Raw genomic sequence first — 69440 nt, 5'->3', positions numbered from 1 at the left:
AATGGAAGTTTGGAGAGTTGTCTGTAATTAGCAAACACAGAGGGATCAAGACTTCACGGGTGTCATGAACTACACCTATACTCACATACTCAGAGTATGAAAATAATGTGAGGCAAGTTCTCGACAAACCCAGTCTGGGGTCATAGGGTGTTTCAGGTCTCACAACATACACACTCGCCCAGGTGACACAGTCAGGGCTGATCAGGCCCGACTTGCCTCCCAGCACGGATCAGCCCTTTTCAACCAAGGCCACCTAGTGGTTTTCTCTGCGGCTTCGCTGGCTGATTTAATGGCCCTCTTTGTCTATGCTCCTGTTATGCCCAGCCGAGTAAGGACCTTTCAGAGTGAGCGTCCTTCAAACCCTCTGCAGCCGACCTCTATGGGCTCATAGAAGGTTCTTCAGCCTATGCCCCTGCACTCCTCCACTAGTTTGTTTGCTTCCTATATGTGCTCTTCCCAGGGCACTGTCAGTTCCAGCATGATCAGGTGTTTTGAAGCCTCAGAGGTGATGATCATGTCGGGACGGAGTGAGGATGTCGTGATAGGTTGTGGGAATGTCAGCTGCTTTCTAAGGTCAGCTTGCAGATGCCAATCGGAGGCTGTGTGGAGAAGGCCTGTTGTTAGTTTTCAAGGGCCTGGTGTTTCTCCCCAGCTCTGATTAGGATGATTGCTTTCCTTGGTGGGTGGTGATGTTTTCTGGTGTTAATAGCTGAAGCTAGACACTCTAGCCAAAACCTGCTCTGCCAGTTGCAACAGTGCCCACCAGCACCTTTTGTTTCAGGTGTGACTTCGCCACCTGCACTTCCTTCTCCGCTCTCCATTTTCTTCCTGTCCTCAACTCGATGATGCCTGGAGTCCCTATACTGGAAGGCTTACCGCATGCGAGCCACCATGAACCCCTTCAGACCACTAGGCTAAATTACTTATTTTATTTAGTTATTTCCACGGAGCGAAATTCCCTGAGGTGGCATCGTCGGCTTCCTCTCACTTACCACAACTTTGCCACAGTTGTATCTGGTGTGCTTAAATAACCTTGACGTTTAACTGCATTTTAGAAAGTCAAGAGAATTACGTTCAGAGAAGAGATCATTGCCTTGAACAAACAAAGAAAATGACACAAAAAAAACAAAGGCACCAAATGTTACTATAGATATAGCTGGAAGTATAGTTTTCAAGTTCAAAGTTAAAGGAAAAGTGGTTACACGACCTGGACGTGGCAGACCAAACTCCTGAGGAGGCAGGTGGTCAAAAACCCTTGACTGGCTGCAAAATACCTGCAGCAAGACTTGGTGGCAGTTTCCACAGTAAGGCACATACTGAGAGTGGCAGCATGTCCATGTAGCTCCGTGTCTTTGTGTGTTCTATTGTTTACATTAGACAAAGTAGACAAACTTGTTTATACAAGGAATCAACTGCTTGCGCTACGAAGAAATGATGGTGGTGTTCACGTTAACATCCCCTAGAAATTGTGGTGCTTTCGGGGTTGCAAAGCGGGAGTTAAAGTGAAGATACAAGCCCTAAATTCCATCGATAGTGATGTGGAACGTGAACTCACTGGCTAATAAGACTAACAAACTGGCTGCTCTGGTAAGGAAACAGAAGATGAACAGGGAATGTAGTCTGAGACGTGGCTAACTAGCTGCATCCCCACGGCCGGAAAATTACAACCCGACCTGACCCAGCCCGCGTGTATTTAAGCCCGAACCCGACCCGGCCCGACACACTAGCATGAATTGTCCACCCATCATGCTGGTCCCTGCTTACCAGCCACTGCATAGACGAAACAGACCTGCACAGAGGACGATCACGGTGTGGCCCAGCGATGCCGACGCCGAACTGCAGGACTGCTTTGAGTGCACAGACTGGCATGTCTTCAGGGAAGCAGCTGATCGCCAGGGGGACATTGACCTGGAGGAGTACACGTCAGCTGTCCTGGGCTACATCAGCAAGTGTGTGGAGGACGTCACAACCACCAGGACAGTGACAACGTACTCAAACCAGAAACCCTGGCTCAACAAAGAGGTCCGGTCTCTGCTCAACCCCGAAAGCACCACAATTTCTCGGGGATGTTAACGTGAACACCACCATCATTTCTTCGTAGCGCAAGCAGTTGATTCCTTGTATAAACAAGTTTGTCTACTTTGTCTAATGTAAACAATTACTTATTGTAAGTCGCTCACTTATTGTAAGTCGCTTTGGATAAAAGCGTCTGCTAAATGACATGTAATGTAACATGTAATGCTCAAGGTTAGGGATGCAGCTTTCAGGTCAGGAGATGCACTGGCTCTCAGGGCAGCCAGGTGGGAGCTGATCGCAGGGGTCAAGAGGGCAAAATCCACCTATGCTCAGAAGGTCCAGGATTACTTCTCCTCCAATGAACCACGGAGCATGTGGAGGGGCATAAAATGCATCACGGACTACAACACTAAAGATGCACAGTGCCCCCGGGACCCCTCTCTCCCGATGCTCTGAACAGCTTCTACGCTCGCTTTGAGAATCCCAGAAGCTCTACCAGCACCAGACTCACCCCAACACCAGGTGATGCGCCCCTCAGCGTGACCACGGCAGAGGTGAGGAATATCCTCAGGAGGATCAACCCCAGCAAAGCCGCTGGTCCCGATAACATCCCTGGGCGGGCGCTGAAAGGCTGTGCTGACCAGCTGTCGGAGGTGTTCACAGACATCTTCAACACCTCCCTCAGGCAGTCAGTTGTTCCCACCTGTCTGAAGACTGCCACCATCATCCCCATCCCCAAAGGCTCCCCAGTGACAGGCCTGAATGACTATCGGCCAGTAGCTCTCACCCCGATAGTCATGAAGTGCTTCGAGAAACTGGTCAGAATGCACATCAAGGACAGCATCGACATCACTGTGGACCCCCACCAATATGCATACAGGAAAAACAGATCCACAGAGGACGTCATCTCTTCTGTGGTCCACACAGCCCTCACTCACCTGGAGAGCAAAGACTCCTATGTCCGCCTGCTCTTCCTCGACTTCACATCTGCTTTCCACACCATCATACCACAGACCCTGATCCATAAACTCTTTTCACTCGGACTGAGCCCCCCCCTCTGCAACTGGGTCCTGGACTTCCTAACAGACAGGCCGCAGTCAGTGAGGATCCACGACATCTCCTCCACCTCCATCACCCTCAGCACTGGCTTCCCCCAGGGCTGCGTGCTGAGCCCTCTTCTGTTCACCCTGCTCACTCATGACTGCTCACCTAAACATCCGAGCTGTCACTTTGTGAAGTTTGCTGATCACTTTGTGAAGTTTGCTGATGACACAGCAGTGGTTGGACGCATCAGCAACAACGATGAGTCCAGCTACAGGCGGGAAGTGGAACACCTGGAGGGTTGGTGCAGGGTAAACAACCTCTGCATCAACACAAAGAAAACAAAGGAGATGATCGTGGACTTCAGGAGGAGCAGACATCCCCCCCATTCTCCCCTGCACATCGGAGGAACAGCGGTGGAAGTGGTCTCCAGCTTCAGGTACCTGGGCGTGCATCTCAAGGACGACCTCACCTGGAGCAGCAACACTTCCAGCCTGGTCCGGAAGGCACACCAGCGCCTCTTCCTCAGGAGGCTGAGACGCGCTGGACTAGGAAGGTCAGCCCTTATCACCTTCTACAGATGTGTAGTGGAGAGTGTCCTGTGCTCCTGCATCACTGTGTGGCACGGCAGCTGCTCTGCAGCAGAGAAGAAGGCTCTGCAGAGAGTGGTGAAAGCTGCACAGAGAACCGTGGGCAGCAGCCTCCCCACCATCACGGACATCTTCACCTCCAGATGCAGGAAAAGGGCCACCTGCATCATGAGAGATCCCACTCACCCAGCACACACACTGTTCACCCCCCTCCACTCAGGCAGGAGGCTACGGAGCATCAAGAGCAGGACTACGAGACTGAGGAACAGCTTCTTCCCTGGAGCTGTCAGACTCCTGAACTCTCTGTAGCCCCCCACGTACTGTACTTTGCACATGCCCCCAGTACTGTACACCACCCTTGCACCAAATTCTTTATTCTCAGACAGGACTTTGGTCAGATGGCAGCATCCGCAACTGGTTGAGTTTCGGCCACAGGAATGTTGCGGCTTTGTGGAGATCAGTGATGGACATTTTCTCCCCCAACTGGTGCGCATGCCGTTGAGGCACAGCTGCCAGCTGTGGAGTATTGTTGGCATTTTGCTGGCAGTGATGTCTGAGTTGTTCTGCCCATAGCAGCACAAGATGCAGAGTTGGTTATTTGTCCCCCTCCTTGTCAGGTCTGCCCCTCTCCATCAAGCAGGCAGCCAGATTTACTCTTCACCACACAAGAATAGCCCGAGGCCCGGCCTAACCTATTTGCATATTTTTTCAGACCTTGCACATGTTGTCTGTGTTTAAGTTCTGCCACAAGCCCTTCCAGACAGCCCTTCCAGCATGACATTATTCACTCTACAATTGCAATGCTCCAAACTCAACACACAGATGCTTTTTTTGCGATCTCTGGAAATTTTAATCACATAATACTGGATTCCACCCTCACTAATTTTTTACGTTTGTTGAATGCCCAACTATGAAAAACAGGACAATAGACCTCATGTATGCAAACATGAGGGATGCATACAGCGCCACCCCCCTACCCCTACTGGGAAAGTCAGACCACAACCTCATTCATCTTCAGCCAATGTACAAGACAGAAGTACAGAGGCTACCGGTTGCCACGCGCACCTTTACAAAGTGGACACCAGAAGCAGAAGAGGCCTTGAGAGACTGTTTTGAGTCCACTGACTGGAGTGTGCTTCAGAATATAGAGGATTTAGAGGAGGTCACACATTGCACAACTGACTACCTGAACTTCTGCATGGATGTTGTAGTTCCCACAAAGACTGTGCACTGCTTTTCAAACAACAGGTTCAACTACCCAGCTCCTGCGGCAGTGGTCTGTCCACCACTCTCTGTTGACTCAGACAATGCTCCTGCTTGCTTGCCTGCCCAACCCACACCTCCCCCCCACTCTCACTGCAACACTCACCCCCATCAAAGGCTGATGCACCCCTCCCCCACAAGGTGACTACAAACACTGCAGTTACACTGACTTCAGCCATCAGACACCGCCACAGACGCAACTTAATACCAATGGCTGTTACCCAATTACTTCAAACCTATACCTGCACTGCTATAGTTCTTACATTACAACTATTAATTAGTACATTCATGTGGATCTTTGATTTAGTATTTTTTACTGTCCATGTCATTCATTTGGATTTGTTTTTGTTTTTTTACCATACTGTTTATGTCGTAAGTGTATGTTGTGTGTGATGTCTTAAGCTACTGGGACCTTGAATTTCCCCTTGGGGATCAATAAACTTATTCAATTTGAATTTGATTTGAATTGAAGCACTCCATGCCCAAATTCCAAGACACCCCTATTGACCGAAAGGCACAAGAAAAATCGGCTCCACTTTGCTTAAAACTATATAAATAAGCTAAAAAAGTTTTGGGATTCTGTTCTGTTGAGTAGTGAAACAATACTAGAAGTTTACTATAAGTTGTCAGGCCTATGGATCAGTCTGGAGGAGAAGAATGAAGCAAAGAACACACTGTCTACAGTGAAACATGGCACAGTAATGCTCTGGGCATTCTTCACTTCCTCTGGCACTGGAAAACTTTAGTGCGTGGAGGGAAAGATGGATCCTGGGAGAAAAAGTCTGTGAGGAAACTTGGGTGTCATTGGACCCTCCGACCAGACAATAATCCCAACCATAGTACACCAGGGTTTGGTTTGAGAAGAAGTCCTGGAAGATACTAGAGTGGCCATCAGAGTCGCCTGACTCCATTGAAAGTCTCAAGGTGGGATTTGAAAAAGTCAGTTGGAGAACGCAAACCCAAAACTATTAGGGAACTGGAGGCCTTTGCCCCTGAGGAATGGGCTAAGATTCCTCAGGAACGCTGCCAGAAGCTTGTGTCATACCAGCAAAAAGGTGATCTATTAAGTACTAAAGATGTGTTAAAAGTGGCATTTTGTGTTGAACTTGAAGAAACCACTTGTAATATTAGGTGTTAAGCTATTTAAATTGCTCTTGTTTAATGTGTTTATTGCAAACAGCTGCTAGTTTGTACAATTGCCAATAAACCTAATTTGCAGCAGGGGTTGAATAAGTTTGATTGCAAATGTATATACTTGTCAGTGTAGTGCATATATATGGAGAGAGTATATGCACTCCACTGAAGGGACCATCCGACACTTTTTATGATGTGCAGGGTTAGAGCAAGTCATTTTTGTACTGGAAGATTGTGGGTTCAATTCCCACCTCTGCAAGTCTAGAGTCAAGAGAAGAACCAATATTTCTGTCATTTTGTTACACATTGTAATAACTGCTTTTCTGCAAGCATCCTATGAAGGTTCCCTGTTATCTGATTTGGATCAATTTTGTACACTAGAGTCATATCTGTAAAGAAATATCAATATCAAAACATCATTGATTAATGAACATGTTTTCTTAAATGGTTAGTTATCCATAAGTCACCGAAAGAAATCTACAAGTCCTTTCGCTACTGACTCAATAGATTTGCGTTCATTTGTGTTTCATCATTTATTTTCTTTCCCCATCAGGTGCTGTTTTGTATTCTTTTCAGGATTCAGTAAAATAATGTAAGTCTTTGGAGCAAACAGACAGAACAATAAGCCAAAGCTGGAGGCCAAGATGGCAAATGACTCAACTGCATCTGCATAATTTCCAGGGGAGCTGATATAAGCAGGGATGAATGCTAGCCACACAGCACAGAAGATCAGCATGCTGAATGTGATGAACTTGGCCTCGTTGAAGTTCCCCGGCAACTTTCGGGCCAGAAAAGCCAATACAAAGCACAGACAGGCCTGTAGACCAATATATCCAAGAACGCACCAGAATGCCAGGCTAGAGCCCACACTACACTCCAGTATGATCTTTGAATGTTCATATTGTGTATTTCTGGATGGAAACGGGGGAGCATCAATGAGCCAGGCAGCACAGATAACCACCTGAACCAGAGTGCAGCTGGAGATAATGGTCCTCTGCTGCTTAGGCCCCAGCCACTTCATGATGTTGTGCCCTGGCCTGGTGGCAGTGAATGCAGCCAGTACCACCAGTGTCTTCCCCAGGATGCATGAAATACACAGTGAAAATGTGATGCTAAAGGCAGTGTGGCGCAGCATGCAGGACCAATATGTTGGCTTTCCAATGAAAAGCAGAGAACACAGGAAACATACAGTCAGTGCAAACAGTATGAAGAAACTGAGCTCAGAGTTATTCACACGGACGATGGCTGTGTGTCTGTGACAGAAAAAGACTCCACAGACAGCCAGAGGGAAGCAGGCGCCCACCACAGACATCACTGTCAGGACTATTCCCAATGAATCGAAGGTCAAGTACTCCACTTTCTTGGAGATGCAGGCTGTTCTGTCATTGTTGGACCAGAAGTCCTCAGGACAAATTGTACAATCTACTGAGTCTAAAGGGAAGAAAGTATGAACAATTTTCAGTATTGCATTACTTCTGTACTAAAATTGTCAGAATGGATTTGCTTTGACTTTTTATTGTTCAGCTCAAACTTACTTGTCTGATTGCTAATTTTGCCACTGTCACATGGTACACAGTCAAAGCAGCAGATAGGCTCCCCACGACGGACAGCCTTCCGGAAGCCTGGAAGACAACTGGCACTGCACACAGATACTGGCACCTAGAGAGGAAAGACCATGTGCATTGGTAAATTTATTAACAGATAGAAAATTCCTCAAAACCACTTGAAACCACTGCCTAGTGCTTGCTCATTTTGTGAATTGTTGGGTTGCTCTGCTCTCCATGATGTTGTCTACATACAGTGCCTTGAGATAATGTACGTTTTGATTTGGCACTATACAAATAAAATTTAAGTGAATTGAATTGATAAGCTATTTCATAACCTGTGGTTCTGTTAAATATATTTATCTGTAGATCTATGAAAGCTCTTTCAGAAGCATTTAATGTCATGAAGAAAGATTAATTCATTGTCTATCGCTTTATCCTGCGCATGAGGGTCGCGGGGAGCTGGAGTCAATCCCAGCTGACATAAGAAAAAAGGCGGGGTCAGACCCAGGACGGGTCACCAGTCCAGCACACAGAGACAAACAACCATTCACTCTTACATTCTATAAAGAAAGATCCATGAGGAAAACAACAGTGGATAGTAGGTCACCAAACACGTCATAGTCCAGCTGGGCTTTGAATCTCCGTTTGTGTATGAAAATAAATATCAGATCCAGTTTGCTCTGTCCACCTGACTTACCTCCATCTCAAACTACAGAACTTCAACAGTTAGCATCTAATGAAGGTAAAAACACGGTGTGAGCAGCTTGCCTCACTCTGATGTCCTGCCCACATTATCCCGTCCTCCTGGATCAACAGCTCCTCTCCAACAGCCTTCGTTCCATCAAACAAACCCACATTGACAAATTCAATGTTTCCTTCTGGGCCTCTCTGCCAGTTGATAATATCATAATAGGGTACAGAGTCGCCCTTGGCATCAAAGTCCACCTCCTCACCAGCAATCTGAAAGTTCACTTCCTGGAGGTAGTGTTGCAGCTTGAAAATTAGGAAATGCACAGAATGAAACACTGAATTGCATTTTTTTTTTCAGTAAAATGCTGTCTTGCCGAGCTTCCCAGTCTTCAGAGTTTTGAGTTTTGAAGGCCCCTAAATCCACAATCATTATTGATTGACATTGATTGACACTTATTGCCATAAGTGAGAAGTCCAGTGCTGTGTTTACAATGGAACAATAGACAATTTAAAAATATTCATAAACATATTTCATTAAGATTTAAATCATTTTTTATTTAGATTTTTGTGTTTGTCAAATGGGATGCTCTAAATTGGCCATAGGTGTGAGAGTGATTGTGAATGGTTGAATGGTTGTTTGTCTCTATATGTGGACCTGCCATGGACTGGTGAAATGACCAGGGTGTACCCCACCTATCGCCCTATGTCAGCTGAGAATGGCAGAGCACCACCCGCGACCCTCCTGTGGAGGATAAAGTGGTAGAAAATGGATAGATGGATGGATGGATATGTACAGTATGTTACATGATTTTGGTAAATGGGAGATTGTTATCGTGGTCTGAGGTCCATGTGCAATACTGACAAGGCCCACCACAAGGCTTTGACCCACAGTTTGTAATGGTAAAACAATAGTGGATTATACAGTACCTGCCAAGGGTGTATGTTGTTGCTCTGAGCACATAAGTTGTTTCGGAAAGGTCCCCTCCCCGGCTGACAGAGAAGGAGGTTGTGCAGGGAATGAGCAATGGCATATACAGCCTTATAGACATTATAGGCAACTCTAGGGGTGGATGTATTCATGTAGGCTGAATGCTGTTCAAGCAGAGTCTCCTGCCCTGAGCAGGGCGGCATCTGGGGGACAGAGGATGGAAAAGGACTGCAACCATACAGAGACTCCCACAGCTCATGCACCAGGACATTGTCAGGATATCTCTTAGGGTTTACTGTCTGCAGGAAGTCACCCAGTCTGGAGATATGACCTTTTTTGATGCCAAACCCAATGGTTCCTCCCAAGTAAGGGTAATACTCTCTCCCTGAAAAGACTGATGCTGTGACCAAGGCTTCACTCGCCACCCACTGGATTCCAGTGATGTTCTGAGTCATGTAGTCTCTCAAGAAAGGTGTCATCGCCCCTTGGCCTGCAAATACCACCACCACATTTGCGGTAGAGCTACGCATCACCTTTACAGAGGGACAGATAATGTAGATGACAGGGTTTTACAAGGAGATAAAAACAAAACGTAGTGACAATAAGAAAAACTCAGATGTACACAGTGAAGAATTAGTAGTATTTCTATTATAGACCTTAGTATAAGGCAATATTTCAAGTGTTCATTTTTGAAGAGACAAACTTTCCAGAGACAAAGTGCGTCACAGCGCTGTCCCAATTCAAACGTTCTACGTCGACTCCGTCGTATCCGTTAGCTTGTTTGGGAAGGATAGGTCCGGTGTATCCTTCTCAGCCAACCATATCCCATAATTCTTGTGCGCCAGCGGCAAATAATACAAGCAAGATGGTGGAGGGAAATGTCTCGAGTGGCAGCAGCGAGTTTGTTATGAAATGTAAGTATGACAAATCAATCAAACAAAACAAATTAAACGTGTTTTCTGTATTTAAAGTCGTGCCACTATTGATGTAATTAATAAGCACAAGTCATAAGACTGGCCGCCGCATTTGCTGTTCGCATTTGCTGTTCGCTGTCTGCAAGCACCGGGAAACAGCCGTTTCAATCACGGCGTAACTTTTAAACTTTTGTTTTAAAATAAACTTGACTTAACATAGATGTGGTGGCTGTATAAGGCTTATTTTGCCACGTACATTAATTATAGTTGGTGGTATGTCAGACACATACCATAATCATTTATTACGTTGAAGGGACCAAGGAGCAGACGGCCAAATTCATTCGCCTGAGAGGTGAAAAGGACCACCTTTTGATTGAGGCAAAAAACTCAGCCAGTGTTGCCTGGCTGTAAGATATACATATTGCATTGGTAATTACTAAAAAAATAATCATAATGTTATGCCTATAGTGATAATTTTTACCCTGAAAGGAGGCAGCACCATGTGTAATTTAAAACCCCTGTGCTAAAACTACTGACACAGCTTCCCTTGTTGTCTTTTGTCTCTGAATAGTACTATTTTGGAAAGAATGGGCCTGCAGGGCGACATCTTCCTCGTGTTATAACCTTCTTCATTTTCTGGACATTGTCTTGCATTTTGCAATTCTGATCCTTTTGTTATTTTTGATGGAAAGTACATGTACTGACTTATTGTGGACCTAGTTAAGTGTAGGGCTGTAAAGTCCCGGTCGACTGGTCCATTTATGAGTTGATACGCTCTGGTTCGACTCAAATTCTGATAAGTCGACATTTTGCTGTGTTAATTTGATTTCATCTGGAGGAATGTACCAAGTGGGGGTGTTTTCAGAGCACCGCTGGTCCACAGATAACAGTGTGTCTTCAGAGAACACCCCCCTTTTTTTCAGTATTTTGGATTAGCCCAACCCACAGGAGACAGAAAGATTAAAGAACGTACAGTGGTTTTATTTAACTTTGAGTGTTTCATTTTACGCAACAGTCAGTCCTCCTCTAACATCCATGTCAAAGACATCGGCAGTGTGGCAGCATTTTACAAAAATAGACCAAGAATTTCTTGGTTGATTACAGCCCTAGTTAAGTGATGTTCTTTGTAAAGGCTTTTTTTGATATATGGTCAGAGAGTTAGTCACACCATGATTCTCTTCTTCTCCTCTCCGGATCTAATATGGGATGAATTAAATGGATGAAAGTGAGAGAGTTTTCTCTGTGTCTAACTTTAATGACAACAGTTGGTCCACAAATAGGAGCTTTAATGTCTCTATGTGTTAAAATGTGTTAATATGTGTTAGCAGCACAAAGGTGTCTTTAACTGAAACAGAAACTCATTAACTAACTAAAAAAACCTAAGTTAATTTTTTATAGAATCAAATCACCATTTTACCCAGCCGGATGGGTGTTATTATTTTATCTTGTGGTAAGAACATATTAAAGGGAGTGTGTGAATGGATATGAAAGATGTGTGACAAAAAATGTAAAGCACCTTTGAGTGGTCATCAACACTAGAAAAGCTGTATATAAATACAGAACACTTACCATTTAAAAGGTAGAAGTAAACAGTGTCCACAGTGTTTTCATACCTTCATTATCCTTAATCCAGTCTGACGATTGTAGGGCAGAGGAATAATTTCTTGGTACGCTACACATACTTTGGTTTCCTGTAATTCTCTCAGTAAACCTTTTGCAGCAAAGCGGCCATAATCATGGCCTCCTTGCAGCAGCCCCACCCAAGTCCAGTTGAAGTGCACCAGCAGCTGTGCAATGGCTTTCACCTGGGCTCAACAGAAAAAGACATTCAACTCACCCAGTTTCATTTGAGAGACATCAAAAAACCATTGTTAATTAAAAGCAATATCTTGATAAATTATTTGTTTTTGTGCCCTGTTATAACATGTCTGTATTCTATATAACATGTCTGTAAATAATAAAGCATGGACGTTTGGCAGAACCAAAGAAATATTGATCTATTATTTGTTAGGGACAACACACATAAGCGTTGTTCCATCTTAATAAAATGTAAGCAGTGCTACATATATATATATATATATATATATATATATATATATATACAGTATATATATACATATATAAGACTCTAAAACAAGCAGAAAGATCAACAATGAAAAAGACATTGACAAAACATCAATAGAAAATATTATAACAATAAACAAAAATAGAAATATACTGATGATTATCAACCATGATTATTATAATGACCAAACCTGAAAAGAACTCTAACAGAAAATAAGAGGGCAATTTTTAAGGCACTTGTAATAATTATTTCTGATGACAGTAGTAGTAAATGTGTAAAAGAGCTTTGACTTTTTACCTGGTAGTCATCACTAGGAATTACTCTGAAGAAGGTTGGATATTTTTGTCTGTCTGACAAACATGCACATGAAGAAAAGTAGCTGATCTGTGTAAAAACAGAGTGCAGTGTTACTGAAAAAATAATAAAAAGCTTTGTGATGATTGACATAAATAAAAGTCACTGTTACCATGGGGATCCTGAATGGCTGCAGGATTCTTGACACAACAATAGACTGAGCAGATCCAGAAGGCCCAATCACAGCGAGGAGTGATGAGGCATTTGTGCACATAGAAGAGTTTTCCTCACTCACCCCATTCAGCATCGATAAAACAGCTCTTTGTCCTGTCAGTGGATATCTACACGAATCGAAGATTTTGTAGCCCAGAGTGTGATTTGGCAACAGCACTGGATTCTGGTTTATCTCCTCCACTGCCAGTCTCATAGTCTGAGCCCACCGGAAAGCCCTGGTAAATAGTCTGTGGCTGATAAAGATGAATGTAGTCTGTTCATATAAAAACTCTAATGATTATAAACACATTCTGTCTACTCCATTTTATATTAAGAGTGCAAAATTAGACATCAATTACAGGAAAAAATAAATAAAATTCTCCCACTGTCATCTATGAAACTCACCCATTGCAATTTATTGGTGGTGGTCTGTAGGTGCCGTTAAGGTCTGGCATTTTTACATTATAATGAAGGGGGAAAATCCCACCAATGACATAGTCACCCTGGACCACAAATCCTGGCTGGAAGCTGTTTAGAAGAGTGCACTTCGAAGCTGCTGGTGGAGCTGCAGTGGTGATGCTTGAAAATGAGCTATCAGTTAACGTGAGGACAGTGAGAGAGTAAAGCAAAGAAAATAAAAAAAGTGAAGTCATCATGTTTCACTGGGATGAGGAGAGAATGAGAGGGACCAAGGAAATGATAAGGCACTTTATAAAGGCTACAGTATCTCACCTTCTGAGTCTTGCATCTTATTAATGACAGAGTGGCTTTGGATTGGACAGTGGTCCACAATCAGGAACTAAAGTGGGTTAATGCAAACTGTGGGGAAAAAGCTAAGGCCCTAAACAAAGAAAAAACAAAGACAAATACACAAACAAATAGAGTCTCATATGATAACCATCGTATGGTACCTGTTATGATTTTTTGTTTGATGTAAAGAGGCAATAGACATTAATGTTTCTTATGATTTCTGTTTGGTTACTGTCATAAAGATGAAAGCAAAGATTCAATGACTGTATTTTCTTTAGAGATGATTTTGTCATGTCATGTCCCAAGGGCGACGGTAGAGCGAGTCATATTTCAATTTAAAGGTTGTGGATTTGATTCCCAGCTCTGCTCATCTACATGCCGATGTGTCCTTGGGCAACACCACAGTGCTCATGACAGCTGTACCAGCATCGTGTGAATGGGTATGAAAGATGAGTGATAGAAAAACGCTACACATAGATGCGCTGTATGAAAGTGTGAGTAAATGGGTATGAATGGGTTAATGGCAAAACTGTCGTCTAAAGCAGCTTTGGGTGGTCATCAAGATTAGAACACTGCAATATAAATACAAACCATTTACTTTTACTCCTGGTCTTTATTATGACGGAGTATTAAGGCCACATTGAGAAAAACATTTTTTCACAGACTTCAAGAATAAAGTCTAAATTTTACAAGAATAAAGTCATGAATTATTATTCTAATCTATTGTTTAGGGATGTCCCGATACAACCTTTTCACTTCCGATACAATACAGATATTGCAGCCTTGAGTATTGGTCTATACCGAAATTGATCCGATACGATATTAGCACGAATCATACATACTTTAATTACATATTTTGTATTGTGGAATGTTAAAATAGGCTTGATCAAGTGATACTACTTAAACAGAGAACAGCAACAGTAGGTGTGAGAAAAACTGACCCATTTATTATTATAATTATTATTATTGGATTTTTTGCCAATGTTCATTTCATAGAGTCTATGGTTAATTTCATCAGGAGGAACGTACCAAGTGCTAATGGGGGGGGTTTGCAGAGCACCCGTGTTTCACAGGTAACAGCGTGTCTTCAGAGAACACCCCCTTGTTGTCACTATTTTGGATTAGCCCAACCCACACAGGGTGAGTGACTCGAAGAAACATGTTTTTTTTTTTAAATAGTTAGTTAGTCCATAAGTCACTGAAAGAAATCTATAAGTCCACTTCCTACTGATTCAATAGCTTTTGGTTAATTTGTGTTTCATCATTTCTTTTCTTTCCCCATCAGATGCTGTTTTGTATTCTTTTCAGGCTTCAGTAAAATAATGTAAGTCTTTGGAGCAAACAAGCACAACAGTAAGCCAAAGCTGGAGGCCAAGATGGCAAATGACTCAACGGCATCTGCATAATTTCCAGGGGAGCTGATATAAGCAGGGATGAATGCTAGCCACACAGCACAGAAGATCAGCATGCTGAATGTGATGAACTTGGCCTCGTTGAAGTTCCCCGGCAACTTTCGGGCCAGAAAAGCCAATACAAAGCACGGACAGGCCTGTAGACCAATATATCCAAGAACGCACCAGAATGCCAGGCTAGAGCCCACACTACACTCCAGTATGATCTTTGAATGTTCATATTGTGTATTTCTGGATGGAAACGGGGGAACATCAATGAGCCAGGCAGCACAGATAACCACCTGAACCAGAGTGCAGCTGGAGATGATGGTCCTCTGCTGCTTAGGCCCCAGCCACTTCATGATGTTGTGCCCTGGCCTGGTGGCAGTGAATGCAGCCAGTACCACCAGGGTCTTCCCCAGGATGCAGGAAATACACAGTGAAAATGTGATGCTAAAGGCAGTGTGGCGCAGCATGCAGGACCAATATGTTGGCTTTCCAATGAAAAGCAGAGAACACAGGAAACACAGAGTCAGTGCAAACAGTATGAAGAAACTGAGCTCAGAGTTATTCACACGGACGATGGCTGTGTGTCTGTGACAGAAGAAGACTCCACAGACAGCCAGAGTGAAGCAGGCGCCCACCACAGACATCACTGTCAGGGCTATTCCCAATGAATCGAAGGTCAAGTACTCCACTTTCTTGGAGATGCAGCCTGTTCTGTTGTTGTTTGACCAGAAGTCCTCAGGACAAATTGTACAATCTACTGAGTCTAAAGGGAAGAAAGTATGAACAATTTTCAGTATTGCATTACTTCTGTACTACAATTGTAAGAATGGATTTACTTTGACAGTTTATTGTTCAGCTCAAACTCACTTGTCTGATTGCTAATTTTGCCACTGTCACATGGTACACAGTCAAAGCAGCAGATAGGCTCCCCACGACGGACAGCCTTCCGGGAGCCTGGAAGACAACTGGCACTGCACACAGATACTGGCACCTAGAGTGGAAAGACCAGGTGCTGATATTGGTACATTTTATTAGTTAATCTATTGACAAATGGAACATTCCTCCAAACCATCTTTTCAATTAAGTATTTGTTACTTCTAATTTCTCAACTGTGTTTAACAATGTTTTGAGTTTTATGTTGGTTAGATATATTTGGTCTGAAGATGTCAGTCTAGACTACACATATGCAGGTAGTCATCAAACAACTTTTTGATAGTCACATGATTATAAGGTGTACACTGAGGACTGGGTTCCTACCTATAAACTAATCCATAACCTGTGGTTCTGTTAAATATATTTAGCCTTAGATCTATGGGAGCTCTTTCAGAAGTATTTAATGTCATGAAGAAAGATTCATTCATCGTCTACTGCTTTATCCTGCACACGAAGGTCGCGGGGAGCTGGAGCCAATCCCAGCTGACAGGACAAAAGGCAGAGTCAACCTACAGAACTTCAACAGTTGGCATCTGATGAAGGTAAAAACACGGTGTGAGCAGCTTGCCTCACTCTGATGTCCTGCCCACATTATCCCGTACTCCTGGATCAACAGCTCCTCTCCAACAGCCTTTGTTACATCAAACAAACCCACATTGACAAATTCAATGTTTCCTTCTGGGCCTCTCTGCCAGTTGATAATATCATAATAGGGTACAGAGTCCCCCTTGGCATCAAAGTCCACCTCCTCACCAGCAATCTGAAAGTTCACTTCCTGGAGGTAATGTTGCAGCTTGAAAATTAGGAAATGCACAAAATTAAACACAGAATTGCATTGAACAAGGTTTACAGTAAAATGTTGTCTTGCAGAGATTCCCAGTCTTCAGAGTTTTGAGTTTCCAAGGCCCCTAAAAATCCACAATCAATATTGATTGACATTGATTGACACTTATTGCCATAAGTGAGAAGTACAGTGCTGTGTTTACAATGGAACAATAAACAATTTAAAAATATTCCTGAACATATTTCATTAAGATTCAAATATATTTTAATTATATGGATATGGGTATGGATATGTACAGTATGTTACATGATTTTAGTAAATGGGAGATTGTTATTGTGGTCTGAGGTCCATCTGCAATACTTACAAGGCCCACCACAAGGCTTTGACCCACAGTTTGTAATGGTAAAGAAATAGTGGATTATACAGTACCTGCCAAGGGTGTATGTTGTTGCTCTGAGCACATGAGTTGCTTTGGAAAGGTCCCCTCCCTGGCTGACAGAGAAGGAGGTTGTGCAGGGAATAAGCAATGGCATATACAGCCTTATATACATTATAGGCAACTCTAGGGCTGGATGTATTCATGTAGGCTGAGTTCTGTTCGAGCAGAGTCTCCTGCCCTGAGCAGGGCGGCATCTGGGTGACAGAGGATGGGAAAGGACTGCAACCATACAGAGACTCCCACAGCTCATGCACCAGGACATTGTCAGGATATCTCTTAGGGTTTACTGTCTGCAGGAAGTCACCCAGTCTGGAGATATGACCTTTTTTGATGCCAAACCCAATGGTTCCTCCCAAGTAAGGGTAATACTCTCTCCCTGAAAAGACTGATGCTGTGACCCAGGCTTCACTTGCCACCCACTGTATTCCAGTGATGTTCTGAGTCATGTAGTCTCTCAAGAAAGGTGTCATCTCCCCCTCATCTGCAAATACCACCACCACTTTTGCAGTAGAGCTACGCATCACCTTTACAAAGGGTCAGATAATGTAGATGACAGGGTTTTACAAGGAGACAAAACAAAACTGAGTGACAATAAGAAAAACTCAGATGTACACTATGAAAAACAACTAGTATTTCTGTAGACCTTAGTATGTTTCAGGTGTTCATTTTGAAGAAAATACTTTTTTGGCCAAGTCAGGTCATGTTTTTGTTTACATGATTCCTCACTCCCTGTTGTATTTTAGTACTAATTGTCTCTTGACTTCACACCCTGTATTATCCCACCATTGAGATTTTATATCCGCCCAAATAGTTTCACCTGTGACATCTTCCTCGTGTTATTACCCTCTTCATTTTCTGGACATTGTCTCGCGTTTTGTGATCCTTTTGTCATTTTTGATTGAAAGCACATGCACTGACCCATTGTGGACATAGTTAAATCATGTCTTAGGAAATGTTTTTGTTGATACATGGTCTGAGAGTTACAATTCAAATCATGACAAATAGATTATAATGTATTATAAGCTTGGGATGCATAAAATATTACTACAAAAAATATTTGTAGTAATATGCCAGACTAGAGGTACACCACCACACACCACAAACTCGCACTCCAAGGTTTTCTCACAAGTTGTCAGCCCTGCTAGTCTACATTCTGATGTTCTTTGGGCAAGACACTTAACCTCACAGTACTGTACCAGCAGTGTGAATCTGTATGAAAGATGTGTGACACAAAATGTGCTCCACATAGATGCAATGTAAATATGTGAATGTATGTGAATAGGTGAATGACAAAAAATGTAGGGTAAAGCAGCTTTGACTGGTCATCAACAGTAGAAATGCTCTATATAAATACAGACCTCTTAAAGGTAAAAGTCAACAGTGCCCACAGTGTTTTCATACCTTCATTATCCTTAGTCCCCCCTGGTGATTGTACAGCAGAGGAATCATTTCTTGGTATGCTACACATACTTTGACTTCCTGTAATTCTCTCAGTAAACCTTTTGCAGCAAAGCGGCCATAATCATGGTCTCCTCGCAGCAGCCCCACCCAAGTCCAGTTAAAGTGCACCAGCATCCGTGCAATGGCTTTCACCTGGGGTCAACAGAAAAAAACAATCAACTCACCCAGTTTAGTTTTAAAGACATTAAAAAAACGTTCACAAATGAAAAGTAATATCTTCATAAATTATTTGGTTTTGTGCCCTGCTGCAACATATATGTATTATGTAAACGATAAAGAATGGAAGTTTGGCATGACCAAACCTGAAAAGAGCACTAACATAATATAAGAAAGAGGAAAACTTATATATTTAAATGCATTTCTCAGTGTTTAAAGTATTGCCTCTTGTTTATATCTTTGTAGCTTTAAAGGTAGCTGTAATAATTATGTCTGATGACAGAGTAGTAAATGTGTCCAGCTTTGACCAAAAACAATAACTGACCACATGTTTTACATTTTACCTGGTAGTCATCACTAGGAATTACTCTGAAGAAGGTTGGATATTTTTTTCTGTCTGACAAACATGCACATGAAGCAGCATAGCTGATCTGTGTAAAAGCAAAGTGCAGTGTTACTGAGAAGGAATAATATTTTTGTGATGATTGACATAAATAAAAGTCACTGTTACCATGGGGATCCTGAATGGCTGCAAGATGCTTGACACAACAATAGACTGAGCAGATCCAGCAGGCCCAATCACAGTGAGGAATGACGAGGCATTTGTGCACATAGAAGAGTTTTCCTCACTCACGCCATTCAGCATCGATAAAACAGCTCTCTGTCCTGTCAGTGGATATCCACATGAATCAAAGATTTTGTAGCCCAGAGTGTGATTCGGCAACAGCACTGGATTCTGGTTTATTTCCTCCACTGCCAGTCTCATAGTCTGAGCCCACCGGAAAGCCCTGGGATCAAATCTGTGGGCGATACAGATGAATGTAGTCTATTCATTTGAAAACTCTAATGATGATAAACACATTCAGTCTACTCCATCTTGAATTAAGAGTGCAAAATTAGGCATCATTTAAAAGTAAGTAAAATCCTCCCACTATCATCTATGAAACTCACCCACTGCAATTTATTGGTGGTGGTCTGTAGATGCCGTTAAGGTCTGGCATTTTCAGATTAAAATGAAGGGGGAAAATCCCACCAATGACATAGTCACCTTGGATCACAAATCCTGGCTGGAAGCTGTTTTGAAGAGTGCATTTTGAGGCTGCTGGTGGAGCTGCAGTGGTTATGCGGAAAAGTGAGCTGAAAACAGAGTAAAGCAAAGAAAATAAAGCAAGTGAAGTCATAATGTTTCACTGGGCTGAGGAGAGAATGAGAGGGACAGAGCAAACAATAAGGCACTTTATAAAGGCTACAGTATCACACCTTCTGAGTCTTGCATCATATTAATGACAGCGTTGCTTTGGATTGGACAGTAGTTCACAATCAGGAACTAAAGTGGGGTAATGCAAACTGTGGAGAAAAAGCTAAGGCCCTAAACAAAGCAATAACAAAAGACAATACACAAAGAAATGATAATGAACCTGTTATTATTATTTATTAGTATTATCATTATTATTATTAATAATTATATTATTATTAACCGTTTGGTCAATGTCAAAAAGATGCAAGTAAAGACTTGACTATACTTCATCACAGAGCTCATTTTGTCATGACCCCAGGAACTTTTCTCCTAGTCTTAAATGACATTCATAATTGCAAGTTTTTCCTTTTCGTATTAAGGTGTTTTGGTCTCTGTTTATTATTTCTGTCATATTTTCAAGTACTTCATATCAGTAATTTTGTGCTATAATTATTTCATGGTGCTCCGTACAAACTGAAGTGTCACCACATTGGCAAATGGTGCAAGGTTTCATTTACAGTACATGCATGAAACTTGGCAGGGTGATCAGACCAAGAACTAGTCAAAGATCAAGTGAACTACTGAGTTAAACTCATTCTAAAGACTTGTACAGAACATCGGTGTGATCTTTAAACATTAAACATGAAAAGTTACCAAAGGTTCCAAGCTACCTTACAGGGTGTGGCTGTGGCACAGCAGTGAATTTGCATGATCACAATGAAAAGAAAAATGTGTATTTCCTAAGTATAACACGTGATGTTGCATCTGGAGGTGAAGATGTTCGTGGTGGTGGGAAGGCTGCTGCCCACAGTTCTCTGTGCAGCTTTCACCACTCTCTGCAGAGTCTTCTTCTCTGCTGCAGAGCAGCTGCCGTGCCACACAGTGATGCAGGAGCAAAGGACACTCTCCACTACACATCTGTAGAAGGTGATAAGGGCTGACCTTCCAAGTCCAGCGCGTCTCAGCCTCCTGAGGAAGTACAGATGCTGGTGTGCCTTCCAGACCAGGCTGGAAGTGTTGCTGCTCCAGGTGAGGTCGTCGTTGAGATGCACGCCCAGGTACCTGAAGCTGGAGACCACTTCCACCACTGATCCTCCAATGTGCAGGGGAGAATGGGTGGGATGTCTGCCCCTCCTGAAATCCACTATCATCTCCTTTGTTTTCTTTATGTTGATGCAGAGGTTGTTTTACATTACATTACATTACATTACATGTCATTTAGCAGACGCTTTTCTCCAAAGCGACTTACAATAAGTGCATTTAAACATTTGGGTACAAATAAGAGCTAGAAGTAAGTAAGAGCTTCAAGTAAGCCAAACTATGAAGTGCTAGTCATAAGTGCGATGTATACCTTTTTTTTTTTTTTTTTTTCGCCATCGTCTTAGTCAAGGTAGAGTCGGAAGAAATGTGTTTTTAGTCGGTGGCGGAAGATGTGGAGGCTTTCTGCTGTCCGGATATTGATGGGGAGATCGTTCCACCATTTGGGAGCTAGGACAGTGAACAGTCTCGAGTTCTGCGAATGCCTCTGTGATCCTCTCAGTGAGGGGGCAGCAAGCCGGTTTGCCGATGCAGAGCGGAGTGGGCGGGCTGGGGTGTAGGTTTTGATCATGTCCTGGATGTAGGCTGGACCGTTTTCCCTGCACCAACGCTCCAGGTTTTCCACTTCCTGCCTGTAGCTTGACTCATCGTTGTTGCTGATGCGTCCAACAACTGCTGTGTCATCAGCAAATTTCACAATATGACAGCTCGGATGTTAAGGTGAGCAGTCATGTGTGAGCAGGGTGCGGCCTGTCTGTCAGGAAGTCCAGAACCCAGTTGCAGAGGAGGGGGCTCAGTCTGAGTGAAAACAGTTTATGGATCAGGGTCTGTGGTATGATAGTGTTGAAGGCTGATGTGAAGTCGAGGAAGAGCAGAGGGACGTAGGAGTCTTTGCTCTCCAGGTGAGTGAGGGCTGTGTGGACCACAGAAGAGATGTCGTCCTCTGTGGAACTGTTTTTCACTTGAAGCAGTCGTGCAGTTTGGCGTTCCTCGCCAATGTGAAAGCAGTGGTCTGAAAGTTTTCCCTTGACGATTGAGATGCTTCTGGACTTGCTCGGCAGGTTTATCCCCTCCTCCTCCTCTGTGGCCTTCCTCTGTTGCTTCTTCAGCTGCCTTCTGGACTTTGTGGGAATTAACGAAGTAGCTTGTTTGTCTTCGACCACTCCAAATCGTTCCACTCCATAGGCATAGATTAGATCACCCATTCTTTCCAACTTTTCATGGCGGACGTAACTGCACCGTTAAGCCCCTTTCCAGCACGAGCTGTTCAAGAACCCATTTGTGGACTCGTTCCACAGTTTAGCCTTCTTTGGTTTTTTCATAAAAGTAAGACGGGGCGTCCCTCTGTACCCGGCACGACTGTCGATCGGAGTGGACTCTACTTTGGCGCAAGATTTGTTGCAGATGTAAACAAACCCAGGTGGGATACATTCATTTAATTGTGAATAATCACTGGGCTGTTGCCACGTTTCAGTTAGGCATTCATCTAGGATGTTGTGGAAAAAAGGACCCTTGTTGTGTCACGATCCCACTCTCCTCCACCATTATTATTGTTGTGGTTTTCCTCCGTGATGCTCTCTCTCTCTCTGCAGGAGGCGTGGCTGACCTACTTCCACTGATGACGCTGGTGATCAGCAACACCTGTGGCGGCTCCTCCTCACCTGCTCCTGATGAGCAATCAGGAGTCTTCTTAAGCCTTGCCGTACCAGTCACCAGCGTCAGATTGTTTTTGCTCCACCAGTGGTAACGTCGTAGACTTTATTTTGTGACGCTACAACTCTGACTTCCGGATTACTCATTTGTGTTGTACTGCCTCAGGTCGCCACGTCTCCTGCTTCCCTGAGAGATTGGCTAAGAATATGTCATTAAAAACCCTTAATAGTGCAGAGTAGGATTTTAAACCCAGACTTAGTGTTGTTGTTGGGCAGCCCGTGGCCAAGTGGAAAGGGAACTTGGCTTGTAACTTGAGGGTCATCGGTTCAAGTCCCGACCAGGTCGAAAGGGCTGGGGTACCCCTGAGCAAGGTGCTCCCCGGGCGCTACTCAATGTGGCAGCCCACTGGTCCCAATAGGATGGGTCAAATGCAGAGAAATAATTTCCTGTAGGGGATTAATAAAGTATAAGATTTACATTGTTATGTCTCTGACTTTGACTCGGGAAATGAAGGGACCGTTAAAACAACAATAATACACCGGGGTTAGAAAAGAAGGGCAGCAGGGGCAGTTGACACATCAAAACACAAGACTTTACTTTATTTAAAAGTAGATTCGAGTTCAAAAAAGTTCAAACCTAAAGTGCTGGTCTCAAAAATAGCCAAACAAAGAACCAGGTTAATGCACAAGAAAAAACATACATACATCCAAGGAGGGAAAACACCACCACAAACACCCTCCTTACCGCAAAAAGGAGTATGAACACCATCAAGGTCTCACAAAGCTGCAGCACCTCAGCTCACAAAAAGGGCAGAGCAAGGTATTTCACCCTCCTTTTATTGCCTCCACTGTTAACCAACTCAAGATTCCTGTGTGTAGGAGGTTGAGAGTCAACACAGACATACCCACACAGATATACCAAGCAAGCACTGGGGTTGTAAAAGTCATTTTTGAATACTAGAATCAATATCTTTAAAGAAATATCAATATCAAAGCAACATTGATTAATGAACATGTTTTTTTAATGGTTAGTTATCCATAAGTCACCGAAAGTAGTCCATTTGCTACTGACTCAATAGCTTTGCGTTAATTTGTAGTTTCATCATTTCTTTTCTTTCCCCATCAGGTGCTGTTTTGTATTCTTTTCAGGCTTCAGTAAAATAATGTAACTCTTTGGAGCAAACAGGCAGAACAATAGGCCAAAGCTGGAGGCCAAGATGGCAAATGACTCAACTGCATCTGCATAATTTCCAGGGGAGCTTATATAAGCAGGGATGAATGCTAGCCACACAGCACAGAAGATCAGCATGCTGAATGTGATGAACTTGGCCTCGTTGAAGTTTCCCGGCAATTTTCGGGCCAGAAAAGCCAATACAAAGCACAGACAGGCCTGTAGACCAATATATCCAAGAACGCACCAGAATGCCAGGCTAGAGCCCACACTACACTCCAGTATGATCTTTGAATGTTCATATTGTGTATTTCTGGATGGAAATGGGGGAACATCAATGAGCCAGGCAGCACAGATAACAACCTGAACCAGAGTGCAGCTGGAGATGATGGTCCTCTGCTGCTTAGGCCCCATCCACTTCATGATGTTGTGCCCTGGCCTGGTGGCAGTGAATGCAGCCAGTACCACCAGGGTTTTCCCCAGGATGCAGGAAATACACAGTGAAAATGTGATGCTAAAGGCAGTGTGGCGCAGCATGCAGGACCAGTATGTTGGCTTTCCAATGAAAAGCAGAGAACACAGGAAACACAGAGTCAGTGCAAACAGTATGAAGAAACTGAGCTCAGAGTTATTCACACGGACGATGGCTGTGTGTCTGTGATAGAAGAAGACTCCACAGACAGCCAGAGTGAAGCAGGCGCCCACCACAGACATCACTGTCAGGACTATTCCCAATGAATCGAAGGTCAAGTATTCCACTTTCTTGGAGATGCAGGCTGTTCTGTCATTGTTTGACCAGAAGTCCTTAGGACAAATTGTACAATCTACTGAGTCTAAAGGGAAGAAAGTATGAAAAATGTTCAGTATTGCAGTATTACTTCTGTACTACAATTGTAAGAATGGATTTGCTTTGACATTTTATTGTTCAGATCAAACTCACTTGTCTGATTGCTAATTTTGCCACTGTCACATGGTACACAGTCAAAGCAGCAGATAGGCTCCCCACGACGGACAGCCTTCCGGAAGCCTGGAAGACAACTGGCACTGCACACAGACACTGGCACCTAGAGTGGAGAGCACATTTAACCTGATATTGTTAAATGTTATTGGTTTATCTATTAAGAGATGGAAAAAGTATTTGTTACTTCTAGTTTCTCAACTGTGTTTAACAGTGTTTTGAGTTTTATGTTGTTTAGATACGTATATTTGGCCTGAAGATGTCAGTCTAGACTAGGTATGCTGGTAGTCATCAAATAACTGTTTGATGGTCACATGGTTACAAGATGGACTCTGAGGACTGGGTTCCTGCCCATAAGCTAGTCCATAACCTGTGGTTCTGTTAAATATAGTTACCTGTAGATCTATGAGAGCTCTTTCAGAAGCCTTTAAAGTCATGAAGAAAGATTAATTTATTTTCTACCGCTTTATCCTGCACATGAGGGTTGTGGGGAGCTGGAGCCAATCCTAGCTGACATAGGAAAAAAAGGCGGAGTCAGACCCAGGATGGGTCATCAGTCCAGACAAACATCCATTCACTCTTACATTCCATACAGAAAGATCCATGAGGAAAACAACAGTAGATAGTCAATCACCAAACACATCATAGTCCAGCTGGGCTTTGAATCTCCGTTTTGTATGAAAACAAATGACCCTGTATCAGATCAAGTCTTTTCTGTCCAACTGACTTACCTCCATCTCAACCTACAGAACTTCAACAGTTGGCATCTGATGAAGGTAAAAACACAGTGTGAGCAGCTTGCCTCACTCTGATGTCCTGCCCACATTATCTCGTCCTCCTGGATCAACAGCTCCTCTCCAACAGCCTTGGTTCCATCAAACAAACCCACATTGACAAATTCAATGTTTCCTTCTGGGCCTCTCTGCCAGTTGATAATATCATAATAGGGTACAGAGTCACCCTTGGCATCAAAGTCCACCTCCTCACCAGCAATCTGAAAGTTCACTTCCTGGAGGTAATGTTGCAGCTTGAAAATTAAGAAATGCACATAATGAAAAACTGAATCGCGTTTTTTTCAGTAAAATGCTGTCTTGATGAGCTTCCCAGTCTTCAGAAATCCATGGTCTAAATTTGTACAGTAGTAGAAATATAGCATAACATTAAAGTGAACACATTGCAAGGAAATTAAAATGTCTTGGGTCTACAATGGAACAATAAACTATTTGAAAATATTCCTAAACATATTTCATTAAGATTTAAATATATTATAATTTAGTTGGCTTTAGATGATATGACTTTGGTAAATGGGAGATAGTTATCGTGGTCTGCGGTCCACCTACAATACTTACAATGCCCACCATTGGGCTTTGACCCACAGTTTGAAATGGTAAAGAAATAGCGGATTATACAGTACCTGCCAAGGGTGTATGTTGTTGCTCTGAGCACATGAGTTGTTCTGGAAAGGCCCCCTCCCTGGCTGACAGAGAAGGAGGTTGTGCAGGGAATGAGCAATGGCATATACAGCCTTATAGACATTATAGGTGATTCTAGGGCTGGATGTATTCATGTAGGCTGAGTTCTGTTCAAGCAGAGTCTCCTGCCCTGAGCAGGGTGGCATCTGGGTGACAGAGGATGGAAAAGGACTGCACCCATACAGAGACTCCCACAGCTCATTCACCAGGACATTGTCAGGATATCTCTTAGGGTTTACTGTCTGCAGGAAGTCACCCAATCTGGAGATATGACCTTTTCTGATGCCAAACCCAATGGTTCCTCCCAAGTAAGGGTAATACTCTCTCCCTGAAAAGACTGATGATGTGACCAAGGCTTCACTTGCCACCCACTGGATTCCAGTGATGTTCTGAGTCATGTAGTCTCTCAAGAAAGGTGTCATATCCCTCTCAGCTGCAAATATCACCACCACTTTTGCAGTTGAGCTACGCATCACCTTGACAGAGGGTCAGATAATGTACATAACAGGGTTTTACAAGGAGATCAAATCAAAACTGAGTGACAATAAGAAAAACTCAGATGTACACATTGAATATAGTTTTTCTAGTACACCTTATAAGGCAATATTTGACAAAAATACTTTTTCGTCAAAGTAAAGTCATGTTTCATGATTTCCTGTTGTACTTTGGTACTAACATTGTCTCTTGACTTCACACCCTGTATTTTCCCACCATTGACATGTTATGCTCTGCCCAATTAATTTCACCTGTGACATTATTCATCTTCCTCATGTTATGACCCTCTTCATTTTGCATTGCCTCGCATTTTGTGATTCTTTGGTCATTTTTGAATGAATGTGCATGTATTGACCTATTGTGGACTTAGTTAAGTGATGTTCTTAGGAATTTTTTTTTAATGATCCTGTACATGGTCAGAGTCACAATTCACGTCATGACTCTGGAACTAATATGGGCTTGATGATATAAATAGATGAAAGTGAGACAAATACAGTTTTCTCCTGGAGTGTCTAAATTTAATGATAACAATAGGTCCACAAATAGGAGCTTTAATGTGTTTATGTGTTAATATGTGTTAGCAGAACAAAAGTGTCTTTAACTGAAACAGAAACTCATTAATGCTATACAAACTTTAGTTCATTTTTAATAGCATCAAATCACCACTCTACTCAGCCCCTAGAGTCCCAGAGGGTGTTATTATTTAATCTTGTGGTAATAACATATTAAAGGGGTGGCAGTGGGTCAGTGGTAGAGTCGTCCTGCAACTGAAAGATTGAGGGTTTGATTCCTGGCTCCACGAGTCTACATGCTGATGTTTCTTTAGGCAAGACACTTATCCTCACATTACTGTGCTGGCAGTCTGTGAATGGGTATGAAAGATGTGTGAAACAAAATGTGCTCCACATAAATGCAATGTATAAATGTGTGAATGTATGTGAATGGGTGAATGACATAAACTGTCGTGAAAAGCAGCTTTGACTGGTCATCAACAATAAAAATGCTGACCACTTAAAGGTAGAAGTCAATAGTGCCCACAGTGTTTTCATACCTTTATTATCCTTAGTCCCCCCTGGCGATTGTAGGGCAGAGGAATCATTTCTTGGTACGCTACACATACTTTGGTTTCCTGTAATTCTCTCAGTAAACCTTTTGCAGCAAAGCGGCCATAATCATTGTCTCCTCGCAGCAGCCCCACCCAAGTCCAGTTAAAGTGCACCAGCAGCTGTGAAATAGCTTTCACCTGGGTTCAACAGAGAAAGACAACTCACACAGTTTCATATTGCAGACATTAAAAAACTTGAACAAATGAAAAGCAATATCTTCATAAATTATTTGGATTTGTGTCCTGTTACAACATGTATGTATTCTGTAAACTATAAAGCATGGAAGTTTGGCAGAACAAAGAAATATTGATGTATTATTTAATTATTGGGACAACACGTAAGAACAGGGTTCGTACAGCTTTTTAATTGTAAAATTTAAGCACTTTTCCAGATAAAATAGATAAAATATCAACTTTTTCAAGGAACCAGATAAAATATCAACTTTTTCAAGGAACTTTAAATAAACTCTCTATATACATATATGACAAATAATCCTCCCTGGTTACATTCAATTATGTTTTACTGTTGCTCTTTTGCAGATATGCAACCCAATTTACATAGCAAGGGAACAATCTTTTATGAATGACAAACACAGGATTTACCAGTAACATTAATTAAGGTTCCACTCCAGTATTAACAGAGCTGTGTTATTGTTCAAGTGTAAGGGTAGATCACGCTAAATACTTGACACCTGTAGAGGATGTTTTTTTTTGTTTTTTTTTTTAAAACAACAAAAAACTGCATACATATTTTCTGCATGTGTTCCAGTAAAGTGAAATAGAAATAATTATCCGCTATTGTTGTTATAGCATTGCTAAAACAACAAATCTAATGGTGGCCTTAGACTTCTGCACAGTACTGTAAAATCTAAAAATGTATTACTACAACTAAAAGTAGCTTCCTGACTAAAATGGACTATATGCAACAATGAAACGGTATTTACTGCAACTGCACTTCAAATTGTTATTTCAAAAAGAAAAGAAACAACAGATGATGGAAATATGAATACACTAGTGTAAGGAGAATAAATGATAACAGAATAAGCCCTCCCCCATATATTTTTTAAGTTATTTCATTTCAAATGTTAAGAGGTTATTATGTCCAGTTTTTATGTATTGTAGCTCACAAAATAGTATCTGTGCTCCAGTTTCTGTGATGAAAAGTAGCACATACAGAGGGGTGTGGTTTATCCTTTTGGCCACAAGATGGAGTATCAACTAAAGTGAGCACCGCTCAGGAGTAAACAGGCAAGCACATGTGTATGAGAAGAGTTTCCTCCCGGTACCATAGCGATAGCGGCGCACCAGATAACTTTATATTATCATTTTATGAGAAATACAATGTGTGGCGGGAGTGCGTAACAAAAGACGGAAAAGCGTGACTGCCACGCTCAGTGTGTGAAACTTGAGAGCCCTGCGTTAAGATGGAGTAACCCCCGAGCTAACGCTATCTAGCTAACAACATACATTTGATGCAATGGCTTAATGAGAACTAGCTGACCAGCTAATTGCTAACGGTCCTGAGCGTCAATTTAGCATACTATTTCTTTGTATCGACAAGTCAATAACACACAACTCAGAATTTGTTGGAACTTACAAAGAGCGGCAAAGTGGTTCTAGATAATTTTTGACGCGATCGCCAGGTGAGGGGCGTGCGCAAGGAAAGAAAACACGCGGAGCAACACTCATACGCTGGCCCTAATACTCCTTCGTACGTACGAGACAGCGGAGAAAAAACATTACGCCTTTATTTTATTTAAATTTCCAGAAGACATTTTTTTAATTCTGACACTGGTCAATATATAGTAAATCCAGCATTTTCCAGCACAGTGCTCAAATGTCAAGCACATTTCAAACCTTGAAAACACAATATTTAAAATCAAGCATTTTCCAGACTTTCAAGGCTCTGTACGAACCCTGTAAGTAGTGCTGTTTATATATAAGCCTCTACAACAAGCAGAACGACTTACAATAAAGACATTGACAAACATCAATAATAAAGATTCTAACAATACAAAAAAATATAATATAAATATACTGATGATAATAATCAGTGATTATTACAATGACCAAAACTGAAAAGAAGACAAACAGGATATAAGAAAGAGGAACTCATATATTTAAATTAATTTCTGTGTTTGAAGATTTACGTCTTTTTTTATTAATAGTTTTAATTTTAAAGTTCAAAATGTGTCAAGCTTCGACTGAAAACAATAACTGACCACATGTTTTACATTTTACCTGGTAGTCATCACTAGGAATTACTCTGAAGAAGGTTGGATATTTTACTCTGTCTGACAAACATGCACACGATGAAGCATAGCTGATCTGTGTAAAAACAGAGTGCAGTGTTACTCAGAAAATAATAAATTTTTTGTGATGATTGACATAAATAAAAGTCACTGTTACCATGGGGATCCTGAATGGCTGCAGGATTTTTGACACAACAATAGACTGAGCAGATCCAGAAGGCCCAATCACAGCGAGGAGCGACGAGGCATTTTTGCACATAGAAGAGTTTTCCTCACTCACCCCATTCAGCATCGATAAAACAGCTCTCTGTCCTGTCAGTGGATATCTACACGAATCATAGATTTTGTAGCCCAGAGTGTGATTCGGCAACAGCACTGGATTCTGGTTTATCTCCGCCACTGCCAGTCTCATAGTCTGAGCCCACCGGAAAGCCCTGGCATAAAGTCTGTGGGCAATACAGATGAATGTAGTCTGTTCATATAAAAACTCTAATGATTATAAACACATTCTGTCTATTCCATTTTATATTAAGAGTGCAAAATTAGACATAATTTATACAGGAAAATGTAAGTAAAATCCTCCCACGATCATCTATGAAACTCACCCATTGCAATTTATTGGTGTTGGTCTGTAGGTGCTGTTAAGGTCTGGCATTTTCAGATTAAAATGAAGGGGGAAAATCCCACCAATGACATAGTCACCCTGGACAAAAAATCCTGGCTGGAAGCTGTTTAGAAGAGTGCACTTTGAGGCTGCTGGTGGAGCTGCAGTGGTGATGCTGAAAAGTGAGCCATCAGTTAAAGTGAGGACACTGATAGAGTAAAGCAAAGAAAATAAAACAAGTGAAGTCATAATGTTTCACTGGGCTTAAGAGAGAATGAGAGGGACAGAGGAAACAACAAGGCACTTTATAAAGGCTACAGTCTCACACCTGAGGTTTGGATTGGACAGTAGTCCTCAATCAGGAACTAAAGTGGGTTAATGCTGAATTGTGGGGGAAAAGCTAAGGCCCGAAACAATGAAAAAAAGTACACAAACAAATAGAGTCTCACATGATAATGTATCTGTTATTATTCTTTTTTTTTTGTTTCTCTCATGATTTCTGTTTGGTCACTGTCAAAAAGATGAAAGTAAAGACTCGACTACTGTACTTTTCCTCAGAGCTGATTTTGTCATGACCCCAAGAACTTTTCTTGAATGATATTCATCGTTGTCAGTTTTTTCATTGCATATAAAGGTGTTTTGGGTCTCTGTTTAGTATTTCTGTCATATTTGTCAATAATTTGTGTTAAAATGATTCCATGGTCCTCCGTATAAATTGAAGTGTCACCCCAATGGCAAATGGTACAAGGTTTAATTTACAGTACATGCATGCAACCTGGCAGCGTGACCAGACCAAGGCATGCAGCAACATTCTGAACAGGCTGTAGGCGAGAAAGGAAAGGCCTGGCTAACTCCAACATAGAGGACATTACAACAGTCTAGACGGGTCATGATAAAAGCATGAAAAAGTTTTTCAAAGTCTCCACTGGACAGAACAGACCTAATCTTAGCCATTTGCCTCAGTTGAGAAAAGCAGTATTGAACTGTCAAATTTCGACTCACAGTCTATTTTCACCCCTGGATTGGTAACAGTGGTTCTTATAGAAGGAGCCAAGGTCAATAAGTTGGGTGTCAGGAGCACCACTCAGACAGAACTTCCGTTTTTCTGTCATTCAAACTCAGGAAGTTTAATGCCATCCATGCCATAATGTCATTAATACATTTTAACAGTGAGTGGACAGAGTGAGAGTAATTTCTTGTTAGTGGTATATAAATTTGTCAGTCATCTGCATAGCAGTGGAAACAAATGCCATATTTTCTCAAAATAGAACCTGAAGGAAGTAGGTACAATAAAAAGAGGAGAGGTCCATGAAAGGAACCCTGCAGCTCCCCACAGTGGAGGGGTGCTGAAGAGGACTCAAAGTTGTTAAGGCTCACACAGAAACTTCTCTCGGAAAGGTAGGTATGAAACCATTCCAGGGCTGCTCCTTTTATAACCACCCAGTACTCAAGATGATACTGTGGCGACACAAGGGTTATTACTATGTTATACTCCAAATACCGACAACGCCACTTTGGGTTATGGCCCAAGGACCAGTAGTAAAGGTCGAGTAGTACCTTCAGAACAAAAAGACACTCAGGTTCGTTTACTCAGGGAGGGAATGAGACAGAGTTCAATGATCATGTCTAACAATTTATTATTAAAGCCCACTGTTACATGCCCAGCAGGGGCATTGTATTAGTTTTTCTTTTCCTCTTCTCTCCTCTCTCCCTCCCCTATCCTTCCACCAGGTGCTGATGATCATGAGCTGCACCTGGGAGGACATGAGGCCACCGCCTTGACTTCTGCCATGGCCAATCATTTGACGGGAGGCTCAATAAAGGGGAGCCTGTTGAGGAGCTCTCACTCTCTCAATTTGTCGACACTCGATGAACTTGCTGGCAGACAACAGTCGTGGTAAATGGTGTGTGGTGGGGAAAGGAGTTAGTTCAGCTTGGGGTACCCTGTACATGGCAGCACGTAGGTAACACTGTCTATATACACTAGCTTAGCGGTGGAGCATTGCCACCCATGTAATATTTTGACAATTATTTTGAACTCTTGTTTTTAGAGAGGACAGTTTTTTTTTGTTTGGAAACAGAGGTATAGAGTAGGACTTGTTTTAATTGATTTCATTTATTTGGCACTCCACCTCCCTCCTTTCCTCCCCCCACCTTGTGTAAACCAGGCTGTGTTTGAGTATTCATTATTAAATATAATTTCTTTAAACCGTCTTTGTCTCATTTAAAACTTTGGTTTGTCGTGTTGCTGTCTTGTTTGTCAAACAAATAAATTAAGAACGTAACACCCACATAGACCGGAAGCTCCAATTAACGCTGCGTTTGTGTGTGTATCTGCGTCATTACCTCGTTTATGAAACCCTAAAGTTTCAGAACAAACAGTTCAGCCACTGCTGAGAAAATAGTGTTGTATTGTTTTCCTGGGCTCTGCGAAGCGGATCGGCACTTCCTTAGTTTGATGTCATCATCAGAAATCCTCACCACTCCTCTCACCACCGTAGCGCCTCCCGGTGCGGGCACTAGTCCGGGCACATCCGGTTGCGTACATTCAACCGCAGAAGAAGAAGAACTACTCTCGTTGTAGCTGCTGAGATGCAGAGCATCCACCGTGCCAGAGGGGGAGCTGTGTATCTGAGAGCTGGCCTATCTATTACGTCACTTCCAGGTACCTGGCCAATCACAGGACAGTGGGAAAGCTCTCGTTGGCTGGCCAATCACAACACAGTCCACATTCTGGGGGTGTGGTTTTGGTCTGAAACAGCGCGGCTGACGAGAGCGTCAGTCAGGAGATATTTGGATCAGCTCGTTTGCAGCGATTAGGAGGTTTTTAATCATGAAAACAAGTTTATATATGTAAGTAGACCTCCATAACTGACATATATGTGTGATACAAGCATTCTATGTCACCTTTAAAACAATCATGAGATTGGCACTGTAACAAAAAAAGAAAAGAGCCCAACTAATAGGGGGATGTAGTCTGAGGCTTACTGGCTGGAGGAGGGGTTTGGTAGGGGAAGTGACATCCAAAAGGAAAAGGAGGACACCCCACACACACACAGCAAAAGGTGACGTGTAAACAAAGAAAATCTTAAAAAGGGATCACACAGCACACAGGACCACCACCACCCAGGAGGACCACCACCACCCAGGAGAACCACCACCACCACCGTCGGCCTTCAGCACTAAGGGGAGAGGAAAACACAATTAAACGGGCTCAAATTAAATGAACCAAATATAAATGATCAATTGATAAACTGAGAATTGTTAAATTATATTAATAAATTAACCAAACACAAGAAACAAAAGAGTCTCTGGCCAGAGATATCAACTCAACAATTAACCAGTTTTAACAGTTTGAACTCAAATGGATCATATTAACAACATAAATGTGTGTCTTGCTCTTTCGCCAGACGTGGAGATTTGCTGGGCTTGGCAAGGCATCATAGACTGCCTGCATCAGGAACCGGACACGACAGAAATCTGCCTGTAAGATGTTAGACCAAGTGATCCTGCGCTGCAGAGTACTCTCCCACCTGGTCCATGCTCCCTGCTGCCGGTGCCCTACTGCCCTTGTCGACCTGGGTCTTTTGGAAGTAGCCAAAACCTGCTCTGCCAGTTGCAACAGTGCCCACCAGCACCTTCTGTCTCAGGTGTGACTTCGCCACCTGCACTTCCTTCTCCGCTCTCCATTTTCTTCCTGTCCTCACCTCGATGATAGCTGCTGATACTTTAGCATGCCTGGAGTCCCTATACTGGAAGGCTTACCGCATGCGAGCCACCATGAACCCCTGCAGACCACTAGGCTAAATTACTTATTTTATTTAGTTATTTCCACGGAGCGAAATTCCCTGAGGTGGCATCGTCGGTTTCCTCTCACTTACCACAACTTTGCCACAGTTGTATCTGGTGTGCTTGAGATCGAACACCTTAAATAACCTTGAAGTTTAACTGCATTTTAGAAAGTCAAGAGAATTGTCCATAAAGTTCAGAGAAAAGATCATTGCCTTGAACAAACAAGGAAACTGACACAAAAAGAACAAAGGCACAGAATGTTACTATAGATACAGCTGGAAGTATAGTTTTCAAGTTCAAAGTTAAAGGAACAGTGGTTACACGACCTGGACGTGGCAGACCAGATTCCTGAGGAGGCAGGTGGTCAAAAACCCTTGACTGGCTGCAAAAGACCTGCAGCAAGACTTGGTGACAGTTTCCACAGTAAGGCACATACTGAGAGTGGGCAGCATGTCCATGTAGCTCCGTGTCTCTTTCTGGGCATTTCTTCATCTATTGTTTACGTTTTTGCTGCAATCTGGTGGCAGCAAAAAACTAGACAAACTTGTTTATACAAGGATTCAACTGCTACGAAGAAATGATGGTGGTGTTCACGTTAACATCCCCAAGAAATTGTGATGCTTTCGGGGTTGCAAAGCGGGAGTTAAAGTGAAGATACAAGCCCTAAATTCCATCAATAGTAATGTGGAACGTGAACTCACTAGCTAATAAGACTGACGAACTGGCTGCCCTGCTAAGGAAACAGAAGTTGAACAGGGAATGAAGTCTGAGACGTGGCAAACTAGCTGCATCCCCACGGCCGGAAAATTACAACCCGACCTGACCCAGCCCGTGCGTATTTAAGCCCGAACCCGACCCAGCCCGACACACTAGCATGAATTGTCCGACCGAACCCGTCTACTATCGGCTGCTGCGCAGTTAACAGACAGGACATTGGTCAGATGGCAGCATCCGCAACTGGTTGAGTTTCGGCCACAGGAATGTTGCGGCTTTGTGGAGATCAGTGATGGACATTTTCTCCCCCAACTGGTGCGCATGCCGTTGAGGCACAGCTGCCAGCTGTGGAGTATTGTTGGCATTTTGCTTTTTAGTTTTGAGTCCACTGACTGGAGTGTGCTTCAGAATATAGAGGATTTAGAGGAGGTCACACATTGCACAACTGACTGCCTGAACTTCTGCATGGATGTTGTAGTTCCCACAAAGACTGTGTGCTGCTTTTCAAACAGCTTCAACTACCCAGCTCCTGCGGCAGTGGTCTGTCCACCACTCTCTGCTGACTCAGACAATGCTCCTGCTTGCTTGCCTGCCCAACCCACACCTCCCCCCCACTCTCACTGCAACACTCACCCCCATCAAAGGCTGATGCACCCCTCCCCCACAAGGAGACGACAAACACTGCAGTTACACTGACTTCAGCCATCAGACACCACCACAGACGCAACTTAATACCAATGGCTGTTACCCAATTACTTCAAACCTATCCCTGCACTGCTATAGTTCTTATATTACAAATATTAATTAGTACATTCATGTGGATCTTTGATTTAGTATTTTTTACTGTCCATGTCATTCATCTGGATTTTTTTTTTTTATCATACTGTTGTAAGTGTATGTTGTGTATGATGTCTTAAGCTACTGGGACCTTGAATTTCCCCTTGGGGATCAATAAACTTATTCAATTTCAATTTGATTTGAATTGAAGCACTCCATGCCCAAATTCCAAGACACCCCTATTGATCCAAAGGCACAAGAAAAATCGGCTCAAAACTATATAAATAAGCCAAAAAAGTTTTGGGATTCTGTTCTGTTGAGTAGTGAAACAATACTAGAAGTTTACTACAAGTTGTCAGGCCTATGGATCAGTCTGGAGGAGAAGAATGAAGCAAAGAACACACTGTCTACAGTGAAACATGGCAGTGGCACAGTGATGCTCTGGGCATTCTTCACTTCCTCTGGCACTGGAACACTTTAGTGTGTGGAGGGAAAGATAAATCCTGGGAGAAAAAGTCTGTGAAAAAACTTGGGTGTCATTGGACCCTCCGACCAGACAATAATCCCAACCATAGTACACCAGGGTTTGGTTTGAGAAGAAGTCCTGGAAGATACTAGAGTGGCCATCAGAGTCGCCTGACTCCATTGAAAGTCTCAAGGTGGGATTTGAAAAGTCAGTTGGAGCACGCAAACCCAAGACTATTAGGGAACTGGAGGCCTTTGCCCCTGAGGAATGGGCTAAGATTCCTCAGGAACGCTGCCAGAAGCTTGTGTCATACCAGCAAAAAGGTGATCTATTAAGTACTAAAGTTGCGTTAAAAGTGGCATTTTGTGTTGAACTTGAAGAAACCACTTGTAATATTAGTTGTGTTAAGCTATTTAAATTGTTCTTGTTTAATGTGTTTATTGCAAACAGCTGCTAGTTTGTACAATTGCCAATAAACCTAATTTGCAGCAGGGGTTGAATAAGTTTGATTGCAAATGTATATACTTGTCAGTGTAGTGCATATATATGGATAGAAAATATATGCACTCCACTGAAGGGACCATCCGACACTTTTTATGATGTGCAGGGTTAGAGCAAGTCATTTTTGTACTGGAAGATTGTGGGTTCAATTCCCATCTCTGCAAGTCTAGAGTCAAGAGAAGAACCAATATTTATGTCATTTTGTTACACATTGTAATAACTGCTTTTCTGCAAGCATCCTATGAAGGTTCCCTGTTATCTGATTTGGATCAATTTTGTACACTAGAGTCATATCTGTAAAGAAATATCAATATCAAAACATCATTGATTAATGAACATGTTTTCTTAAATGGTTAGTTATCCATAAGTCACCGAAAGAAATCTACAAGTCCATTCGCTACTATTTCAATAGCTTTGTGTTAATTTGGGTTTCATCATTTATTTTCTTTCCCCATCAGATGCTGTTTTGTATTCTTTTCAGGCTTCAATAAAATAATGTAAGTCTTTGGAGCAAACAGGCACAAAAGTAAGCCAAAGCTGGAGGCCAAGATGGCAAATGACTCAACTGCATCTGCATAATTTCCAGGAGAGCTGATATAAGCAGGGATGAATGCTAGCCACACAGCACAGAAGATCAGCATGCTGAATGTGATGAACTTGGCCTCGTTGAAGTTTCCAGGCAACTTTCGGGCCAGAAAAGCCAATACAAAGCACAGACAGGCCTGTAGACCAATATATCCAAGAACGCACCAGAATGCCAGGCTAGAGCCCACACTACACTCCAGTATGATCTTTGAATGTTCATATTGTGTATTTCTGGATGGAAACGGTGGAGCATCAATGAGCCAGGCAGCACAGATAACCACCTGAACCAGAGTGCAGCTGGAGATAATGGTCCTCTGCTGCTTAGGCCCCAGCCACTTCATGATGTTGTGCCCTGGCCTGGTGGCAGTGAATGCAGCCAGTACCACCAGAGTCTTCCCCAGGATGCATGAAATACACAGTGAAAATGTGATGCTAAAGGCAGTGTGGCGCAGCATGCAGGACCAGTATGTTGGCTTTCCAATGAAAAGCAGAGAACATAGGAAACACAGAGTCAGTGCAAACAGTATGAAGAAACTGAGCTCAGAGTTATTCACACGGACGATGGCTGTGTGTCTGTGACAGAAGAAGACTCCACAGACCGCCAGAGTGAAGCAGGCGCCCACCACAGACATCACTGTCAGGGCTATTCCCAATGAATCGAAGGTCAAGTACTCCACTTTCTTGGAGATGCAGGCTGTTCTGTCGTTGTTTGACCAGAAGTCCTCAGGACAAATTGTACAATCTACTGAGTCTAAAGGGAAGAAAGTATGAACAAGTTTCAGTATTGCATTCTGTGCTACAATTGTAAGAATGGATTTGCTCGGACTTTTAATTGTTCAGCTCAAACTTACTTGTCTGATTGCTAATTTTGCCACTGTCACATGGTACACAGTCAAAGCAGCAGATAGGCTCCCCACGACGGACAGCCTTCCGGGAGCCTGGAAGACAACTGGCACTGCACACAGACACTGGCACCTAGAGTGGAAAGACCATGTGCTGATATTGGTGAATGTTATTGGACAATCACTCAAAGATGGAAAATTCTTCAAAATCACTTGTCTATAAAGTGTTTGTTACTTCTAGTTCCTCAAGTGTGTTTAACAGTGTTTTGAGTTTTATGTTGGTTAGATATTTTTTGGTCTGCAGATGTCAGTCTAGACTACAGGTATGCCCGTAGTCATCAAACAACTTTTTCAAGGTCACATGGTTACAAGGTGTACACTGAGGACTGGGTTAGGTGGGATTAGAGCTGGGTATCGAACTTCGGTTCTTTTATGGTATCGACCCGAACTTCAGTGAATCCTGTGACCTGGTGGTGGAATATGAGGGACAAACTTGGCAACCAGGTATCCCTGTGTACAAGCATCTTCCACACCCTCAGAGTGTACATTTTCTACTGCTAGAGACACTATCAGCCAGGAGCAGGCTTGTCTGTTACCAGAGAAAGCAGACATGTTAATTTTCCTGAAGATGAACTGCTAAGAAACCAAGTCTCTCTGAGGTCCTTGTTCAATTGTTAATTTTGCAGTGCAAATAATTATTTTTTTTCTGTAAAAAAAACTTGAGTGTAAATATACCAAAGTTAAAAAATAAAAACTCAAGATTTGTACCGTAATGTGTAATGCAATTTTCTTTTTAGAACTGATATTATAAAGATGGGATCTATGAGAGCTCTTTCAGAAGCATTTAATGTCATGAAGAAAAATGTATTAATTGGGGGAGAAGTGGGGAGCTGGAGCCAATCCCAGCTGACATTAGGACAAAAGGCAGGTGAGACCCAGGACGGGTGCAGCATACAGGGACAAACAACCATTCACTCTTACATTCCATAAAGAAAGATCCATGAGGGAAACAGCAGAGGATAGTAGGTCACCAAACACATCATAGTCCAGCTGGGCTTTGAATCTCCGTTGTGTATGAAAACAAATGACCCTGTATCAGATCCAGTCTGTTCTGTCCCCCTGACTTACCTCCATCTCAACCTACAGAACTTCAACAGTTGGCATCTGATGAAGGTAAAAACACAGTGTGAGCAGCTTGCCTCACTCTGATGTCCTGCCCACATTATCCCGTCCTCCTGGATCAACAGCTCCTCTCCAACAGCCTTGGTTCCATCAAATAATCCCACATTGACAAATTCAATGTTTCCTTCTGGGCCTCTCTGCCAACTGATAATATCATAATAGGGTACTGAGTCGCCCTTGGCATCAAAGTCCACCTCCTCCCCAGCAATCTGGAATTTCACTTCCTGGAGGTAGTATTGCAGCTAGAAAATTAGAAATGCACAAAATGAAACACTGAATTGCATTATACAAGGTTTCCAGTAAAATGCTGTCTTGTAGAGTTTCCCAGTCTTCAGAGTTTTGAGTTTCTGAGGCCCCTAAAAATCCAGCGAAACATTCACAGCCTAAATTTGTACAGTAGTAGAAATGTAACCTAACGTTTAAGTGAACACTTCACATGGAACGTAAAACATGTTGTCCCACATTGCCAACTAAATCAATTTCAATATTGATCAGAAATAATTGTAATTATCTTTTTGACCCTAAGTGAGAAGTCCAGTGCTGTATTTACAATGTAACAATAAGCAATTTAAAAATATTCATATACATATTTTATTAAATTTAAATATATTTTGAGTTTTTTTAGAACAGAAAATATGTTTGTAATATTTTCAGTATGTTACATGATTTTGGTAAATGCGAGATATTTATAGTTATTGTGGTCTGAGGTCCACTTACAATACTTACAAGGCCCACCATTGGGCTTTGACCCACAGTTTGTAATGGTAAAACAATAGTGGATTATACAGTACCTGCCAAGGGTGTATGTTGTTACTCTGAGCACATGAGTTGTTCTGGAAAGGTCCCCTTCCTGGCTGACAGAGAAGCAGGTTGTGCAGGGAATGAGCAATGGCATATACAGCCTTATAGGCATTATAGGCGACTCTAGGGCTTGATGTATTCATATAGGCTGAGTGCTGTGCCAGCAGAGACTCCTGCCCTGAGCAGGGCGGCATCTGGGTGACAGAGGATGGAAAAGGACTGCAACCATACAGAGACTCCCACAGCTCATGCACCAGGACATTGTCAGGATATCTCTCAGGGTTTACTGTCTGCAGGAAGTCACCCAGTCTGGAGATTTGACCTTTTCTGATGCCAAACCCAATGGTTCCTCCCAAGTAAGGGTAATACTCTCTCCCTGAAAAGACTGATGCTGTGACCCAAGCCTCACTCGCCACCCACTGGATACCAGTGATGTTCTGAGTCATATAGTCTCTCAAGAAAGGTGTCATCTCCCCCTCGGCTGAAAACACCACCACCACTTTTGCAGTAGAGCTACGCATCACCTTTACAGAGGGTCAGATAAATGCCTGGTATATTTATCAAATACATTACATTTTTATTCTCAACAGATAACACAATTATAAATGAAAAATAATGAAGAAAGTACCGTGCCACACTGATAAGCAGTGCTGAGCCCAATGAGGCACAATGAGTGACAGGTGCACGTCGCTGCTTGCTCTTCTTCTACGCCACGACGTGCACCTGTCAACAGAGTGATGGAGATATTCTTTGAGAAGGATTAGGCGCATGTACTTACAATATATATACATATGAAGGTAAGACCATGCAGGATTTTTTCCAGATGAAAGAAGAGAGTCTACTCTTTCTTTTGGTCATTTCGGTGTTTCCATAGTCATAGAACACAATGTTCTGTGGGTCAAAATGCTCTAAAACGGCTGGCAGTATGGGGCTCTCTGCTCTGAAAGTGGCTGGCAGCCAATGAGTTCAGGTAAAAATTTAAATATAAACTTCTATTTTGAGTTCATATTATATTAGCTATATATTTCCGCAATAAACCTTGTTAACTCCTGATCTGCCTCCTATGCATTGTCAGGTCCTACTTGTAGTTAAATCGCTCTTTACTCTTTACTAGTGTAACATAACAATCTGACCACCAATGGACCTGGCAGGCGGAGATAGTTTCCGTCAGGCGCTAGCCGCACAAGGCGCACTTATTGGCTGACACGATAAGGTCCTCTTGGAAGTGGTCATTTCACTCTGAGAGTTATCAGCCAATTTTTCTAGACTTCGCCACCAGCATGTGCCTGTGTCAACCCCAATCACCTCAGCTCTTAATGCGGATAGCCCACCACCACCATTAGTAACTGTGCCCTCACTCGCCTGACTCTCTCCGAGAGATAACGGAGGCTGACTGCCAGAGTCTGTATCTACTGTGGTCAGTCCGGCCATTACATCGTCTCCTGCCCCTCCCGGCCAAAAGACTGAGCTCACCAGCACACACAGGAGTGCTGGTGAGCGAAGCCCCTTCCAGTGGTACGCCAAATCGGATCACGCTCCCCGGCAAGCTGATGTGGCGTCAACAGTCTCTCCCTCTCACCTTCCTCGTCGACTCTGGAGCAGATGACTGCTTCCTTGACCAGAAGATCGCAGACCAAGCCAGGATCCCCACTGTACCCCTCACTGAACCAAAAACAGCTAACCTCTGGCCAAGGTCACCCATAGAAGCCTGTCACTCTCATTCTTTCTGGCAACCATCATGAACATGAACCATGGTAAAACCTGCCGTGCTGGGTTTACCATGGTTGGCTCGTCACAGCCCCCAATTCAACTGGTCTACAGGCCAGCTCACCAACTGGAGCATCTCTTGTCATTCCCAGTGCCTCCACTCCACTCTTTCGGTCTCCCCCTCTGGTCCAGAGCCGCTCCCAGCACCACCAGATCTCACCTCTGTCCCCCGTGAGTATCAAGACTTGGGCAAAGTTTTCTCTAAACAACATGCACTCTCTCTGCCTCCCCTACGACTGCGGCATCAACCTACTCCCCGGGGCTACTCTCCCCTCCAGCCGTCTATATAACATATCACACCCTGAGCGCGATAGCATGGAGAAGTACATCCACAAGTCCCTAGCACTGGCCTCATCCGTCCATCGTCATCCCTGGTTGGAGCAGGGTTTTTCTTCGTCCAAAAGAAGGATCCCTACGGCCCTGCATCGACTACCAGGGACTGAACGAAATAACTGTCAGAAAAAAATACGCCCGGCCCCTGCTCAACGCTTCTTCTGTCCCCTCAATAAAGCACACATTTCAAAACTGGACCTGCGCAATGCCTACCACTTGGTCCTCATCCGTTCCCTTTCTGGGTTTCATCGTCAAGCGAGGCCAGCTCTCTCCTGACCCCACAAAGATCAGCGCCGTAAGGGACTGGCCCACCCCCTCCACCCGTAAGCAGCCACTCACCAATCTTACCTCCCCCTTAAAGGGTTCGAGTGGACAACTGAGGCCGAGACTGATTTTGTCCAGCTCTAGAGACTCTTCACCACCATCCCTATCCTGTGTCACCCCGACCCTAATCTCCAGTTCACAGTTGAGGTGGAGGCCTCCGACGTCAGGGTAGGAGTGGTTCTGTCCCAATGGAGCACCATCAACCAGAAACTCCATCCCTGTGCCTTCTTCAGCTGCTGCCTATCACCTGCGGAGGCCAACTATGACGTCGGAAACTGCGAGCTGTTGGCCATCGTCATGGCTCTGCAGGAGTGGAGGCACTGGCTGGAGGGGTCCTCTGAACCCTTCATCGTCTGGACTGACCACAAGAACCTCGCCTACCTCCGGAACGCCAAGCGCCTCAACTCTCGGCAGGCACGGTGGGCACTGTTTTTGGGCAGGTTTAACTTCTCTCGCACCTTTTGCCCTGGCTCCCGCAATGTTTAGCCTGACGCCCTGTCCCGTCAATTTTTCCCCTGACCCACCCAGTTCTGAGCCCGATCCTATTGTCTGCCCCACCTGTATAGTTGGTGTGGCCTCCTTGTCGGTGGAGGAATGTGTCCGGAGGGCTCAACAGGCAGAGCCTGATCCCGGAAGCGGTCCCCCCAATTGACTTTTTGTGCCCAGCCCCGTCCGCTCTGAGGTTCTGCAGTGGGGACACTCCTCCAAACTCACCTGCCATCCTGGAACCGCACGCACCCTCCAATTCCTCAGACAGCACTTCTGGTGGCCCACCATGTCTCAGGACGTCACATCCTTCGTGTCTGCCTGCCCCATAAGTGCCCGGGACAAATCCTCCAACCGCCCCCCGCGGGCTTGTTGAACCCACTGTCCTTCCCCGACGTCCCTGGTCCCAGATCGCTGTGGATTTCATCACCAGTCTTCTCCCCTCCCAGAACAACACCACAGTCCTGACAGTAATAGACCGGTTCTCCAAAGCGGTTCACTTCATCCCCCCCACCAATCCCCTCTGCCACCGAGACGGGGGAACTCCTTGTGAACCATGTTTTTCGCCTACACGGCTTCCCCCGGACATTGTCTCTGACCGCGGCCCCCAATTCACATTTTGAGTCTGGAAAGCTTTCTGCACTACCCTGTGCGCTACCACCCTCAGTCGAATGGCCAAACGGAAAGAGACAACCAGAGTCTGGAGAGCGCCCTGCGCTGTGTAATGGCACAATACCCTGCTGCATGGAGTACATTTTTGCCCTCGGTCAAATATGCACACAATTCCCTAACATCCCCATCCACCGGCATGTCACCATTCATGGCCTCCCTGGGATATCAACCCCCCCGTTTAACTTTCAAAAAGACAAAATCGCTGTCACCTCCCTTCAGGCAAATCATCGCAGCTGCCACTCGGTATGGAGACAATTTTGTGCCGCCCTTCAACGCTCCTCCCAACAGTCCCAGAGACAGGCTAACCGGATCCCTGCTCCCCCCTATGAGCAAAAGGGTTAACTTTGCTCTGCTAACCACACATTGGAGTCTTTGTGCAACTCCTCCCCACCTGCAGCATTTCTGTTGTGGGCTCTGGTTGTTGGGCAAAGCCCCTCCTTGGACCTGGTCTGGTGAAACTCTCATATGGTGATGTAGTTCCAGGACGTAGTCCAGCTCATTGAGGTCAAAAAGTCCACTCTTATTTGTAGCAGAGTCACATGATCATGCATAATGTTTACTGCTCTGATACAACCCACTACAATTAGGGATATTAATCAATAGACATGTCATTTTTCTAGCTACAAAACACTGTTGGGGCCTTGGCCTGTGTCTGTACTCTCATTGTGCTTCATTGGCTGCCTCTGTTTTACAATGCCCCCCAAAGTCCAAAAAACTATGAAGCTGGCCCAGTCTGTTGTCTTTCGTTCTGTTTTATTTTCTTTCGTTTTCTTTCGTCCTCTTTGCTCTCTTTTGCCCTTCCCTCTGTTCTCACCTGCATCCTCAGCAGGCTCAGTGATGGAAAGAGGTGTTACTAACACCACTTCCGATGCGGCCGCAACCGTCAGAGCTATGCCCCTGCTCTCTCATCACACCGTATGGAAGATACCCCTTTCTGAAGCAATTGTGCCAATTTCAGTAGAGCTAGAAACTTGTGTGATGTTTAGCTTATTATATTATGCTTTTGTGTTCATTGACTTAGATCAAATAACTTTGTTATTTAACTTCATTGATATTGTTATTTGATTTGATAAATTGTTACTTTTTATTCACTTAAAGGAACACAGCAAAAAAGTGTTGAATTTACTCCCACAGAGTTGATTTCAGCACATTTTTTTGGTTTGTATAGCTCCACACTCTCGTGAGTTAAATTAACACTTTCCAAATAGTTAAACATTTAACACTTTGCCACAGTTCCTTCTTCAACTCACAAAACAGAGTGAGTAACACTAGGGGATTAGACTAGTAACACTGAGTTAAAATATGTTATACTATTTTGGTAGTGTTAGTTTCACTCTCTGAAGTGTTAAGCTATCTACACTGAGAAAATGTTATTAATTCCAATAAACATATTATTAATTTTAAAACACATTTATTTATGTCTTTTCACCATTATATTAAAACATTGTGGGTATCATAAGACAAATTTAATACATTATGTGCTTTGAAAAGTTTGTCAAATGCCCAAATGAGGGTAAAGTTTGCCTGGCATGGGATGAGGTTCTTATCAATGGTAATGTAGAAGCTGACAATCTTGCTCTTCTTGTTGGTTGCGGAGATGCTCCTCTAAACTGCAGCATGACTAGGGTTGAGATAAGGAAACGTAACATTAGACACAAGAATTATGTGCAACCACAGAGAAAATATAGCAGTGATTATTCTTCTCTAGTGCAAGATGGGAATACCTATGAAGACTTCATTTTTAATTTCATCCGTCATTTACACATGTGGTGAAAAAGATGACATGACAATTATTATAATCATCTTAATAATATAATTACCTTGTGAAAGACTACAAGTTTCTCAACTGCATCACATGCACTCATTTTTGGAGACTTCTGTCCTGTGATGGTGGACGGAGATGTATCAGCAAGGGTAGGGAAGGCCATTTCTTGGTCATAGGCTGAAGACAAAGAGTCACACAAATTAACTGAAAACTCTTCAAATTTTATACTGTTCCAAGACTGAATGAGAATAGGGTGGCATATTGTTCATATTTATCAGTAGTCAAAAATTAGATCAACTTTAAGAGATAAAGAGTAAATTAAATTTGATAAAAAAAACTGTCTCATAAGTGTTTTTTTTCCTTAATCATATATCATAGTACATGTTATCCGTAGGTGTTTCATTGAACATACTGCAGTTAACAGCATTAACCTATAATTGTTTCAGTAATGTTAAGTTTGACTTAATTGCACTTACCATAGAACTGCATAGGAGGAGGAAAATGGAGTCGGCCTGTTTTTTCTCCGAAGAAGTGGTGGGCAGAGCTTAATAACACTGCTGCGGAGTTGAGTTAACACTGACATGATCCAAATGACTCCAACACTTAATATCATTTAAATCAGAAAGTGTTAAAATCACACTTTGGGAGTGGAAATCAACTGGGAAATGTTACCTGAAATGTAACCCTGAAATTTCAACACTCACTTTTTGCTGTGACCACAGTCAGCGCACAAATTCATACCTTTAATACTGTGTAATTGGGATATCTTTTGATGTCCCATCGCAATGGTTGCAAGTTTGACTCCACCCCTGGCTGATTGTACTCAATTCCATTGTAAGTCGCTTTGGATAAAAGCTTCTGCTAAATGGCATGTAATGTAATGTAATGTAAAGTCAATTACAGTTACAATTTAGACTGATTTTAAAGACATAGATTGACTGTCTTTTAATATAATAAATATAATAAATAAATATTAAAAATAACTATTTATCAATCAAATTATTGCCACTAACAACACTTAATGGGATTCATTACAGAGATGTATGCCGCTACCTGACCACTTCCAATCTCACCTCAAAAATATCTAAGAAAAAAAAATAAAGAAAAAAAAAATATATATATATAGAGAGAGAGAGAGATACATATATCTATATATATACACACACAACATTGTACAAGAGTTTACTCTGCTGCATTCTCAGTATGTCAAAGGAGATTAGCAGTATGTGGATGTGAATAACAATATTAATAATATGGAGCCTAACCTTCATGATCTTCAGTGCCACCTGGCGATTGTAGAGCAGAGGAATCATTTCTTGGTATGCTACACATACTTTGGTTTCCTGTAATTCTCTCAGTAAACCTTGTACAGCAAACCGGCCATATTCATGGTCTCCTCGCAGCAGCCCCACCCAAGTCCAGTTAAAGCGCACCAGCATCCGTGCAATGGCTTTCACCTGGGCTCAAAAGAAAACACAATCAACTCACTCAGTTTCATATTAAAGACATCAAAAAAACGTTCAAAAAATACTATGGCTTAGCAAAACAATCACAAATATATGTATATTGTTTCATTTGATAGGGATGAAATTTAAACACTGCTGTATATATTTAACTCCTGGCTGTGTTGTATCTATTTAGGATTTCAAAGAATAAACATATAGTTAAATCCAGAACTAGCAGAGAGACAGACATCATCAAATAAGTCTATCACAGACACGAGTAACAGAATATAGGGGGTACTTTAAAAGTTGTAGTAATAATAATAATGATGATAATAATAATAATAATAATAATAACAATAATAATAATAATAATAATAATAATAATAAAGATAGCAGAGTAATAAAGGTGTCAAGCTTTCACTGAAAACAATAACTGACCACATGTTTTACATTTTACCTGGTAGTCATCACTAGGAATTACTCTGAAGAAGTTTGGGAATTTTTGTCTGTCAGAGAAACATGCACATGAAGAAAAGTAGCTGATCTGTGTAAAAACAGAGTGCAGTGTTACTGAGCATAGAATAACCTTTATGTGATGACTGACATAAATAGAAGTCACTGTTACCATGGGGATCCTGAATGGCTGCAAGATTCTTGACACAACAATAGACTGAGCAGATCCAGATTCTCCAACAATAGCGAGGAGCGGCGAGGCATTGGTGCATTGGTGGGTGAATGAGTTTTCCTCACTCACCCCATTCAGTGTAGATAAAACAGCTCTCTGTCCTGTCAGTGGATATGCACATGAATCAAAGATTTTGTAGCCCAGAGTGTGATTCGGCAACAGCACTGGATTCTGGTTTATCTCCTCCACTGCCAGTCTCATCGTCTGAGCCCACCGGAAAGCCCTGGGATCAAATCTGTGGCCGATACAGATGAATGTAGTCTGATTATTCCAAAATAGTGTATTATTCAGAAAGTTGTACATGATATATTAATGGACGCAATATTGCTTAAAAGACAGAAATCTCTTAAAAATCTTCATAATGATAACTAAAAAGAAATATTGAGTTGGCTCTGTTAAGAACCAGCCTCCTGGGGAAAATGGGACACATACATTACACAAATATGCCATTCATCTGAGATTTCTCCATTATTGTGAACAAATTAACTCCTGTCAGTGTCTCTGGCAACTTGCTTAAATTCCCCTTTGTTGCCTTTCCCTTGATACAAAAGCTGATGAAAAGCAAAATATTTAGTCTACTTTTATACTTAATAGAAACATTGTGCAAAATCCATCTTCTTTTCAACTCACCCATTGCAATTTACCGGTGGTGGTCTGTAGGTGCCGTTAAGGTCTGGCATCTCCTGGTTATAATGAAGGGGGAAAATCCCACCAATGACATAGTCCCCCTGGATCACAAAGCCTGGCTGGAAGCTGTTCAGAAGAGTGCACTTTGAGGCTGCTGTGATGCTAGAAAGTGAGCTATCAATTAAAGTGAGGACACTGACAGAGTAAAGCAAAGAAAATAAAGCAAGTGAAGTCATAATGTTTCACTGGGACGAGGAGAGAATGAGAGGGACAGAGGAAACAATAAGGCACTTTATAAAGGCTAAAGTATCACACCTTCTGAGTCTTGCATCTTATTAATGACAGAGTGGTTTTGGATTGGACAGCAGTCCACAATCAGGAACTAAAGTGGGTTAATGCAAACTGTGGGGGAAAAGCTAAGGCCCTTAACCAACTGTCAATGAAAACCTAGTTGAAAATGCTGTGATCCTGCTGTTTGTATTTCTCTCTGTGTTTCTATTTAAATGTTTGTGTTTAATTTTACCCATCTGTTTATTCAATGTCAACATGCAGACAGAAAAAACTCAAGACTATGACCCTTGAACAATTACCATTAAAGATATATGACTAATGGTTGCAGGAGTTTGTATTTGTGTGCCTACTGAAGAATCTCCCCAAACTTGTTTTTTTCTGACACTGAGCACGAGTAACATGCAAACAAATATTCAATACTATAAAGAGTAGATAATCAGAAACAAATCAAATTGTTTGCTTGCATGTCCTCACCAACTTGAACATTTTGACAGATCAATTATTGAAATTGGCTGGAAAATTGAGGAAGCGACAGCTGTCAAGACATCCTGAGGCAGCATCTGCAACTCAAAATAAAATGTAGGAAAACAATCCCGACTCTGCTTTTCTGACTAATAAAGAAAACAGAAGAAAACTATTTTTAGCGTCCATTTACATTAATTAGAAGTGGGAATGACACCAATGCATCCTGGGATAGCAATGCCAGATAATAACATTATTTTGCTCACACAAACAGCGGAGCAACATTTTACCAATTCTATGTGTACAACTGATTTACTGTGAAACAATTAAGACAAGTGTTATTGACAGTAAAAGTAGCTGTGTTTGTTCAAGCGTTTTAATTGATTATGTCCCTCTTTAATTATTTTTTTGTGTGTTTTGTTTGTCTGTACTGATAAAACATTTGATAAAAAAAACTGTTAAAACTATTATAACTTCACACAGAATTTGCTGGATGAGATGTGATCAACAACTTAATTTGTATACTACATGAAATAAAATATTAAAGAGTAACTAAACCTCTGGTCTGAGGCTAACTCCGCCCAATGCCGGATTTTGAAAATCTACAAAAAGTGGGCAGGCAGTTATCAGTGAGTGGGGGGGCGGGGATTTGCGCAAATTGCGTCAGCGGCAGCTTTCTGTGGCATTTCCGGTGGCAGCTTAGAGCTGCATTCAGCGTGAGACACACGCATTTCAATAAGTTTACACGCTCACATGCCACGCGACATATCTCACACTGATAAGTGATAAAAGTCACCGCACATGAAGTGATAATCTATGAATCAGTGACACGAAGGCAGATTGCTCTGCGCTATTCATTCATGCAGCTGTCTTGAATTAGCCAATCAGAAAGGAGTGTTCACTGTCGCTGGGCAGAATGGCTCTTCCACAAAACTTTACACAAAACTACCAAGAGTTGGACCTGGATCACTAATTAATATTACTAGATAACCTTATACACTAGTGTTTAGTTACTCTTTAATGTGCACATTTTACTCGTTTGGATATTTTTTTATATTTCTGCTTGGACCTGATTGACAATTTTCAATCCAGGTTTTTCACAGGATGTATGAAATTAAAGTGGGCCGTGAACTTTAATATCATTACCATTATCTACACAATTATCACTCCAGCTGAGACCTAACTGCCCCTCCCACAACTGCATTATACTGTATAAATTAGCTGTGTCCTGAAATATGGTATTCATTTGCATGTGATCAGACGGACAGCTGCTCTTGTATATTCAGTATAGCAGTATGACATTGTGGACTGCAAAGCTTCTCATGTTGCTTTCTTTCTTTCGGAGCACACCTGGCTCACCTGCTGCCCAGGATATCTGTGTTTTCTTGGGGGAAGAGGAGCAGAACAGGCTGTATGAAGATGGTGATGTAGTTATAGGGGGTTTGTTTCCTTTACACTACAGACCAGTGTCTTCTCTTCCAACTTACAATACCAAACCAACTCCTATTACATACAAGTTGTGAGTGGTGATTAACTAACTTGTGTAAGTTGAATTCTGTGTGTCCAGAATATTTTTTAAATGTGTATACTTGTGCTTTGTGCTTTTTACATCTTCACAGTTTTATCTCTCGTGCCTTGCGCTGGATTCAGACCATGATTTTTGCAATCAAAGAGATCAACCAGCACAGTGACTTCCTGCCAGAGCTTAAACTGGGCTTCCACATTCGTGACAGCTCCGACGACATTCCTGTAGCCCTGCGAGAATCATTGCTGCTGGTGAATGGACAGCCAGAGAGAGGCTCCAGTGCTGGCAGTGAGAGTCGAGACAAAGGTGTAGAAAGGAACATAAATGAGTCAAAATTAAGCTGTGCTGCTGTACAAAGGAGTGTGTCACCAGTTATCATTGGAGGGGCTGCCTCAGGGGTTTCTATGGCTCTGCTAAGAAGCCTGGGTTCTTTCCATATACCACTGGTGAGAGTTGTTTTGTTGTGGTAATAATGTGATAATAGATTAACCTGTCTTTTATTGTTTTTTCCAAGTCTTTGGTGTGCCTTACATTTGCAAAATTGTCACATGTCCCTTCAGAATATCAGTTTTTGTTAAAAAAAAAATTAAAAAAAATTATTTTATAATATAAGTGCATTTTTTAAAAGTCAAGACAACATTTTCATTTTAAAAATCAGCCTTAACTTGGTAGAGGTCTTGACTCGCTGTACAGACTCAGATAATTTGTTGATTTAAAATACAGGAGAAACGAAAGAAAACAATGGTCGTTCAAAAGCATCTTTAGTTAAGCAGGAGGGTTCTTGACAACAATTGTTGTGTTTTATAATACTAGGTGAGCTATTTTGCATCCTGCAGCTGTCTCAGTAACCAACAGGATTTCCCCACTTTCATGCGCACGATGCCAAGTGACGCTTTCCAGGTCAGAGCCTTGGCCAGTCTGGTTAGCTATTTTGGTTGGACCTGGGTGGGAGTCATTGGTGTAGAATCTGACTACGCTCGCTTTGCCATTCAACACTTCCTCCAAGAGTCCGTGCAGTTTGGAGTGTGTGTTGCCTACACACATTTCTACCCTGTAAATCCCAGTCGCCAGGCTCTAGATGAGCTTGTTGATGTTATTCAGGTAACTTGATATCTCAAAACCCAGCAAAGGCTGTGAAGTGTGATGTAACTTTCTGAATGTTTGCACCTGGAAATTACATAATTCGAATAACATCTCTGACAACAAACTAAAACATTTTAAATTAGATTAATATGGAAATTATTTAAGCCTGATATATTTTTATCTATCTATCTATATATATATATATATACATATATACACATGTATAATCTGCATTTGAAGCATGTCAAACAGATTTACATTTTATATTATATGTTGGTACTTGTTTTTTGTTTTTTTTCCAGTGCACATGCCTTTTTTCCCCTGTATTCATTTGTGCAGTAAATTAGTCAAATCCTAATTTGAATTGATGAGTATGAATCCTATTCTACCTTTCATGATGAGCTCTATTACACTATCACTTAAATAAATCTCTTCAACTCTAATGACACACTTCCTTTTTAGATGGCATCCTCAAAGGTCATCATTAACTTTTGCAGTGAGTCAGAGATGCAGGTCATTCTAAGAGAGATCAGACGTCGGAATATAACCGACCTGCAGTGGATTGCCAGTGAAGCCTGGGCTACGGCCACTTTGCTCTGGGAAAACTTTGGAGATCTCCTGAAGGGAACACTGGGATTTGCCATCCAGAGAGTTGATGTGATTCCAGGCCTGAAGCAGCATCTTCTCAGCCTCAAACCCTCCACTGTTCATACATCTGCTTTTTTGGCAGAATTTTGGGAGGAGCTGTTTAACTGTCGGCTCAATGGGTCAGTGAACAGCCACTCTCACATGGTCAACTATCATGACAGACTGCCATGTAAAGGCACAGAGAATTTGGAGGATGTTTACTCTTCTTATTCTGATGTGACACAGTTACGAGTGTCCTATAATGTCTACAAGGCTGTGTATCTGGTGGCCCACGCCTTGCAAGATATGAGTCACTGCATAGTTGGAAAGGGCCCTTTCCTTAATGGCACCTGTGCAGACCCTAAAAACTTTAACCCTGAGCATGTGAGTAGAACTCTAGCTTAAATCTTAATTTGAAGATGAAGTAACAAAAGGGTGTGAGAGATGACAAACACATAAATGAGATAATATACATCTCTTCCCTCCTCAGCTCGTCCATTACATGAAACGTGCTAATTTTTCTGTCCTGGGGACCAAAGTATCTTTTGATCAGAATGGTGATCCAATTGCTTATTATGATCTTTTGAACTGGCAGAGGAATCCAGATGGCTCACTACATTTGGTTAAAGTAGGTTTTTATGATGCAGCGTCACCTGCTGGATCCAGCGTGGTCATAAACGACTCACTGATTCAGTGGCCTTTTGGGAAGCAGGTGTGTTCTTCACAAACAGGCTTGAGGCCATGTTCGCCTCTGAGAGTACTGTATGCACTGTTGATCAAAACATCAGCCAACGTGTTTGTATTAGTGTGCAACATGCTTTCTTGAGTATTTCAAAAATAAAACCAATAATGTAATAACATTGCAGTTACAATGTGTATGTGAATGTATTTAATAAGAATGCATAATTGTATTACAGCTTTTAAGGTTTTAGGAGGGTATATTAACATCATTTGAATATGGAAACCCTATTATCATATGTAACTAGCTTTTACACTTACACTCTTACACTAGCCTTTTGACATTTTACCTTCATCCTATAGGCCTCTTCAGTTCCGAAACTTTGTGTTAAAACCCAGGAATTTAAGCTATAGAAATAAAGTGAAGAGGGAAAACTCACTTATTCACACATTTTGTGGTGAATGACAAGTTGTTTATTCAAGCAAGATGAAATTTGGTGTTTAAATTCAATTAAGCTGCTTATATTAGGGGTTTAGTGAAGACGGGTCATTTTGACCCGGAGGACACAGGGTGTATACAGAAAATGAGGACAACAGGAGGGTTAAACTCTGTGAAATGTGGGCAGTACTGGAACTCCTGTTCCATGGGCACCAGTGGGTATGTTTCCAACACCTGAGTTACTCAAAACTTAAAAATGTCCCAACTGGACTTTTGGAGAATATGAGTTGGGAGTACTGAACAAAAACAACGCAAGATGATATTCAACAAACATCACATTATTCCATTTTCAAACCCAGCAACAGCCTTAAACAAAGACTGGTACACCCCAAAGAACATACATCTCACACCCAGAAGATTAACTTAGTCTGTGCAGTCCAATGAAGTCGGGAACATACTGACCTGTGCATTGGAGAAATAAAATAACAGTTGGAACTATGCAACACAACTCTTCAATTGCAGTTTCTATCACACTTTGGAACAACCCAACAACTTAGTGAACACTGCCGACATTTCACAAACCCTGAGAACTGAGGAAGCATCTTGTATAAGAGGTATAACAACTTGAGGAAATCTACAAGCCAAGTTACTCCTCATTCAGTCTTTTTGGTCAAAAAGGTTCAACTCTAGCACAATGTTAAATGAAATAACTTTCTAAGTAACACAGACAAAAGTGTGTCATGATACTGAGATTAGTGTTTCAGAATTGCTTAACTTTGTTTCTCAGGCCTCCCGATCTGTATGCAGTGATAGCTGTCCACCCGGTTCCCGCATTGCCAGGAGAAAGGGAGAACCTGTCTGCTGTTTCGACTGTGTCCCCTGTGCTGAGGGAGAAGTCAGTAATAAGAGTGGTGTGTTTGGTTTTCCATTTTATATACTGGACTGTTTATTGTAAAGTGTCTTCTCTTAACCACAAACAAATGTCTCCTCTCTGTCTCCAGATTCTTTAGAGTGTTCCCGCTGTTCAAAGTACACATGGCCCAACAAAGCCAGACACCACTGCATCCCAAAGACTATTGAGTTTCTGTCATTCCATGAGTTAATGGGTACAGTGCTGTGTGTTGTGTCTATCCTCGGAGCTTGTATAACCCTCTCCATCATCACCATTTTCTTTGCATATAAAAAAACACCAATGGTACGAGCCAACAACATGGAGCTGAGCTTCCTCCTGCTGGTGTTTCTTGCCATCTGTTTCCTCGTTGGCTTGTTGTTCATTGGTGAGCCCTCAGACTGGCTTTGTCGTATCAGGTACCCCGCATTTGGGATCAGTTTTGCCCTCTGCATTTCATGCCTCCTGGCAAAGACACTGGTGGTCCTGATGGCTTTCAGGTCCACATTGCCAGGAAGTAATGTCATGAAGTGGTTTGGACCATGCCAGCAGAGATCCAGTGTGCTTTTAGGAACAACTGTACAGGTTAGTAAAAATAGCTACTGTATGTATCCATTTATTTTTACCTGTATTGATTATAATCCCATGTTTCCCTCTACATAGGTAATAATATGTCTTATCTGGCTGCTCACTAACCCACCACATGCCAACAGCAACACAGGTTACCATAGTGCGACAATCATCATTGAATGTGTTGCTGGCTCAGATGTTGGCTTCTGGTGTGTTCTAGGATACATCGGTATCTTGGCCTGCATGTGCTTGCTAATGGCTTTTCTGGCTCGAAAGCTCCCTGATAATTTTAACGAGGCAAAGCTCATCACCTTCAGCATGTTGATATTCTTTGCGGTGTGGATTACTTTTATCCCAGTCTATGTGAGCACAGCTGGAAAGTACACAGTGGCTGTCCATATTTTTGCCATTTTAGCTTCAGCATTTGGACTTCTGTTTTGTATTTTTGTTCCAAAGTGCTATGTCATTATTCTGAAACCAGACAAAAACAGCAAAAGAAACATGATACAAAGGTGAACACTAAGTGACTCTGTGAAAATAACCAACTATTAATGTTAATTACACTTATTTGTATACTATTCAATTAAAATATTTAGACTGGAAATACAATAAAACAAATGTTTTGTCTCTGTCTATGAGGGGTTGGGATGTGGAGAGTTCATTTAATTGTGTAAAGCACTTTTTGGTACAATTTATGTGTACGAAAATAGCTATATAAAAAAGCCAGATTCATTGATCGATTGATATGTTGATTGATTGATAAAATACCAACATTCACACAACGTTAAGAAGACACGGCAGTTGAAATTAAGAAGTAAACTCAGTTTAATTGTCAGTCATCTAACACAGTAGCATTAGCATTATTGTATCTCAGTTTCTGGTATATTATGAAATTAGTGATTGGTAAAACGTCAAGGAGGACGTAAATCTATCCTAGTGGACGCCCCGATAGCAAGACATGAAAACATGGAGGTATCAAAAAGGGTTGGACGGTGGCACACACACCCCTCGACCGCCACTGCTCAAAAGGCAGTAATTTTGGTTGCATAAAAAAGCCCTGCCAATCCTACACCAATGATGAGTCAGTATAAAGCTGACTCACATGGCGGACACAATCCAAGTGGACATGATGAAGATGAGTGACACTCGGTAAAAAATAAAAAAAATAAATATCAACTATTTCACATGACAGTTTTTGTCTCCAACTTTTATTCGACAGTGTAATTTTGTACAGAACAGTCATTACTTGTATATATCCAGACACTGAAGTGCATGATATGATGAAATAGATCTTGCTTTATAGAATTTACAGTAAATAATTAACCAATTTAATGCAACATAATCTACATGAACAAAGCCTGAGAAGCTCTGAGGCATTATCTCTTGAAAGATTAGAAAGTAATGGCATGGTCATATTGAACCCTTTGAAAAACAAACACTGATGAAAAAGTCCAGTTGCTACTGACTCGATGTGTTTTGATAAAAATTACCTGGATGAATGAGAATCTACAAACACTGATGTGTTTCACTCTCAAACCTTCATTAAGGAGTCAAACTGATAGTATCACCATTTCAAAGAGCTGAACATGACAATGTCATTACACTAATGGCTTTCCTTGACTTTGGTTTGACATATGCCATTTATCAGTATCATCATGTCTTAAAACTAAGAAGTCACATTTTGTTGTTGTATTTTTTTTGCCATGACATGTTTCTTGGTATTTTTCTCTGGTTTGATCAATATTATGTAGCATTTAGGGGCAAATATACACATTAACAGGCCAAATGCAGAGGACAAAATTGCAAATGTTTCCACAGCTGCAGTAAACTTTCCAGGAGAGCTGACATATGCTGGAATGAAGGTGATCCAGACCGCACAGAATATCAACATGCTGAATGTGATGAATTTAGCTTCATTATAGTTATCTGGCAACTTCCTTGCTAAAAATGCCAGGCCCAAACAAATGATTGCAAGGATTCCTATATAACCCAACACTGCATAGAAAGCAGCCTCTGACCCTGTGTTACATTCTAACACAATCTTCCTATTGCTGTATCTGAAATCCATGTCTGGGAAAGGAGGATTTAACTTAAGCCACAAGATACATATTACAATCTGAATTAAAGTGCAGGAGCAAACAATTAATCTTTGTTGTGCGGGTCCAAACCTTCCTGCAACTTTGTTGCCTGGAATTGTGGCTTTGAAAGCTGTAACAACAACAATCGTTTTTCCCAAGACACAGGAAATACAGAGTGCAAATGTCACACCAAAAGCTGTGTGGCGGAGCATGCATGTCCACACTGTAGGTCTGCCAATGAAGGTGAGTGGACAGAGAAAACACAGGAAAAGAGAAAACAACAGGAAACAGCTGAGCTCAGAGTTGCTGGCCTTTATCACTGGGGTTTTTCTGTACTGGACAAAAACCATCACTGTGGCCAGGGACAACAAGGCTCCCAGCAGGGACACGGCTGTGATAGCTATCCCCATGGGCTCGTGGTATGTCAGATATTCAACTGATTTGGGAATGCACTCGTCTTTTCTGTCACTGGACCAGTACTCTTGTGGACATGGTGTGCAGTCTGCTGCACCTGAAAAATAAGTGAGGGGATGATCATATGCATGGAAGAAGCCAGAGGTGTCTTTTACAAACATGCTTGCACTTGTAGTTGGAGCTGCTGAGATGACAGTGTTGTTGCTGCATCCTCTCTTAATAAATTTTCAAAAAAGGGATTTCCTCTAAAGTTTGTTGGGTCTCTGCTCTAATTCACCAGCTTCATCCGGATGATAAAGAGTGAAAACTTTTTTGAGTACCAAATACCAGACTGACCTACTTCTTTGGCCCATGTATGAAAATAGTGTAGGGATCAGAGCAGTACCGCTTGCGGACAGTGAGCGCTGATGGCGCAGAGACTCATGGGAGTGGGTTCTTGTGTGTTGATAAAACTGTTGTTGTGATGTGTTTCCAATGTTTGTTGTGCATGTTCTGAGTGTTGTTGTTGTGCCCTGCTGTGTTCTGGGGATGTTTGGTGTTGAATTGGCAGAGACAGAGATTTTGCTAATGTGTCACCATGAACGAGTGTAGTGGGGCGGTGATGATGTCCATCAAATGTTTGTGTCTCAGGTTGTCAATAAAGTTACGGACCTGCTCGCTGCTAAGAAAGTAGCGCAAGATCCGTGTTAAACTAAAGATCTGTCTCATGAGACTTTCTTCCGCTTGAAGCTCGCCACAATACGCTTTGCAAGTGCTCACTAGATTCCAAGAAAGTTGAGACTCTTTCATTTAAGTGTGGGCACACAACAGCTCCCGTTTGTGCTCATGTATGTCACCTGACCTCATTAAAAAGAATGAATTTGTGTGTACAAAAGATGCAAAAGATTATTCTTTTGTAGGAGAAAAAACATTTAAATTGTGAAGCAAAAAAAATCTTTATGATGCATGCATATCAAAGCTTTTATTTTAAATGTAAAATATAAGCAAAGACTAAAAATGTGTAATTTGTGTAGATCTGTCCATTTTCCCCTTTACCCGTTGAGTTGGCAATAGTTCCATCTGCACAAGGAATACAGTCAAAGCAGCAGAGAGGCTTTCCTTTAATTTGCGCTTTCCTGGTTCCTACTGGACAAACAATAGAGCATACTGATGAGGGAACCTGAGGGAAACAGTGCAGACATACATACTATAATCAAATGTTTTATTCAACATGTGACACACATACAAACTTTTGCAAGAAAAAGATTATACTTACCAGTTTTCCTGTTCTCCACACAATCTCTTCCTCCCGAATGCTTAGCTTATAATCACCATTAGCAGAAGAAGCAAAATTGCCCAGTGTCACATGTCGGACCTGACCATCTCTCAGCTGCCAGTTAATAATGTCATAAGAAGCAGGAGGGTTGCCGTTCTCATCAAAGAACACCAAATCTCCAAATTTATTTTGGAAACGTACCCTTTGTAGCTGAGCAGTGACCTGAGAAAATGAACACAGTGTTAGACATTTCATAGTCTTCATTCTGTGAAAATGTATGCATTTCTTGTTTATATGCCAACAGTGGGATATTCATGGTTTTACTAGCACTATTTCTCACCTGCTTGGATTGAATTTCTGATATATTCAAACATTGCCTCACTGCTTCTCCTCCAGCTGGTTGGCAGAATACCAGTTCATGTAGGGCATGTGCAATGGCATAGACTGCCTTGTACACATTATATGACACTCTTAGCTGTGTGACATTAAAGAATGCATCCTGGGAATACAATAATGTCTCGTTGCCTTTGCACATGTCATTTGCCACATCAGTACCTGTGTTTTCACTGTGTAAATCAGGTTTACATCCCACCATAATCTCCCAGAACGTCCTGACAAAGGCCGCACTTAGGTCTGTATTCGGGTTAATGTTTGTGAGAAATGGTTTTAGAGTTGGTATAGCCATCTTCTGCATCACAAATCCTAGAGCTCCACCAAAAGCTTGATAGATTTCAGGTGTGGAGGGCCGTGTTGCTGTTATCCATGCCTCACTACCAATCCACTGAATTCCAGTAATGTTCTGTTTCACTACTTCTTTCATCAGTGGATAAATGTCGCCCTCAGGAACAAAAGCCAGAATGACTTTGACCGTTGACTGCTTGATCATTTCCACTACATTCAGGATTTTATCTACAGTGTATGTACGTAGAACTGTTCCAACAAATGCAATACAAATCCCAAGCTTTTTAACCTCTTCTGTGAAAGCCAGGATCCCATTTCGGCCATAATCATTGTCAGACTGTATAGTGCCAATCCACTGCCAGCCAAAACGTTTGACCAGTGCCGCCAGAGCTTTTGCCTGGAAGTAGTCGCTGGGGATTGTTCGAAAAAATGTAGGGTATTTAACTCTGTTACTCAGGCAGGCGCATGTTGAGAAGTAACTTACCTAAAAAAAATCAACAAAATAATATCAATCAACAATACCTAACTTTGCAGATGAAAGTTAACGTTATATTAATTAATGACTCTAACTAACTAACTAACTAACACTACATTTTAAATAACTTTTAAAAACAAATACTACAAGTCAAACCACAAAAGCATCAAATATCACAGATCACTGTAAAAACTGACGTCTTACAACTGGAACTTGAAATGGTCCAAAAATTCCAGCCACAGCTAAGGACTGAGATGATCCTGACTCTGCTATGAGGGCAGAGATTGCTGGAGAACACAATAATGTTGAATTGTTCTCCTCTTGCCCACTTGCCAGTGTCAGTGCTGCACGTAAAGTATTTGTGGGAGATGCACATGAGTTCAGGATCCTGTAGCCAAGAGTTATGTTTGGCAGGAGTGTGTGGTCTTTGTTGATTTCTTCTATTGCAAATATCATCACTTGGGTCCATCGAAAAGCACGGAGGTCAAAACTAAAAAGGTTTTGGAAATTAAAACATGTTTTAAAATTTAAAACAGCTGCTACTATGTTAATACAATGATGAGTTTTCAACAGCAGATTCAAAACAGAAAAGTAAAACTTACCCTTCACACTTTACCCCTGGTGGTTCACTTTCAAATGTATAAATGCTGCCAATCTCTTTGTGGAAAACAGGGAAAATTCCTCCAATCATTATTTCCCCCCGCTTGAACAAACTTGGCATATCAAACCGAACAAACCGCTCACAGCCAGACACTGTGTTCAGGTAGAGGATCAGTAAAAACAAGAAAACGGCTCTCTGCATATTGGCTCTGTATTTTCTTAAGGAGTTGTGGATCCAGCTTTTATAATAGCTGTGCTGAAGGCAGGGAGCATACTCTCTTCATACAAGGTTGTTTTATTCCCCACAGGGCTGAGCATTCTTAGATTGGTAAGCGTAGTACAGCAGGAAAAGAGGATGTTTTTACTTTAATATTCACACACATTCAAAACACGTGCTCTCAATGCAAGCAATGGATTCATTATAGAAAAACACCTACAATTCTGCAGGGTTAGTAAGACTAGAGGAGGCAGATGAAGGGGATCGTATTATGGTATGAAGAATATGGAGACATGTAGAAGAGAATTACATTTGGGAGAAAAAACTGAAGAATGTAAAAATTATGAGATAAAACAGGTCGATCCAAAAGAGACACCAGAAGCAAATGTGTAACACTATACAAGTACTGTCTTGTATACTGTATATTATTATTACAATTATTAATATTAAAAAATGAATCATTATTTGGTGACATTTTGTGTTCAATGTGCATATAAACTTGGCATCAGTTGCTGTAGTTTCACTGGTAATGGAGTATGTAATATAATGGAATAATTGGAACTTTCATGTAATTATAATTATTTTTTTGACTTCAGGTGAACCTCCTGTTTTTGGTAGGTTGCACAATAATTGCACTCTTCATCTTTTAATAATTGCTGGCAGGGTGTACCCCGAGAGCTGTAATACTGCCCTTCACAGTTCAAAGTTCTCAATCACAGTTGAAATTTCTTGACTCAAGTTTAAATCAATAACTCACTCACTCACTAACTCACTCATTGTCTACCCCTGTATCCTCCACATGAGGATCACGGGGAGCCATTCCTAACAGACATTGTGCCAAAGGCAAAGTCACAACCTGGACAGGTCTTCAGTCCATCGCAGGGTCAACACCCACAGACGAACAAACATTCACTCTCACATTCACACCTATGATGAACTTAGAGTGTGCATTTAGGTTGTTTTCACACCTAATAGTCCACTAGACTTGGTACGATTGGGGCTTGCACCATTCAGCCGGTCTGTTTGCTTTCACTCTGCACTTTAGTGAAACTAACCGAACCTTTTGAATAACGTATTCCTCTCCTCGCCTGAGGCGGCGCTGCATCAAGAATTACTGAAGGAAAAGACATGATAACAATGAACAAGAAATCTCGCTCACCTGTTGGTTAATGCAGGACAACTTCTGTTTCCTCCACATAAGAGCAAAACATGGAGCTGAATCAAATCCTATAATTTTATATGAATATACGACACATATGTGTCGGCCCAGCACAAACAGAGTAAACAAAAAAATATTTATTTTTTTTCAAAACTATGCAAGTTGAAGTTTTAAAGCCACTACATGCTTCAAAGCACAGTGTAGGGGGTCTTAAAACCATAAACTTTGTATTTGAATTAGGGTTGTTTGATCGCTTTGAATCGATTCATAGTTAGGGTGTGGTGACCCCACATTCCAGTGCTTTTGTTGTTTTTTCGGCCAATCAACTGCATGTCACACAGGAAACACATGGCTACTTAGTATGCTGCTGCAGAGGCTCCTCTGTTACTGCTGCTTCGAGAAGCTGCATTTGTTCACCGTTGAATGAAGATGACAAGGAAAAACGCATGGCAGAAGAACTAAATTGTGGCTGTTACAGTGCAAATCTTTGGCTGTACTTCTTATTAAAACCAAGGCTTCTGGTCATGCTGATGCCAATCTCACTTATGCTATGATAGCGGACTTCATCGCTAACACATTAGCATTTAAGATAGAGGACTTTCTCCAGAGTTTATACACAAACGGGTGGATTATTTAGCGGCCAAAAGAGAGTGGCAGGACATGAGAATAACTGGACACCTTGAGGTGAACCGACACTGTAGTTACTTCTGAGATGACGACAAAAGAAAGCATACTGGATGCTGTCTTTTAATAATCCACTGTGCATTTCAGAACATTATGTTGTTACATTATTACTACATTATTAGCTAGCTCAGTATTGTTGTTTTAAAATGCAAACGTTACACATCGAAACTTGTGTTCGATCAGATGATCATATCATAAGCTGTAACGGGAGCATGTCAGCATCTACTATTAATATGAATAACAAGCCAACCTGATGTGCACGACCACTGATAAGCTTTTGGGGGCCCTAAGCATAATTGGTCAGGGGTATAGGGAGAGGTGGCTCTGCTGATTGTTCATTTTTATTCAAGTGCTTTTTGTAACAGAAGAATTTCCCTCTGGGGAATTAACTAGACTATTTGATTTAGAAGGGCAAGGTGTCTAGACTGAATGCACCCTTAATCTCTGCCTGTGTTTGGACTGTGGGAGGAAATTGGAGAACCTGGAGAAACCAGAGAGAACAAGTAACCTACACACGAACTGGGATTCAAATTGGTGACCTTCTTGCTGTGAGGCAACAATGCAAGCCACTGCACTGTTGTTGGCACAATAACTGTCCATCTTAATCTGGATACAGATGTGAACAGGCTGGGACTCTTATTAGACGTGAACTTGCTATAACAGCTATTTTCTTGCAAAATATTAAAATTTGACATCACAACACTGACACATTCAGATGAATGCAAGGCCTTTTAATACATTTTGATCTTGAAGACCACAGTATTACAGACCAAATTTGCAGTTGATGTGGTACAGAATAATACCAACAAAAAACAAAATGGCCAACATCTTGTTGGATAGAGGATATGACCCCAAGAGACTGTTTTGCTGACATAATCATGATACATTATGTCCATGAAATCTGGTAGCTCTTGGACAAACAGGACACTCACCCATAATAATTATGATGGGGCTGCACTCACTGCCATATTTTAGTTGAGGACAGAGAGACCAACTGGTTTTAGACAGAAATTAGTCCTTGATCAAATCATTTTAAAACAAGAACATAAGATAATTCCAATTTAATATTTTGACCATGACCACAAGAATTTAGTCTGGACTCTACTTCAACAGCCTGCAGACAGTATGGCAGCACAGCGGGACAGGACCGGCGCAGAACGAGGATCAAGGAAGAGGTGATGGACAGTGATTATGCTGGTACTTTGTCGAATGGGACTCAGTTTAGCTGTGCTTCAGAGCATATGACTCGCCTGAGACAGTCAGCGAGGAGGCTAGATGCCGATGCTGGCTTCAGCTTACGGGAAGGCGGGACGGCACAGGAATGCCCACAGACCATTGTGCACAGCACACAAAGAGGTCCCACAGATCAGTATTGTGCCCAGCTTCCACAGCTCATAGTGTGGGCCCAGACTGAGAGGGTGGCGGTAGACATAATGGGCCCGTTCCTGGTGGAGGGCATGTTTGCCAGGTTTGGGGCAGTGGATTTAATTCACTGTGACCAGGGAAAAAACTTTGAGTCTGCTGTGTTCTCTGCTATGTGTGAGCATCTGGGCATGCAAAAGATTCAGAACAGACCAGTCAAAAGGTTCAACAGATCCCTGGCTAAACAACTCACTGCAGAACACCAGCGTGATTGGGACCTTCCTCTCGTCTTACTGGCCTACAGGTCAGGATTCCACCTCATTCTCACCTGCCCTGCTCATTTTGGGACAAGAGCTACAGACACCAAAATGGCTTTTTGGCAGACCCCCAGGTTCACTGGTGGTTCCACCAGGACCCGAATAGAGTAGGAGACTCCAGGACCGGATGGTGTCAGCTCATACCTTTGGCATGAGACAGAAAAGAAATTATGATATGAGGGCCAGAGGGAAGGACTTCAAGGCTGGGGACCTGGTGTGGGTGTATAGTTCAAGAAAGAAAAAGCAGGTGCCCTAAGTTGAACTGCCACTGGATGGGTCCTTGTGACATATTAAAGAAGTTGGGTGAGGTGGTATATAGGGTCCAGCTGTCACCTAGGGGCAGACGGATCTCCCTCCACAGGGACAGGTTGGCACCCTACAGAGGCGATGCACATTCACATCAGCGCTCTGGTGCCTCAAAAACGTCCCAGACAAATGTGACAGTCGCCATAGGGCCACTGACTGTTTACCCCACCAACCCCTCACATTCGCCCCTTTCAACAAACTCAACTCCTGCTCATCAGCAAGTTGTTCCAAGACTGCAGGCGCAGCTACCTGTGTTGACCCAAAGTCGGCCCCCAGGCCACCTCAGGGACTTTTTATATGATGGAGGGACTTTGTAATGGGGGGCAGTGTCACAACCTGCAGTAATGTTCTGTTTATAAAGTGTAGCTGTTCTGGAATCTTGACTGTGTGATTCAGTGAATGTGTGTGGAGTTAAGATAGGTATGTGGTTGGATGAGCGAGATGGGGGGCAGGGGCAAGTATGAGGTGCAAAGGCCGGTGTGTGTGTGTGTGTGTGTGTGTGTGTGTGTTTTGCTGGTATTGGAGTGAGAGCAGAAGTTCTCAGCAGTGCTGAAGATTTGTTGCTCTTATTGTTTTGGCGTGGTTACGACCAACAGTAACCGTTCAGTGTCTTCAGTAAAGTCACTGTTGTTGACTAACCCTGCATTCATCATTTCAAGCATCTGGCTGGACATTACAGTATGGTTGATTGATTGATTGAGTGAGTGATAAAATACCCAAATACACAGTGTTAAGAAAACATGACAATTGGAATGAAAAATGCCAACATTATTTCATATGACAGTTTTTGCCTTCAATTTTTATTCAACAGTGTAATTTTGTAATGGCATGGTCACATTGAACCCTTTTAAAAACAAACACTGGTGATGAAAACTTCAAGTCCAGTTGCTACTGACTTGATGTGTTTTGATAATTACCTGAGCTGAACATGACAATGTCATTACACTAATGGCTTTCCTTGACTTTGGTTTGACATATGCCATTTAAACTGCACCGCTAACCAACAAAATGTGACTCCTGGAAGTTCCTCCCGAGCATTTTAACAGTATCATCATGTTTTAAAACTAAGAAGTCACTTAATTTTGTTGTTGTATTTTTTTTGCCATGACATGTTTCTTGGTATTTTCCTCTGGTTTGATCAATATTATGTAGCATTTAGGGGCAAATATACACATTAATAGACCAAATGCAGAGGACAAAATTGCAAATGTTTCCACAGCTGCAGTAAACTTCCCAGGAGAGCTGACGTATGCTGGAATGAAGGTGATCCAGACCGCACAGAATATCAACATGCTGAATGTGATAAATTTAGCTTCATTAAAGTTATCTGGCAACTTTCTTGCTAAAAATGCCAGGGCCAGACAAATGATTGCAAGGATTCCTATATAACCTAACACTGCATAGAAAGCAGCCTCTGACCCTGTGTTACATTCTAACACAATCTTCCTATTGCTGTATCTGAAATCCATGTCTGGGAAAGGAGGATTTAACTTAAGCCACAAGATACATATTACAATCTGAATTAAAGTGCAGGAGCAAACAATTATTCTTTGTTGTGCAGGGCCAAACCTTCCTGCAACTTTGTTGCCTGGAATTGTGGCTTTGAAAGCTGTAACAACAACAATCGTTTTTCCCAAGACACAGGAAATACAGAGTGCAAATGTCGCACCAAAAGCTGTGTGGCGGAGCATGCATGTCCACACTGTAGGTCTGCCAATGAAGGTGAGTGGACAGAGAAAACACAGGAAAAGAGAAAACAACAGGAAACAGCTGAGCTCAGAGTTGCTGGCCTTTATCACTGGGGTTGTTCTGTACTGGATAAAAACCATCACTGTGGCCAGGGACAACAAGGCTCCCAGCAGGGACACGGCTGTGATAGCTATCCCCATTGGCTCGTGGTATGTCAGGTATTCAACTGATTTAGGAATGCACTCGTCTTTTCTGTCACTGGACCAGTACTCTTGTGGACATGGTGTGCAGTCTGCTGCACCTGAAAAATAAGTGAGGGGATGATCATATGCATGGAAGAAGCCAGAGGTGTCTTTTACAAATGTGCTTGTACTTGCTGAGACGACAGTGTAGTTGCTGCAACCTCTCTTAATACATTTTTTAAAAAAAAGGGATTTCCTCTAAAGTTTTTTGTGTCTGGAGCATACTCTAATTCACCAGCTTCATCTGGATGATAGAGTGAACCTTTTTTGGGTCAACAAATACCAGATTGACCTACTTCTTTGGCCCATGTATGAAAATATGCTTTGCAAGTGCTCACTAGATTACAAGACAGTTGAGACTATTTCATTTAAGTGTGGGCACACAACAGCTCCTGTTTGTGCTTGTGTATGTCACCTGACCTCATTAAAAAGACTCAATTTGTGTGTGCAAAAGATTATTCTTTTGTAGGAGAAAAAACATTTAAATGTTCAAGCAAACAAATCTATGTGATGCATGCATATCAAAGCTTTTTTAAATGTAAAATATAAGCAAAGACTAAAAATGTGTAATTTGTGTAGATCTGTCCATTTTCCCCTTTACCCGTTGAGTTGGCAATAGTTCCATCTGCACAAGGAATACAGTCAAAGCAGCAGAGAGGCTTTCCTTTAATTTGAGCTTTCCTGGTTCCTACTGGACAAACAATAGAGCATACTGATGAGGGAACCTGAGGGAAACAGTGCAGACATACACCAAATGTTTTATTCAACATGTGACACACATACAAACTTTTGCAAGAAAAAGATTATACTTACCAGTTTTCCTGTTCTCCACACAATCTCTTCCTCCCGAATGCTTAGCTTATAATCACCATTAGCAGAAGAAGCAAAATTGCCCAGTGTCACATGTCGGACCTGACCATCTCTCAGCTGCCAGTTAATAATGTCATAAGAAGCAGGAGGGTTGCCGTTCTCATCAAAGAACACCAAATCTCCAAATTTATTTTGGAAACGTACCCTTTGTAGTTGAGCAGTGACCTGAGAAAATGAACACAGTGTTAGACATTTCATAGTCTTCATTCTGTACAAATGTATGCATTTCTTGTTTATATGCCAACAGTGGGATATTCATGGTTTTACTGGCACTATTTCTCACCTGCTTGGATTGAATTTCTGATATATTCAAACATTGCCTCACTGCTTCTCCTCCAGCTGGTTGGCAGAATACCAGTTCATGTAGGGCATGTGCAATGGCATAGACTGCCTTGTACACATTATATGACACTCTGAGCTGTGTGACATTAAAGAATGCATCCTGGGAATACAATAATGTCTTGTTGCCTGTGCACATGTCATTTGCCACATCAGTATCTGTGTTTTCACTGTGTAAATCAGGTTTACATCCCACCATAATCTCCCAGAACGTCCTGACAAAGGCAGCACTTAGATCTGTATTAGGGTTAATGTTTGTGAGAAATGGTTTTAGAGTTGGTATAGCCATCTTCTGCATCACAAATCCTAGAGCTCCACCAAAAGCTTGATAGATTTCAGGTGTGGAGGGCTGTGTTGCTGTTATCCATGCCTCACTACCAATCCACTGAATTCCAGTAATGTTCTGTTTCACTACTTCTTTCATCAGTGGATAAATGTCGCCCTCAGGAACAAAAGCCAGAATGACTTTGACCGTTGACTGCTTGATCATTTCCACAACATTCAGGATTTTATTTATAGTGTATGTACGGTGAACTGTTGCAACAAATGCAACACAAATCCCAAGCTTCTTAACTTCTTCTGTGAAAGCCAGGATCCCATTCCGGCCATAATCACTGTCAGACTGTATAGTGCCAATCCACTGCCAGCCAAAACGTTTGACCAGTGCCGCCAGAGCTTTTGCCTGGAAGTAGTCGCTGGGGATTGTTCGAAAAAATGTAGGGTATTTAACTCTGTTACTCAGGCAGGCACATGTTGAGAAGTAACTTACCTAAAAATATCAACAAAATAATATCAGCTTAACTTTGCAGAAAGTTAACTTTATATTAATTATTGACTCTCTCTGTGTCCTTTTCCCTCTCTATCCCTCTATTTCCTCCAACAGAAATTAAAATATAAAATCAACTGTCAAGAAAAAGTTGTATGTGTATATTTATAGTGTGTCTCTACATGATATATGGAACATATTGTACACATGATATGTTCCATATGTTCCTCTACAAACAAAAACTAATTACATTTTAAAAACAAATACTACAAGTCAAACTACAAAAGCATCAAACATCACAGATTACTGTAAAAACTGATGTCTTACAACTGGAACTTGAAATGGTCCAAGAATTCCAGCCACAGCTAAGGACTGAGATGATCCTGCCTCTGCTATGAGGGCAGATATTGCTGGAGAACACGATAATGTTGAATTGTTCTCCTCTTGCCCACTTGCCAGTGTCAGTGCTGCACGTAAAGTATTTGTGGGAGATGAACATGAGTTCAGGATCCTGTAGCCAAGAGTTATATTTGGCAGGAGTGTGTGGTCTTTGTTGATTTCTTCTATTGCAAATATCATCACTTGGGTCCATCGAAAAGCTCGGAGGTCAAAACTATAAAGGTTTTGGGGATTGAAATATGTTTAAAATTAAAAAGCTGCTTTGTTTCAATCCAATACAATGATGAGTTTTCAACAGCAGAGGAACAACAATTCAAAACAGAAAAGTAAAACTTACCGTGCACACTTTGCCCCTGGTGGTTCACTTTCAAACGTATAGGTGCTGCCAATCTCTTTGTTGTAAACAGGGAAAATTCCTCCAATCATTATTTCCCCCCGCTTGAACAAACTTGGCATATCAAACCGAACAAACCGTTCACAGCCAGACACTGTGTTTAGGTAGAGGATCAGTAAAGACAAGAGAACAGCTCTCTGCATATTTGCTCTGTATTTTTGAAGGAGTTGTGGATGCAGATTTTATAATAGCTGTGCTGAAGGCAGGGAGCATACTCTCTACATACAAGGTTGTTTTATTCCCCACAGAATAAATGAGCAATT

The 69440-nt window shown here is 42.0% G+C and overlaps 7 protein-coding genes across 7 annotated transcripts; 1 reads left to right on the top strand and 6 right to left on the bottom strand.

Moving 5' to 3' along the window:
- Positions 1–6573: 6573 nt before the first annotated feature.
- LOC131456158 (extracellular calcium-sensing receptor-like) lies at positions 6574–13165 on the bottom strand. The gene is made up of 8 exons (XM_058624220.1): positions 13101–13165; positions 12655–12943; positions 12486–12572; positions 11737–11928; positions 9209–9742; positions 8360–8584; positions 7580–7703; positions 6574–7475 (listed from the first exon to the last, which is right to left on the bottom strand). The coding sequence occupies exons 1-8, from the start codon at positions 13148–13150 to the stop codon at positions 6574–6576; spliced, it is 2403 nt and encodes an 800-aa protein (XP_058480203.1). The 5' UTR covers positions 13151–13165.
- Positions 13166–14706: 1541 nt separating this feature from the next.
- Positions 14707–19634, bottom strand: LOC131456157 (extracellular calcium-sensing receptor-like). Its single transcript, XM_058624219.1, has 8 exons — positions 19570–19634; positions 19130–19418; positions 18963–19049; positions 18403–18594; positions 16992–17525; positions 16347–16571; positions 15713–15836; positions 14707–15608 (listed from the first exon to the last, which is right to left on the bottom strand). The coding sequence occupies exons 1-8, from the start codon at positions 19617–19619 to the stop codon at positions 14707–14709; spliced, it is 2403 nt and encodes an 800-aa protein (XP_058480202.1). The 5' UTR covers positions 19620–19634.
- A 4013-nt stretch (positions 19635–23647) lies between these two features.
- On the bottom strand, positions 23648–30743 carry LOC131456168 (extracellular calcium-sensing receptor-like). The gene is made up of 9 exons (XM_058624230.1): positions 30604–30743; positions 30156–30444; positions 29988–30074; positions 27693–27884; positions 26353–26622; positions 26089–26292; positions 25495–25701; positions 24657–24780; positions 23648–24549 (listed from the first exon to the last, which is right to left on the bottom strand). The coding sequence occupies exons 1-9, from the start codon at positions 30651–30653 to the stop codon at positions 23648–23650; spliced, it is 2325 nt and encodes a 774-aa protein (XP_058480213.1). The 5' UTR covers positions 30654–30743.
- Positions 30744–37286: 6543 nt separating this feature from the next.
- LOC131456152 (extracellular calcium-sensing receptor-like) lies at positions 37287–48602 on the bottom strand. The gene is made up of 9 exons (XM_058624213.1): positions 48370–48602; positions 47680–47974; positions 47512–47598; positions 46875–47066; positions 40517–40786; positions 40253–40456; positions 39479–39703; positions 38289–38412; positions 37287–38188 (listed from the first exon to the last, which is right to left on the bottom strand). The coding sequence occupies exons 1-9, from the start codon at positions 48600–48602 to the stop codon at positions 37287–37289; spliced, it is 2532 nt and encodes an 843-aa protein (XP_058480196.1).
- A 1294-nt stretch (positions 48603–49896) lies between these two features.
- LOC131456145 (extracellular calcium-sensing receptor-like) lies at positions 49897–55446 on the top strand. The gene is made up of 8 exons (XM_058624206.1): positions 49897–50638; positions 50739–51090; positions 51458–51745; positions 52190–52738; positions 52845–53066; positions 54259–54382; positions 54473–54945; positions 55024–55446. Exons 1-8 carry the CDS (start codon positions 50415–50417, stop codon positions 55444–55446), a joined length of 2655 nt encoding a protein of 884 aa, XP_058480189.1. The 5' UTR covers positions 49897–50414.
- A 1105-nt stretch (positions 55447–56551) lies between these two features.
- LOC131456811 (extracellular calcium-sensing receptor-like) lies at positions 56552–60539 on the bottom strand. Its single transcript, XM_058625459.1, has 6 exons — positions 60436–60539; positions 60038–60323; positions 59018–59842; positions 58678–58899; positions 58458–58581; positions 56552–57519 (listed from the first exon to the last, which is right to left on the bottom strand). The coding sequence occupies exons 1-6, from the start codon at positions 60522–60524 to the stop codon at positions 56597–56599; spliced, it is 2469 nt and encodes an 822-aa protein (XP_058481442.1). The 5' UTR covers positions 60525–60539; the 3' UTR covers positions 56552–56596.
- A 5015-nt stretch (positions 60540–65554) lies between these two features.
- LOC131456933 (extracellular calcium-sensing receptor-like) lies at positions 65555–69224 on the bottom strand. Its single transcript, XM_058625629.1, has 6 exons — positions 69121–69224; positions 68712–68997; positions 67563–68387; positions 67223–67444; positions 67011–67134; positions 65555–66468 (listed from the first exon to the last, which is right to left on the bottom strand). The coding sequence occupies exons 1-6, from the start codon at positions 69207–69209 to the stop codon at positions 65555–65557; spliced, it is 2460 nt and encodes an 819-aa protein (XP_058481612.1). The 5' UTR covers positions 69210–69224.
- Positions 69225–69440: the final 216 nt, after the last annotated feature.

This window comes from Solea solea, chromosome 3 (genome assembly GCF_958295425.1).
Source record: "Solea solea chromosome 3, fSolSol10.1, whole genome shotgun sequence".
Lineage (NCBI taxonomy): Eukaryota > Metazoa > Chordata > Actinopteri > Pleuronectiformes > Soleidae > Solea > Solea solea.
This window is presented reverse-complemented; position numbering and strand designations above follow the sequence as displayed.

What these genes read in the sequence shown, in the direction of transcription:
- LOC131456158 (XM_058624220.1), bottom strand. Translation starts at nt 13,150, where the DNA reads ATGCCAGACCTTAACGGCACCTACAGACCACCACCAATAAATTGCAAT. An exon ending in AGCCATTCAGGATCCCCATG is followed by an intron (nt 12,573 to 12,654) that starts GTAACAGTGACT and finishes GTTTTTACACAG; the next exon opens with ATCAGCTACTTTTCTTCATG. An exon ending in GGGCAGGACATCAGAGTGAG is followed by an intron (nt 7,704 to 8,359) that starts GCAAGCTGCTCA and finishes TTTCCTCTCTAG; the next exon opens with GTGCCAGTATCTGTGTGCAG.
- LOC131456157 (XM_058624219.1), bottom strand. Translation starts at nt 19,619, where the DNA reads ATGCCAGACCTTAACGGCATCTACAGACCACCACCAATAAATTGCAGT. An exon ending in AGCCATTCAGGATCCCCATG is followed by an intron (nt 19,050 to 19,129) that starts GTAACAGTGACT and finishes GCTTTTACACAG; the next exon opens with ATCAGCTATGCTGCTTCATG. An exon ending in GGGGACTAAGGATAATGAAG is followed by an intron (nt 17,526 to 18,402) that starts GTATGAAAACAC and finishes CCCTTTGTAAAG; the next exon opens with GTGATGCGTAGCTCTACTGC.
- LOC131456168 (XM_058624230.1), bottom strand. Translation starts at nt 30,653, where the DNA reads ATGCCAGACCTTAACAGCACCTACAGACCAACACCAATAAATTGCAAT. An exon ending in AGCCATTCAGGATCCCCATG is followed by an intron (nt 30,075 to 30,155) that starts GTAACAGTGACT and finishes GTTTTTACACAG; the next exon opens with ATCAGCTATGCTTCATCGTG. An exon ending in ACAACATACACCCTTGGCAG is followed by an intron (nt 25,702 to 26,088) that starts GTACTGTATAAT and finishes TTAATTTTCAAG; the next exon opens with CTGCAACATTACCTCCAGGA.
- LOC131456152 (XM_058624213.1), bottom strand. Translation starts at nt 48,602, where the DNA reads ATGACTTCACTTGCTTTATTTTCTTTGCTTTACTCTGTCAGTGTCCTC. An exon ending in AGCCATTCAGGATCCCCATG is followed by an intron (nt 47,599 to 47,679) that starts GTAACAGTGACT and finishes GTTTTTACACAG; the next exon opens with ATCAGCTACTTTTCTTCATG. An exon ending in GATATCCTGACAATGTCCTG is followed by an intron (nt 40,457 to 40,516) that starts GTGCATGAGCTG and finishes TCTGTCACCCAG; the next exon opens with ATGCCGCCCTGCTCAGGGCA.
- LOC131456145 (XM_058624206.1), top strand. Translation starts at nt 50,415, where the DNA reads ATGACATTGTGGACTGCAAAGCTTCTCATGTTGCTTTCTTTCTTTCGG. An exon ending in AGCTTGTTGATGTTATTCAG is followed by an intron (nt 51,746 to 52,189) that starts GTAACTTGATAT and finishes CTTCCTTTTTAG; the next exon opens with ATGGCATCCTCAAAGGTCAT. An exon ending in AGTGGCCTTTTGGGAAGCAG is followed by an intron (nt 53,067 to 54,258) that starts GTGTGTTCTTCA and finishes TTTGTTTCTCAG; the next exon opens with GCCTCCCGATCTGTATGCAG.
- LOC131456811 (XM_058625459.1), bottom strand. Translation starts at nt 60,524, where the DNA reads ATGATTGGAGGAATTTTCCCTGTTTTCCACAAAGAGATTGGCAGCATT. An exon ending in CCAGGGGTAAAGTGTGAAGG is followed by an intron (nt 60,324 to 60,435) that starts GTAAGTTTTACT and finishes AAACCTTTTTAG; the next exon opens with TTTTGACCTCCGTGCTTTTC. An exon ending in CAGAAATTCAATCCAAGCAG is followed by an intron (nt 58,900 to 59,017) that starts GTGAGAAATAGT and finishes TCATTTTCTCAG; the next exon opens with GTCACTGCTCAGCTACAAAG.
- LOC131456933 (XM_058625629.1), bottom strand. Translation starts at nt 69,209, where the DNA reads ATGATTGGAGGAATTTTCCCTGTTTACAACAAAGAGATTGGCAGCACC. An exon ending in TGTGGAGAACAGGAAAACTG is followed by an intron (nt 67,135 to 67,222) that starts GTAAGTATAATC and finishes TGTTTCCCTCAG; the next exon opens with GTTCCCTCATCAGTATGCTC. An exon ending in AACTATTGCCAACTCAACGG is followed by an intron (nt 66,469 to 67,010) that starts GTAAAGGGGAAA and finishes CTTATTTTTCAG; the next exon opens with GTGCAGCAGACTGCACACCA.